Genomic DNA, 72,089 nt, shown 5'->3' on the forward strand with positions numbered 1-72,089 from the left:
TGTTGGTAGCTGCCAGATAAAGGAGCATTGGCTCTGACTCTGCTGGAGCTGCCAGGATAGGTGGGGAGGTGAGAATTTCCTTCAACCCTCGAAGAGCTGCGTCAGCTGCGTCGTCCCAGACAAATTTGTCTGTTTTCTTCAGCAACTTGTCAGGCTGCAGAGGTAGCGCCTTCTCGCCAAGACGGCTAACAAACCTACTGATTGCTGCAACACAACCAGTTAGTCGTTGCACATCTTTGAGACAAGTTGGCCTTTTGATGCACAGGATTGCCTTGATCTTTTCCGGGTTAACCTCAATGCCTCTGTGAGAGACTGTGAAGCCAAGGAGTTTTCCGGCTGGCACGCCAAAGACGCACTTCAGCGGATTCAACATCATCTTGTACCTACGGAGGTTGTCAAAGGTTTCTGTGAGGTCGCTGATCAAGTCGAATCCTTTCCGGGTCATGACCGCGATGTCGTCGACGTAAGCGTGCACGTTCCGGCCAATTTGGTCCTTCAAGCACCGCTGCATCGTACGTTGGTAGGTAGCACCTGCATTTTTCAAACCAAAGGGCATAGTAACATAGCAGTAAGTACCGAACGGGGTAATGAATGAAGTCGCCTTTTGGTCGGATTCCTTCATCCGGATCTGATGATACCCGGAATACGCATCAAGAAAACACAGAAGTTCCGCCCCCGCCGTCGAATCAATGACTTGGTCAATGCGTGGCAAGGGGAACGGATCCTTCGGGCAATGTTTGTTCAAGCCAGAGTAATCGATGCACATTCTTAGTATTTCAGTGTTCTTTTTGGGTACAAGGACGGGATTCGCGACCCAATCGGTATGGATAACTTCGATTACAAAACCTGCTTCTAGTAACTTTGCTAGTTCCATTCCTATGGCGCGGCGCTTCTTATCTCCAAAGCGTCGCATAGCTTGCTTCACTGGTTTGGCCCCCGGATTTATGTTGAGGTAGTGCTCGGCGAGTTCCCTAGGTACTCCGGACATGTCAGAAGGTTGCCATGCGAAGATATCCATGTTAGCGCGGAGGAACTCGACGAGCGCGCTTTCCTATTTGGGGTCCATGTTGGCTCCGACTGAAACCTGCTTGGAAGAGTCACCTGGAATGAGGTCATGCTTCTTGGTTTCTATCGCGGGCTTGAAGGAGGTTTTCTGCTCGGAGATCTGCTTCTTGGTGGTCTGCATCTCGCCGGATCCACCGCGGCTCAGAGCCTTTCGGCTCTTCTCCGGATATCACGAGACTCTGCGAAGGCGGCTTCGCCTAACTCGCACTCATGAGCCTTTTTGTAGTCTCCGGATACGGTAATCATACCTTTAGGACCCGGAATCTTGAGCTTGTTGTAGATGTAGCACGCTCTTGCGTGGAACTTGTGGTAGGTGGGCCTGCCGAAGATGACGTGGTAGGAGCTCTTGAAGGGCACAACTTCAAACGTGATCTTCTCTTCGCGGAAATTATGAACATCGCCAAAAGCCACGGGAAGTGTGATGCTGCCGAGGGAGTTTGCCTTCTTACCCGGAACCACACCATGAAACTCAGTGGTGCTGTGTTTGAGCTGTTCCTTGGTGAGGTTCATCCTCTCTAGAGTCTCCAGGTACATGATGTTCAAGCTGGCTCCGCCATCCATGAGGCACTTGGAGAAGTCATACCCGTCTATGCGGGGACTTACAACCAAGGCGTAGCATTCCTTTGGCACAATTGCGGGATGATCCTTCCGATCAAATGTGCACGGAATTTCCGACCACCTGACGTACTGCGGCACAGCCGGGACTATGGCGTTCAGGATCCGGGTAGCTGACTTGGAGGCACGTACTGTTGGGGTTCCGAGGAAAGTGTGGTAAGCCCCCACGCTCTTTTTGTCGAATGGATTGGATTTACCTGCGGCTCCTGCCTTGGGATCCGGCGAGTTATCATCCTCATCCATCGCCTCGGAACTATCGTCCTCCTTGTCTTTGTTCTTGCCCTTGCCACCTTTTCCGCGAGGGCGGTGCTTCCGGGCGCGCTTGTATCCGGCCTCCGGGTCGTTCTTTAGATCATTGACCCACTTGCAGTTGCGGTTGGTATGAGTGGACTTCCCTGTAACCGGATCCAGATGGGCCAGGCAGGGCATGTCTCTGTACTCCTCATAGGTTTGCGGGGCGCGGGATCCGGCAGCAGTGACCTCGGAGGTATGCTGCGACCCTGCCGGCTCCGCCTCCGCGTCCGCGTCCTCTTCCGCCTCCTGGACCTCCGCGTTGAAACGCCATGGCGACCATCTCGGATCCGCCACTCTTCTGGTCATCAGGGTTCTTGCGTTTATGGCTGCTGCTGCCGCCGTTGTCACGGTTCTTCTTTTGTTGATGCAGGGGGATTGCTGTGGCTGCGAGGTCACCGCCTGCGTCGTCATCGGCGGCAGTGTGGTCGCTGGCGATGGTGATCATGTCGTCCAACGTCAGTTGATTTGCATTGACCATGCAAGTTAGCTTGTGTCGCAGCAATCCTCCTCGCTGCAAGCCCCCAATGAAAGCGTGCATTGCCGTGCGGTTGTCGACGTTCTCGCACTCGCTTCGCATGCCAACCATCGGGTGAGGAAGTTCCTCGATGTTTCGCCCTTCTTCTGGATGCATGCCTGCAGGTCGCTTGTTGTGGCAGGTCTCTTGTAGGTGCCCCTGAAGTGTTTCTCAAAAGCGTTCTTCAGGTCGAACCAGCAAAAGATGGAGTTCTTCTCAAGGTCGCTGAGCCAGATCCGGGCTGGACCTACAAGGTACAACTGAAGCATGCGGCAGGCGATGTTAGGGGTTCCTCCGGCGAAGGTTACAGCATTATAGTAATCCTCAATCCAGGTATCCGGCCTTTCGGTGCCATCATAATGCTTCAGATTTCCGGGTAGCTTGAGGTTCATCCTTGGCTTTGGTTCCTCTCGAATCATTCTGCCAAAGCACTTCGGACCAATGTAGTCGGTTCTGTACTCGTTAAGGCGGTCCCGTGCGTCGCGCGAGCCGTGGCGAGGAGATTTTGAGCGAGAGCGAGATCTCCGGCCATTGCCTCCGCCTCCACCTCCGCCGCCACCGCTAGGTGGTGGTGAGGGAGACCTGCGAGGTGGGCGGTCTGACCTCTTGCTTCCGCCATCTGAATCTCCTCGGCCTTCCTGGTGCTGGCTCCGGCTCCTGTGGCTGCCTTCGCCTTGGCGCTGGCTACCCTGGTCGTTCCGGCGAGGCTCCGGATCACGGCTCCGGCGAGGCTCTGGGTACCTCGGTGGGCGCCAACTGTCGTTGCCTAATCGACGGTACCTCGGAGGAGGGATCCTCACGAGGGGGAGAAGAAGTAGGGGCCATAGGGCGGAGTGCTCTCGGGACGGTGGTACGCGAGTTACCCAGCTTCGGAACACCTGCACGATGACAGGGCCTACTGCTGCTTGTCTGGAATTATCTGGGCGCTTTCGCGTTGTTACAATGAGTTGTGGTTGTTCTTCCTCTAGGGGTCCCGGGATCCGGCTTATAAAGGCGCACGGATCTAGGGTTTACATGGAGAGTTCTAGCCGGATTACAGATAGCCTAGCTACGGTACAATATCTTGCCGTGCACGTCACGGATCCGCCTTCCATACACGTCGTACTGGATCCGGGTTCCTCATGGGCCTCCATGGATCCGGGTTACTCCTAAGGTCGGTACGGATCCGGCCTGCTGATCCTGGGCTGGACTTCTTCCTTCATGATCAACGGCAACTGGGCCGCCCGATGAGCCACATGCCTCATCACCGTCTGTGGGCCACCCGGGCTTGCCGGATCTAGGCACTGTCGATGGTACACCCATGAAGTATACCCACAACAGACACTCGCTCTGGGGAACCCTGAACATGTTGGACGGGTACGAGCTCGCCCAGGTCTCACCATGAAGGAAGCGTGGCCGGACAGCACTGACACTTATAGAAGCCGTTCGCGAAAGAAGAAGAAGGACGCCGACATTGTAACGGAGTTGTTATCTAGGGTGGAGGCTCTTGAGAGAAATCAGAGGGCACCTGATCAGCCGCTGTTTCTACAGGATCCACAAGCCGATGCTGCCCCATCTCAGCGAAGAAGCAGTGTCGGTTCCTCGCATCTTGACGGATGTGGAGGAAGCTACCCCGTGGATTATGTCACGGAGAAGACAGATTGCGAGCTACATATGTTAATCAGGACCGCGTCTGTTAAGGTGGCGGTCGGCTATGTGTACCCAAGTGAAGATGGAGCAATGCACCATCATATGCCCATTCCACCTGGTTGTGTTCGTGTCGGGGTGGATGAAGTTGTTTCGGGTTTTGAAAAAGTGGAGCTTGATATTCCTAGAGGTGAAGATGAGAGGACACTGGCGGATGTCAAGCACGGTTTCGCCCTATGGCCGAAGAAGTACGTCGTCCTTTTGCAAAGGCCACCGACTCCTACACATGAGCAGCAAATGCCATCGACTCCTCCCCGGTGGCAGTCCCGGTGAGCAGCCAAGTCCACACCTACCCGAGAGGGACCCAGGCGTGAGTCCACCATCTCGAGATCCTCCGCGTAAGACAGCGTCCGTTAAGCGGAACGGTACGCCGCCTAGGAAGAAAGCTAGAAAGGAGAAACAACCGCCGCCATCGAGAAATTACCTTGGGAAAAAACTCCAGAGGAAAACGCGGAGGCCGTTCAGGCCGAGGTGAAGAAATTTTTTGCACCGAAAGTGCCAGAGATACCTTTCGAGAAGACACTAGATCGGGAGAAAGTTGTGCGTACCGTTGACAATCTATATGATCCTGTACCATCGCCGCCATCTGACTATGCGCGTTCTATTGAAAGGTCGTATGACAAGATGATCGAGGCGACAAAACCCGTTCAATCGGGTATCAGGGAGATAAAAGGGATACACAGTGTCTACCAGCTCGGACAACAACCCGTTCAATCGGTCGCCCCTCTCAAGGTGTTTGACGGGAAGACCGTTCAAAGTTCTCGACAAGACGGAACTGATTACGCCTTAGCTGAACGAGCATATCAGTTTGTTCAAGGGAAAGATTTGGTCGAGAATCTCAGGAAGGTACCAACATGTATGCGTAACTTGCATTCGTGGTACCTTAAGGCCTCAAAGGAAGGGATCCAGACTATCATGGTGCGAGTTAGGGAAGAGCACTACTTCCAGGAGTACTGTGTGAACGTTGACTTCGCCGAACTCTTTCAGTTATACAATCTCCGGGCCCTCGACAAATCAATCATCAGTTGCTATTGTCTGTAAGTGATTTATTTATTTAATTTGAGAAGTCGTTCATTGTCTGCAGATTATAATCTTTTGTGCGCTATATTATGCAGATCGAAGATTCTCGAATGCAAAAGGGACGATATCACAGACATTGGGTTCATTGACCCGAACACAATGCATGTTAAAACCATAGAGAATCCCCTCTATAACAAGGATACACCGCAGACTTTGCTAAGGTTTTTGAAGCGACAACGTGACAAAAAGCTAATACTTTGGCCTTACAACTTCGAGTGAGTCTTACTGTCATATAACACATTATATTTTGCTCACCGTATGTCAAAATTTTAACTAATGACTTATATATATGACACTACATATTGAAACGTGCGTAAGTTTCACTTTATTCTTCTCGTCATCAATTTGGAAATCGGAGAAGTTGAAGTCTTGGACTCACTAAGCAAAAAAAAGGATCTATACGTGTCTTGTTTTTTAATGCTCAGAAGGTAATTTTAATTCTTATCGGTTTGTTTCGTTAATTTTGTCGAGCAGCGTATGACTCTTTTATGCATTTTCTTTTGTCGAGCAGCGTATGGCAAACTTTCATCAAGGAAGATACGTCCCGTGAATGGACACTGGCTGCGATGGCGTGCGAAAGTAAGTAGTACTACCTAGGTCCACACACCTTTTAATTATCATACTTGACTATTGTTTGATTGAATTATATTCTTGTAAAGAAATGCCCGCAACAACCTCCGGGGACCGATCTCTGCGGATTCTTCGTTTGCGAGTACATCCGCAGAATTGTCAACGAGAGAACGAATAATGAAAGAAATAAAGAGGTACAAAAACAATCTTCACAAATTTGTTTTGTTATCATAAGTTGTGCTGAGTTTCAGTAATAGTTGTTTCATGTATTCATTTGTATCTTATTCTTTTATAGTTGGCAAGAAAGCGGAACAAGCTCTCAATCGATGACCGCTTCATAGCAATAGGCGAGGAATTGGCGGGATTTTTCCTTCGGGACGTCATACCACAACTCGCAGAGCACCACTATGAATGAAGATGTACATGTTACATATATAGTTGACTCGAAGAGTACCACTATGCTACATGTAATAGACATATATAGAGTACGCCTCGGAGAGCACCACTATGCATGAAGATCGATCTTCATGCATAGTGCTACTTAATTTGCGATCTCATGCAATAACATGTGTGTTATATTATATGCACCAACTTGCTATGCATCATCTTGATCTTCATGTACTACCTAAACCCAAACGCGTTTCTGGTGCATCGACGCGATATGAATCAAACCGATATCCCTAAACCTCTCCAAAACCCTAAAAAGCCAATTCTCTGCCGCGGCAGAGATTTGGGCAAATTCCCTGCCGTGGGGGGAACCTTTGGTACCGGTTCGTACCAACCGGTACCAAAGATCCTTAGCCCTGAGCTCTCCTGGTGGCCCACGTGGAGGCCCGTTTTATACCGGTTCGTAAGCAACCGGTACGAAAGGGGGGGCTTTAGTGCCGAATAATTTGTACCGGTTGCAAAACCGGTACGAATGCCCCTCTGGAACCGGTACGAATGGACGTTTTTCTACTAGTGACAGCACCGCTATGGGTATCAACGTACCGTAGTAAAACCAAATGTGTGTCCAGCTGATGAGTAATTTATTGCCATTGGATTCCATGACTGGTTCTTCGGTCGCTCGAACCAACCGTTGTGTTGTGCAACCTGCTGGGGCGACGCAGAGACCAAGTTCCCTCCCTCGGTTGGAACTTCGAAGCAAGTAGTGACTGCAGAAAGCGAGACTGGTCGAGTCGCAGCAGACCCGGTGGGATGAGGCGACCGGACAGGCCAGCTCGCGAGTAGCTTGATGTGAGTAGAGCTAGGGCGTGGCAGCGCCGCGCGGACGGGACAGGTCATGCATGCCCAACTTGCAACGCCACAGAGCACGGTCCGGGCGGGAGGACGCGTGCGAATCTTTATTTACAACTGGTGGATACAATATGTAGTATGCTGTTCACGGCCGTTTGACCTGTGTGACGGCTATGGCACGGAAATGCAAAAACCCCGCAAAACACATCGAATCTCATTTCTTTGATTATATCGGAAATTTCAGGTTATTTTCAACCATTTGATGCAAACTCGTAATGAGAAATAAAACTTAGCTTAGGGGTCCGACGCAAAAAAGCGAGGGGAAACGGGACCGACTAGAGTGTCAAGTGCCATCTCATGTAAGGCTGGTGCCAATGCACCGCCCGCCTCCCGCCCCGCCACGTCAGCTTTTGGCCCACTCTCACCCCACTCTCACCCCACTCTCACCACACGGTGCCAATACACAGGCTATAGTGCCAGCTTTAGTTCTCTCTCCTCCACATCAGCTTTTCTCTCTCTTCAACATCAGCATTTCTTTTTCACATTACAACAATATAAATAATGCAAGGAAATTATTTTATTGAACTAAAATTGTTACCGATTACATCATAAAAAAATTACATAAAAATCTGAAAAGATTACATAAAAATCTGAAAAAATTACATAATCTAGGAATTAGCCCACACATGCTCCATCAAATCATGCTGGAGCTGTGTATACATCGGTGACTCCCTCATTTCGGTGTCCATCTGAATCCTCGCTGCTAGGCTTGGTGGTGCATGGTGGTGTATTGCAGGGCCGACATTTGAAGCAACTGTCTCATAGATCTTTGCGATCTTTGCGATGCGCTGATTGAGCAGAAGTGAACACTCGCTGCTTTTCATTTTGTGGAAGAGTAACACCTTTCATGAACACCGGCCAGGAGGGGTAGATGCCGTCGGCAAGGTAGTAACCATAGTTGTACTCGTGTCCATTCACCATGAAGTTCACTACGGGTGCTTCTCCCCTAAGCACATCAGTGAACAACGGCGACTGGTTAAGTACATTGAGATCGTTGTTGGACCCGGCCACTCCAAAAAAGGCATGCCAGATCCAACGATCATACGACGCAACGGCTTCTAAGATTATGGTAGGGTGTTTGATGTCTCCCCTTGTGAATTGGCCAGCATGAGCCACTGGGCAGTTCCTCCACTGCCAATGCATGCAATCGATGCTCCCTAACATGCCCGGAAAGCCACGCTCCTCGGCTTTCGCTAACAGCCGCTGAGTATCCTCCACAGTTGGGCGACGGCAAAACGTCTCCCCGTAACAATCAATGATGCCTTCACAGAATCTATCTAGACAATCTGATGAAGTTTGTCTAGCTAACTTAAGCCACTCATCTATTGTATCTGCAGCGGCTCCATAAGCTAACAGACGCAAAGCCGCAGTACACTTTTGCAGGGGAGAGAAACCAGCACGGTTGAGAGCATCATTTCTTTTGCCGACGTCTTGGCACCACCTCCTCGGCTTGCATCTCCTCCTCATACTCCTCCTGGAATGCAGCGATGAAATCACCCTCCACTCCGTCGCTCGAACTGCTGCTGGACGAAGACATGGTGTAGAGTGGAGTGGAAATGGAGAGTGGAGGTGTGGAATGACTGAAAACATATGGGGGTATTTATAGGGTTTTTTGAACCAGCAACGGCTAGCTGACGTGGACGAATCGCGTCGCGGCACGTCAGCTAGCCGTTAGCCACTCCCGCCCCACTCTCGCCCGCTCTCGCCCGCTTCTCGCCCGCATAACGCCCGCCTCCCGCCCCACTCTCGCCCGCTCTCGCCCGCCCTAGCGCCCGCCTGCCTCTCGCCCCACCCCGCCATCGCGCCGCCCCGCCTCCCGCCCCTCTCCCGCCTCCCTCTCGCCGCCTACGCGGGCGCCAGCCGGGCGGGAGCGGGCGCTAGCGCCGGGCGCCCGCCGGCGCCCCTCCCTCTCGTCCCGCCCGCCTCCCGCCCCTCTCCCGCCCCGCCCCGGGCGGTACCGCCCCGCCACCCGCCCGCGTTGGCACCAGCCTAAGTCTCCCTTGCAGTGCATTTTATTCCTTTTCAGTGTAAATTTGAACACTAAAATATGAACTAGAAAGCAAACTACATTATGAATGAAATCCCAGTGGGATCCCACATATCACGGAGAACGACCCCTCCCCCCCTTCGTTATTTACTGAAAAGAGGTTGTATTACTCGCCAGCGCCCACCCTAACATTGCCGCGGCTTCTTTCAGCCGTCCGCCCTACTGGTGCCAGTCTGGCCTCTGCATGGCTGGATGGACCGACACTGTCAGGAGTCCAGCACAAGCCCCACACCTCACACTCCAGCTATGCCGGTGGCGCTCCAAGTCATTCACAGGACCCTAGCTGGGAAGATGAATTCCACCCTATCGAGCTCACGATGTTGCCGCTCCCTCTTCTCCTTAATCTTCCACAACTGCGTCGCCACCTTCATGGCGGCATCTCATCGGGCTCTCTCCGCCAGCAACGCCACCTCCATGTTGGTCTCAAACGACGCGAGTAGTGCCTGCTACGTTGGCATCACCCATGTTGTTGCGGTCAGGTGGTCCGCCTTTTGTGCTTTGCTAGTATTTGCCCATCCACCGAGACGCCGCCATCCCTCTTATATAGCCACAACCAAGGTAGGAAATTGCAGGGCACGCGTGGGAATCGAGTACACCTGGGCAAAGTTCGGGCCGGGCCGGGCTTCGGGTCGGGCTTCGCGGGTAAAAATTCAGGCCCGAGCCCGGCCCAACCCGACTGTTGGGCCTGTAATTTAAGCCCAAACCTGGCCCGAACGAGCAAAAATCCCGGCCCGACCCGAGAAGCCCAGCCTGACTAGGCTGAAATGCACGAAAATGAAGGCCCGAGCCTGGCCCGGCCCGACGTACAGGCTCAGATTTCAAGCCCGAGCCCGGCCCAAAGTGCAAGCCCGACCCGGCCCAGGATTTTCGGGACAGGTCGGGCCGGGCCGGGCTGCCCATACCCAGATGTAGAATCGAGCCCCCTCACGACATCCGCGACGGGAAGAGGAAAAATGCGTCAGCCCGTTAGGTTTGCCTCTCGACCAAGGAGGAGGAGGAGGACGCAACCGCATATCAGGCTCCGGTCAGTTAAACGTACTAAAATAGAATGGGTGCTAGAGATGCTCTGATGACCCATGATCTTTTTTATTAATAACTAGATATTTTCTTTTCGTAAACGATGCAATAAAAATCTGTGTGTATCCTTTAAACGCAAAGGCTAGGGTTTTATCTAATTTCGAAAAAAAGAGATGCTCTGACAAAACAAAAATAATTTAAATCTAGTTTTAAATCCATACATTAGTAGCTAGGTACCCAGCTTGCAAGTTGAAACTCAGCAGCTAGCTATGCAGCAGGGCAGGGCCTGTGTCTTTCCTCCCGTGCGGAGAGGTGAGCCTGAGGGCGGGAACAGAGCCACAGAGGGCTTTGGGGAGTTGGGGTGGGCGGGAAAAAAACGTTTACACGCTTGTTATGGGACCCAATATGCAAACGAAAAGTTTCCAGTGACACATTGTGAATACTTAATGGTGTTAATAGAATTGGCTGGGTTAAACCGAGAGAAGACTATGTCAAGTTGAATGTGGACGCGGGGTTTTGTGAGAATTCAGGTTCAGGAAGTACATGTGTTATTATCAGGCATGATCATGGAAGGTTTATCGCTGCGAGTTGTTGTGGGATTCCTCATGTCTCTGATCCGTCTACAGCAGAAGCCCGGGCTCTACGGGATGGCCTTATCTTGGAAAGTCAAGTGGGATGCAACCGTATTGAGGTCAATTCTGATTGTATGGATGTTATTGAGGTGATGAATCTTGGTGGGAATTCTCTCGGTCCAGCGGCAACTATCTATGAAGAGTGTACCCTTCTCTATCGTAGTTTTGCTCAGGTTAGCTTTAGTCATACTTCCAGAGAGGCAAATTTGGCAGCACATTTGTTAGCTGGAAATAGTGTGGGCGACGTGCCAACTGTATGGCACGAAGACCCTCCTGATTTTATTGTAAGTGTGCTGGCAAACGATGTAACGATTCTATAAGCGGTAAGTTTCTTTCACACTCTTTTCCTTACCAGAGTACCGAAGGGGACTGAAGGTTTTAATGAGGCGGCTTGCTTGCTTTTATAATGAAGTGGTTTTGATTCCAAAAAAATAACACTTAATGGTGCAACTGATAAGGTACATACCTTTTTCGTTTTAAATTATTTGACTCAGCTTTATTAACATATACATGCAAAGTTAAGGCAGTTAATTTAAAACGGAGGAATTTACGAATTAATTCGTACTCCTCTGCAAATGGAAGGAGAGGAAAGAAACATGTTTTCCTGGCACTACGATGGTCGTCTCTCCACTGAAAGAACGGAAGCCAACGGCTAAACATACGTGGTACAGTCAGCAACGTCACGCGTCACCGTACTTGCGGAGGTCCTTTCTCCCCAGCCAAGTGGTCATAGGACGTGGGTCCCGCGTCTGGTTGCCGCGGCGCAACCATGCCCTACTCCATGGTAGTAGCTTCTTTTTTTGAGCTGCCATGGTAGTAGCTGGTACTGCTCCTCCTTGTGACGCCGGCCATCCCGCCGGACGCCGAGCAGTCACCTCCCGCTGCCTTGGACAGTGAGCTCGCCGGCCGCTGGAACAACGGGACATGGCAATATGGAGTAGAATCCAATGTGACCGAGCAACCTGTGAACAGCAAAGTCTCCACGGCTTGATACTACATGAACCTTTATGAAATTTGCGAATATTTCCACGTAGTGCGATACTCCGAGTGCATCATGTGAATCCTTGCTCGTTGAATTTTTTAACTGGATGGGAAATGCAGTAACGGCTGCTCAAAAGAATGATGCTATCTCCTTCAAACAGTCATTCGTTCCTCCATATTAATAAAGCAACCATACCGATGTAAAAATTCAGAACAAAAAAAATATAGGTAACATCATAAGCTTGCTCAAATGAAAAAAAAAATAAGAAGACAGTAGCGAAGCGACAAAACAATGATAACCCGTAACCGTTGCGTCCTTCATCTTTGGTCTACCTCTACCATGCTCCAAGCACCCCAAAAACTCCCCGTACCCTATTTAAACAGGTCGGGGAGGGGAGTTCGGTTCCGAAACCCTACTTCCCTCCGTTGCATCCGTTCCTCCACCGTGAAAAACCCTCGCACTCCGGCGAGAAATTCCGGACGCTCTCTCGCGATCTCCGCTCCGCCACGACCTCCACGCCCTTCCCCACAGCTCGCGCAGCAAGATGCGGTAGGGGAGGCGACCGTACCGATGGTGGAGGCTCGCCGCCTCGTCCGCCATTTTTGCGCTCGGAGGCGGAGCGCACGAAGTGGATGCGCTCCGATGAAGTGCGCAAGCGATCGACGCACAGGTCGGCACGCAGGTCGACGCGTAGGTCCGTGCGCAATACGGACGACGAGCTCCCGTCCGGCGGCTCGTGCAGCCCGCCGCTTCTGCCACTCCCCAACAGCAGCGACGACGAGGACGACGCGCCGGCGCTTCCCCTCACCAACGGGGACTACACGGAGGAGGTGACGATGATCGAGCTCGCCGCCCTTGTTGTCGCCTAGGTGTCCTGCGCCGCGCGTAGCCATCCTCCGTCGCTCGTACATGCCGCGGTGACTATCCCGGGGTCAAATTTTGGTCAAATTAGGCACGCGACGGAGGATTAGTAGTTATTTTGGCTGTTATATGTAACTCGATCGAAGCATCGAACTTGTTGCATTTTGCATGTTCATTGCCAAAAAAAATCCATGACGTTTGATTTTTTTTAGTTCGTCTTTTCAGTTTCTATTCTACGCCTCGACTAAAATCAACAAAACCGTAAAATTCGGGAGACTGAACTCCCCGTTTTCAGTTTTGGCGAGTTTAGTCACTGCTAGAGATGCTCTTAGAGGCCACGACTGGGAGCCCATTTATATCTGGCGCCCCTCTAGCTAGTTATTTGGAGAGGTCTTTAGAGGTCGCGACATGGGCATGAGTTAATTTGAAGTGCTACATAAAGTTTCACGAAATGTGAGGGCCTTCGTTCGCTTGATTTTATAAAATGCCATAAAAAGTCATATGATTATCATGCGTAAGATTTTTTCTTTTATGCATCGTTTGATTGATAGGATTAGAATTCTAAGAAATACATAGGAACCTATAAGATTGCATTGTACTGTTTTTGAAGGAAAGTTTTCATCCACTCAAACCTCATGTTATAAATTTTTTATTTTTTTATGAGTCAAATGCTATTTTAGAAAATATCATGTAGGTTTAAAAATTAAAATCCTGTATGATTCAACTAGACATGATATTCGAATATATTTCTGTGTTTTAAGATTTCTGCGAAAGAATGTCGTTTGATATACTCCATAGGAAATGTACTCCATTTCATTTTGGTATTCCTCATTCGTTGGATTATGTCACTGCATAGGAAATGTGCTCCATTTCATTTTCACGCAGACACACGAGATAGAGAGTGGCGTTATACTTTTTGGTATTTACATTACGAGTATTTCCATCCTGTAAAGTATCTTTAGGCTGGTGCCAATGCACCGCCCGACTCCCGCCCCGCCACGTCAGCTTTTCTCTCACTCTCACCCCACTCTCACCCCACTCTCACCCCACCTTGTCAATGCATGTGCTATAGTCCCCACTCTCACTTCTCTCTCCTCCACATCACCATTTCTTTTCCACATTAAGTTATTTCACTCGATTTTGTTTAGACATTCAAAATAATGCAAGAAATTATTTTATTCAACTTAAAATGTTACCGATTACATAATAATTAATAAAATTGCATAATAAATATTAAAAATTACATAATAAATAAAAATACAAATTATATTTCTTGTTTTTCTAAATAGCCTATATGACAAGTGTGTACTTGTGTTTGTATTTTGAACTGAAAGAGTAAAAAAAGGAAAGAAAATAAAAGAAGGAAAGAAAATAAAATAAAAACTGACATTTAAAGAATAAAAGAAGGAAAGAAAAAAAGAAAAAAAAGGAAAAAACCGACCACCGCGTCTTCTTCTACCTCTCGCCTGCGTCGCCCCTCCTCTCGCCCGCGTCGCCATCGCGCCGCCCCGCCTCTCGCCCCTCTCCCGCCTCCTCTCGCCGCCAACGCGGCGCCAGCCGGGCGGGAGCGGGCGCTAGCGCCGGGCGCCCCGCCGGCGCCCCTCCCTCTCGTACCGCCCGCCTCCCGCCCCTCTCCCGTCCCGCCCCGGGCGGTACCGCCCCGCCACCCGCCCGCGTTGGCACCAGCCTTATGCATTTGCGGTGCAGGATCCTGGAAGAATCTCATCAAAAGGGAACAGTGCCCCGCGTGTGCCGGTGTGCGTAGAGGCGCTTGGCAGTGCATCTTCTGACTCCTCGCGTGGAGACCGGAACCAGGATAGTGATGGGGTGAGCCAAGGGCGGGAATACAGGACGGGATGGTTTTCCACGTCTCTCCACGCCCTGTACTGTACGCCCAGCAGCATGGACGGGGTGCTCGAGGATGAGTCGAGGTGAGGTGACCGCTCGACGAGCTAGCATGCAAAGCCTACAGGCTACTTTCTTTATTTCACTCCTTCCATGTGCAGCTGTGCTAGAACTACATTTTCCGTTTCTCATGTTATGCAATCAAAACAAATTCTGTTGTGTTTTAAACACGTGTATATTTCTGCCTATCTATCGTGACAACAGGCAAACCAAACAAAATATTCGAGTAAGCAACTAAATCTGACGATCAAGATCTATTGCACGTTTTTTTTCTTCCCGAAATGGAGGTGTACTCTAGCCTCTGAATCAAAATAATGCACACAACTTTTTTAAAATTTTAGAGCATCTTCAGTCACTCTCAAATCATTCCCCAAACAGCGCCGGATCGAACGTTTGGGGGACGTCGCTCCCCATCCACATCCTCCAAACGCGCTCCCAAAACTTTAAAACACTGTATTTTTAATTTAATAGATAGAAGAAAACTTTGTACTAATATTGAACTGGTGCAACATAAACAAATTACATATTAAAACTTCGAAAAAACACAATCAAATTACATATAATTTTTTTTAAACTACTACTTCTTCTTTGATTGCCCCGCCTCGTCATCGTCAGGGTGGTGCTTCCTGCTCGTCAACTCTTCCGAAGAGGCGGTGTCGATCGACGCGTCGGAGGAACTAGTGTCCTCCTCGTCATCGACGGTGCTCGCCGGCTGCGCCTTGGCCTTGGCCTTTGCTTTCGCGTCCGCCTCCGCCTTCGCGTCCGCCTCCACCTTCGCCCGGGCCGCCGCCACCGTCCCTCCTCAGACCGTTCCTCCTCCGTCTCCTCCTCCACTGCCTCCCATTCCTCCGCGTTTTCCAGTGGCGGCGGGGAATCATCGTCGCTGCTGGGCGTCGCGACTCTGTCCCACCAATGGCGCCATCCTGGAGACTTGCTCTCGCTGTCGGTGTCTGATGGAAGCCTAGAGAGGTCGCACTGTCGCTACGTAGGCGGAGGTTGAGCGTCCGAGTCGCTGACACGTCGGCCCCGCGCCTCCTCGCCTTTCATTTCGTTGTGTCCGGCGTGCCCGGAGCGTCACCTGTGTAGCGGGGACGGGTTCGGGGCGCTGTACACCGTATTAGGCCGCGCTGGACAAAAAGAGCCTTTCAGACGCGCGGCTGGGAACGATTTTTGGTCCGACGCGCCCCAGATCCCTTTGGGGGACGCTTTGGGGAACGCGACTGAAGATACTCTGACAAGATGATACACCAATCAAACAAAAACCACTTTGTTGGCGATAGGAACCTCTACACCTACAAACTTAATGAAGAGGGGTGGACATGATCAGGCAAGGGCATAACGACTCATGACATTGGCAAACAAGGCATTAATTACCATACTTGTGGATTTCAATAATATTAACCAATGCAATAGATAGTCATAATATGACAATCTATAAAAGTTTCAACATAACAGTAAATCCATAACATGTATCATCTCACACCACAATATTCACTGTAGGAATTATATGTATAGAACTGTTATCATGTTGGGCAGCTCATACAGATTATTACAATGATAATACATAAAAATATTAGATCATGATACAATACAAACCAAAGTTCAAGGGGTGGAATACTCACATCTCATGGTTTAGAGCGATTTAGAGTCGTTGGAGAAGGGGGAGATGCCACCAGAGAAGATCCTGGTAACAGTTACCACTTCAATCTTCCTCTCACGGCGGACTACAATGTCTTTGTTTTAGTTTTTTTTTATCTCCGTCTTCACCCGCCATGAAATAAATATTAGGTGTTATTTGTATGTGGTTTTAGTTCAAAAGAAACAAGTACACAAAATATTGGAGCGAAAATACCATCATACGGCCAAGATCGCCACCACGACGCGATCAGGTCCCTGGCTGCGCCATGTGCTCGCATTTTTTGCCCCACTGGCCTGGTCTACTTTGGCTTCTTGGATCCGTATCAAAAATTCTGAAGGTGTTATTTGACCTTGTCTTTTTTCGAGTCTCGTAGCTCCTGCTAAGTGAAAGGACGAGATGTCGCCTAAAGGGGGTTGAATAAGTGTTTTAAAAACTCTTACGGATTCGGCTTGTAAGATTGCGGAATTAAACTAACGTTTATTCTACAAGCACAAAATATGGTAGGCTCACCTAAGTGCAACAACAATAACTAGAACTAAGCAAGATAGACACAAGATATATGTAGCACAAGTGATAGCAAGATATATGTACTTCAAGCACGATGGCTATCACAAGGAAAGTAAGTGAAATGACACGGATGTCGCCTAAAAGGGGGGGGGGGGGGGTTAATAGGCGATTTAAAAACTTTTACGAGATGAGCTTAACAAATGCGGAATAAAACTAGCGTTTACTTTGTCAAGCCCAAAGCCTATATACTATGGTTCACCTATGAGCACCAACAACTTATGCTAAACAATACAAACAACTATGTGATAGCAAAATATATAACTTCAAGCACGATGGCTATCACAAGGTAAAGTGCATAAGTAAAGAGCTCGGGTATAGAAATAACCGAGGCACGCGGAAGACGAAGATTTATCCCGAAGTTCACACTCTTGCGAGTGCTAATCTCCGTTGGAGAGGTGCGGTGGTTTAGTGCTCCCGAACGCCACAAGAGGCTCACCTTGAGGTGTGGTTGCTCGATGCACACCAACGCCACAAAGGCCTCACCTCAAGATGCGGTACTCACACCACACACCGAACGCCACAAAGGCGCCTCACCTTAATCTCCGGTGACCCTCGCCACAAAGGCCTAGGTCACGATTGATTTCCTTCGAGGGGGAAACCGGACCTTACACAAAGATTGGGGCACACATCCACAACTTAATTGGAGGCTCCCAACAAATCGCCACAAAGGCCTAGAATCCGTCGAGGGTTCCAAGAACCCAAGAGTAACAACTTTCTTGCTTTCACCTCCACGAATCACCGTGGAGAACTCAAACCGATGCACCAAATGCAATGGAAAGAACACCACAAAGATGCTCAAGTCCTTCTCTCTCAAATTCCAACAAAGCTACAAAAGCTATTGGGGAATAAGAGAGGAAGAACAAAGGAATTCACAAAGAACACCAAGATCAAGATCTAGAGAGTTCCACTCACAAAGAGATGGATTTGATTGGTAGAATTGTAGTTCTAGATCTCCTCTTCCTTTTCCCTCAAAAGGATTCAAGAATCATTGGAGGGATTTGAGGTAGAGGGAGCTCTCAAATACTAGCAATGGAGGAGAGCAAAAAATGTGTGAAGCAACTGAAAAACGAGAGGAGGAAGAAGACTATTTAAAGAGGTTGCAGGATTTCTGCCTGTTGGGCTCGTCCAGGGAAAGGCCGGCAGTACCGGCCTGCTAAGGCCGGCAGTGCCGCTAGCAGGGAAAGAAGAGCGAGCGGCTCGGCGAGCGATCGAAGCAGCGCGGGGCGAGCGAGCGAAGCAGCGCGTGGTGAGCGAGCGAACGGCGCAGTGGCTGGGCCGCACGCTGTAGGCGGCCAGGAGCGAGCAGCGGAGCCTAGGCTCGAAGCTGGGCCGGCCCGGCAGTGCCGCTGGGGGCGGGCCGGAGGTGCCGTCCTGCGCGGCCCGGTAGTGCTACGCGCGGGAGCTGGTAGTGCCGGAGTGGGCCGAGCGGTACTGCCGGCCCAGCAAGGGCGGTAGTGCCGGCTGCCTCCCCTTTTCCCTTTTCCTTTAAATCAAATAGAAGACAAACTTCAAAAGACAATATCTAGAGTTTGGAAACTCCGATCAAGACGAAACCAATTTTGTTGGAAAGAGGACGAAAAGAGCTACCCAACTAGTGGGGGGTGATTTTTTTATTATTTTTAGAGGTGCAATACCTCGACATGAGAAACTGAGAAAATCACAAAACTCGAAAACGCAACAAGTGATCTATGCGAAATCCGTTTTCGATGAACTAGAGCTTGTCATAAGAATAAGCACAAACTCTAAAACATCACATGGATAAGATCTAAATAACAACCAAGAAAGATGATGCAAGGATGCAAAGGTTTGAGCTCTCTTCGAACGATACGATCGAGTTACTCACTCGAGAGCCCTCTTGATAGTACGGCAACTAAACTATAAACCGGTCTCCAAATACACTATGAGACCGGTGAGAAAGAAACCCTATCAAGAGCAAACCTTATACTTGTGCATTCCACTTGAGCTCGATGATGATGATCTTGACCTTAACAAGATGGAACGCCTTTCTTGATTGTGCTTGCTTGACGAAGTCTTGTGGATTGCTTCCTCATAATCCACCATGGGAGAGCTTCTTCTTCGGCGCATCTTCACATATCCATGATCACCATATGGATGGCAAGAGTCAAGCAAAGGATCTCTTTGAGATGGCTCATCTTGAACTTGCACTTCATTTCGTTGATGTCTTGAAGTTAACCTTGAGAGCTCACTTCATCTTCATCTTCAAGACATACTTGACACTTGATCTTCTTCATTTGCTTCTTATTGCAATCTTGAAGCCAACATATGGTTCAAGCATTGCCTATGAACAACTCGTACAAATATAACTTCGTGCAAACATTAGTCCATAGAGATTGTCATTAATTACCAAAACCACACATGGGGGCTCCATGCACTTTCAGTAAGCCCGGGTATAGAAATAACCGAGGCACGCAGAGACGAAGATGTATTCCCGTGTTCCCACGAAGGATTCCCCAACGCCACGAAGGCTCACCCTATTCTCCGAACCTATCCCACGAAGGAATAGCCCTTTCCTTATGGCTAGCTTTTCCTCCACTCCAGAGATGGCAAGCTCCACAACCACTTCACAAGATCCATGAAGGAGAAGCCCGGGCCCCTTCACAATCTTCCACGAAGAGGTCACCAGGACACCAACCAAGCCAACTAGGAGGTCACCCGCCAAGATTAACAAGCTCACGGTATCTCACTCGAACTAATCGTGGTGGAGAGCTCAACACTATGCAATGATGCAAAGTAAGAACACTAGAGGTGTTGAAATCTTTCACACTCAAATCCCACCAAAGCAACAAATGCTAGGATGAGATTACATAGGAAGAACAAGGAGGAAATCAACAAATAACTCCAAGCTCTAGATCTCAAGAATTTCCCTCACTTAGAGGAGAAATGGATTGGTGGAGGTTGTAGATCAAGATCTCCTCTCTTAGATCCCTCAAGAATGAGCAAGAATCATGGGAGGGAAGGGAGAGGAAGCAAGCTCAAGAGGTTCAACAATGGTGGTAAAAAGTGCTCAAGAACCCTAGAAAATTTTGGGGGGAAAATCCTCTTTTATAGCCAAACGAAATATGACCGTTTGGGGCAGATCTGAGAGTTTTTCGTGCAGCCTGGTCAACCGGGCCAAAACTGAGCCAGGGACCCGGCGACCCTGAGAGCCCCCTGGAAACCATCCGGTTGGCACCGGTGTGGGAGTCGGTCTGCGCCGGACAGGCCGGTGAGACAGCCGGCGTCACCGGGCCAAACATGAAAACATGTTTTACAAAAACCATGATAACTTTTGCATCCGGACTCCGATTTCGATGATCTTGGTCTTGTTTGAATCAGAACAACAAGCCCTACAACTTTATGCATAGAAACATCATCATCCACCCATGGAGTAAAAACCACAAGATGAATATTTTGATCTATCTATAAAAGAGACACCGGTAAAACCTCCAAGCTTGAAAACGCAATAGAAGATGCATACGAATTCCGTTTTCGATGAACTTGGGCTTGTTGTAAAGCTAGCAAAAAGATCAAGAACCTCACACAACAACAATATTTATGGAATGCAAAGCATGCAAAGGGTTGAGCTCCCTAAGACGATGTGATCAAGTTACCCAACCGAAAGCCCGTCTTGATAGTGCGGCTATGTATCCTATAACCCGGTCTCCCAACAACCACCTCGAGACCGGTAAAAGGGAAACCTAGCAAGGCCATACCTTTGCCTTGCGCATCCCGCTTGATCTTCATGATAACTCTTCAAGCTCCACTCAAGCCAGAATGCCTCACTTGATCATTGTTGCTTCGTGAAGACTCACAAATGCTCCCCCATACACCATGATGGGATAGCTTCATTGATGCACATCTTCACATGTCCATCATCACCAAATGGACGGCAAGCTTCAAGCATATGATCCTCTTGAGATGCTCAACTTGAAATTGCCCAACTCAACCTTGATGACGATCACCACTTGATGTCATCCTCTCATGGATTATATGAGATCTCACTTTTGATGCATGCCCATGGAAATATACCTAACCCACATAGACAACACAAGGGCCCATATATGATGGGTTAGTTCATAAAGCATAATTGACAAGGCTTACCATACCACATGACTTCACATGACACATTCTTCATGTTTCATGTGTTGACCAAACTTGAATCTATTCTTCACTCTTTGTATTGGTCAACCTTGTATCTTCTCATGCTCTATCATACTATCTTGAGGTGTATATAGAATTCTTCATTTGTTTGCATGCTCTAAATCTTAGTCAACCATAGCTCAATTTATGAGACTATCATGACACCGACTTAGAGCCATAACTTGAATTCTTCACTTGGAATCAAGCACTCAAGATCTTGATCATTCAGTGCTTATCACATAAGTTAGAGCATGACTAATATTGAGTTCAAAATAAGAACTATATCTTCATTTCTTATTTTTGATCATATCACATATATGTGTTCAAATCGATGATCTTGACGCCAATACTCAAGGTATATCTTTATGTTCATGGCATCCATACTTGAATCCAACACATGGACTACAAGTATTACCTATGGAATATTCCTTCATATAAACTCAATGAAAACATTAGTCCATAGGAGTTGTCACTAATTACCAAAACCACACATAGGGACAATATACCCTTACACTAAGTCAAGAACACCGATAGGTTTTGTTTTTGCCCCCGAGAGTTATATAACAAATAAATGGAGACTTTGTGAAAATTTTCCCAGATCAATGTAAACCATGTCGAGAACATCATATCACATGCAATTATCAATGCCTATCATATAATAAACTCCAAAATTCATGGACACATTTACATGTATCAACATTCCAATCGTAACCTATGCTTGTCGTCGAGCGTAAATTTGATAAAAGAAACATGGTCTTTCGGGTTGATTAACATTAATTAGTGTCATATTCTTAATGATATTGTCACCCAAAGTGTATAACAAGTATTAATAGTAGACAACAATTTCAAGCAAATCGTGAAGTAATAGTTCACATAAAGCTACAAGACCACAAGCAACATAAAATATGTATCCCATTGAGCAATGATACAAAATTTCATGCAAGTATGTGCACAATGTATACATATTTAGTTTCCCTATTAGTTGGTCATATGATAGAATTTTAAAGACCCATTATTTTTACTTAGGTAAGGATAGGCTAAGGCCTTCGCAGAGGGGAGCGGTGACTAATACAGAATACATAAGACATGAGACTGGAAGTGCATGTAGACGTGGGAACGTTCATGTACAAGATAAGAATATGGTAATCTTAAAATATATCTTTCATTATAGTCGAAGCTTAATGCGAATGATTCCAATACTTAGGCATCCTCTCCCATCTCATCGCTCTTTCCTTTCATAAATGCATTCGAGGACATCATTGTGATTGGAGTATCTAATACCAACTAATCTAGCTAACTCGTTTAAAAAAACTAATCTAGCTACCTAGAACAAGAATATCATGATATAATGACCATCTCTTTCAATTTAAGATCTAATGATACCACTCCACCGTGACAACATAGGTTTGGATTAATGGTCCAATCCAATGACACCCTCAATCACACTCATTAAAATTTTCTTTCAACATTTGAGGAGGAATTTACCTTTTTATGTCATTAATTTGGAACTGGGCATACCAAATCTCTTGCAAATTAAAACAAGCACATTTTCATACACATCAAGGGTGTGTAAGAATGCTTAGTATGAAAGATCAAAATTATTAGCACTCTTTACAAGAATAATCATCAACACAACAGTGAACCTAGAATCAAAGTCTATTGTAGTATGCAAAATTCACTTTGAATGGTAATGTTTACCAATGGGTAAGGTATAGTGGACATAGGTGAAAATATAACTTTGTTCAAATGTTATTGGATACACAAGCGGAATTCATGCATAGTGTGTGGAAGTCTAGCAAAGGGAGAAATCTTACCACTAAATAAATAATGCAACCTTTCTCATTATGATAGTCAAATTCTTAAAGTGAAAAGTAAATTATGCGACTCATAATATTGAGCTAAATGATACCTATCACTAAATGAGAAGGTTTGCAAGCACCCTTTACTCATCAACAAAAGCAATGCCCAACGAACAAAATAATCAACTTGTAACCTTATTTTTTTTTATTCTAGTAGTTATAAGTACAAGTGTGAAAAACATACTGGTGGTGGCTTTATTCAAAGGTAGAGATGGCAATCGAAACCCAAAAAAAAAATGACGATCCAAGCTTATGGGCTTCCTCATAGTGCTAAAAAAATAAAGTTTAAAGATATGTAAACCGAGATTTGTGTTGGTGTAGAGGGATGCCTCTGGTATACCCAAGCATATGGTTTGAGCTATTATTTTACGAACCTTGATTTTTTTGGGTTTGGCTTCAGTCTCGGTGAAAAAACTTCACCACGAAACCTTATCCTACTAGTTTATGCGGGGTTAGTGGCCTAAAGATAGATAGCATGATATGCACAAGACCTCCGTTTTTTTATTTCATAATAGCTTGAGATTTATTTAAATGTCCAGTAACTTAAGTGATCGAAAAGATTCAAAATAAAACCTTCTATATACTCAAACAGACATTTTTTTTGCGACGCACGGTTCATACTCAACTTCAATATGATCTAGTGGAGCATTTGTTGACACTCAAAGGAAAAGCGTTTTGATTCTTGAACAAATTGAATTGCAATTAATTTTAATTATTGCATCAGTAATTATATTTATGTGCTTGGATTATTGTGTGAAATTATTTATGTGTTTAAACTTATGTAATATGGTTTAGATTATTGTTTAAAACTATGCGCAATCTTGCTATTTGTAAAAAATCCCTCATTTTTCAGACAACCCTCCCATATGGTGGCAAAGTGCGCGAGCAACCTCATAGCACACTAGCGGCGTTATTACTGGCTATGATTTTTCGATTTGAGAGGTTCCACTGGATATGCTCTAAGAGCATCTCCAGCCGCGTCCCCCAAAGCGTCCCCCAAACCGCGCCGGATTGAGCGTTTGGGGGACGTGTTTTGTTCGTGCCGCCTTTGGGGGACGTCGCTCCCCAGCCGCGTCCCCCAAACGCCGCCCCCAAACATTTAAAATACTTTTTTTTGGCTTTTTTATTTCAATTTCCACAAACTAATACATAATTTGGAACGTGGTTTACACGACAACATAATTGGGAACGTGGTTTTCCACAAACTAATACATAGTTTGAACCGTCGTTGACACAAATATAAAATTTTGCAAAGAAACTAAACCTAACTAGGCCGTGCATCGAAGGTTTCGTGTGTTCGCTGCTAAGAAAGAACACTCGAGGGCACACCCAGTCACCTAAACTGGAAAATCCAGCGGGAGGATGGTGCCCTTGTTGGTTCTACCAATGAGGCGAACAGGCAGAAACCTCCGTGCACGTATTCGCTGCGAAGAAACAACACTAGTCGTCCTCCTCGTCGGTGCTGTCGCCTTGGTAGTCCCGGCGGCACCGCGTCTCGTCGAAGACCTTGACGCTCATGTCCCTGTCGCCGAAGTAGGAGAACAGGAGGATGAAGCCGGCTTGGAGGCCGTGGTGCCGCGCGAACTTCTCCCAGCCGATGTTGAGGTACATCTTGCCGCGCGCGTCGTAGATCACGTCGACGATCCACCGGTAGTAGCCGCACGCAGCCTCCCGCAGATGCATCGTGCGCGGGCGATCGTCGCCGGCGACGTAGTCGGCGAAGGAGTCTGGCAGCCTCTGGATGCCGTGCGGGTCGCCCTTGAGGACGAGGACGAACTCGAACTGGCTGGCCGGCTCCACGTCCATCTCCGACGATGATGAAGCCGGCGGCGTGGAAGGCGACGGCGAGTGTTCAGCTCTGCCGCGGCCGCGACCACGACCACGACCACGACCACGGCCGCGAGGTCGGCCTCCGCCTCTACCGGACATAGCGTCGAGTCTTGTTGAGATGGTGGCGGCTAGGGTTTGAGAGAGAGGCGCTAGGGTTTGTGTGTGAGAGGGACGATGAGATGCGGCCCTTTTATAGGCCGGAGGGAGGCGGGGAGCGGTGGCGCGCATTAACGCCGGCACGCAGAGCTAGGGCGCGACGGACGCGTCGCCGCGTCGCCGCGGAATCGCACCGTCGCCGCGTCGCCGCGGAACCGCACCGTCGCCGCGTCGCCGCGGGAACCGCACCGCCAATAACTTTCGTCGCGAGGTAGGCGACGGTTAGGTTAAAAATTTATTGTGCCGCCGACGAGTCGGCCCCGCCACTCCCCGCCTCGCTGCGTTGTGTCCGGCGTCCCGGTGCGTCCCCTGTGGGACGGGGACGGGCTCGGGGCGCCGGACACCGAATGGGGGCGCGCCGGACAAAAAAGGGCTTTGGGGGACGCGGCTGGAACGCATTTCCTGTCCGGCGCGCCCCAAATCCCTTTGGGGGACGCTTTGGGGGACGCGACTGGAGATGCTCTAAGCATCTTGTGATATGCTGCGGGCTATACGCCTAGACCTCACCAACAAACTCAATTTTGTATTCATAAAAGAAAGCTTGACTATCTTTACCCATTTTGTCAGAGCTTCTCTAAGTATGCATGAGGAATTTGTAAAGCAGCCACGAACTGATTTGAAAACAAAAAGAACCTGGCGTCTGAATTCTGAACTGAAATGTTCTCAAACATAAAAAATCTGAATTGTCCGATTTTGTACAGGCGAACCAGATCTTTCGAGAAACCCCCCTAGAGTTCTTGTTTCTCCAAACCAAGCCCTCCTCGGCGAGGATTGCCACGGCATGCCTCCACGGCGGCGCTCCGCCGGGCGCCGGCTTCCATGTTTCCTCCAAAGGCCGAACTCAACTAACCTTACGACTTCTCCTGGCTACCGTCCCACACCCCACTCCCCGCCGCCATTTGGTTTCCGCCATGGAACTGGATTTCCACACTGACCTGCGCCCCTCACCACCAAGAACTTCCTAATCTCTGCAAGTAAGCAGTTAACCTAGAGAGCGGGCAAGTTCGATACTAGTTTGGCTGTAATCTAGAGTTGCGGTTGGACTGGATTGGTTCGAGATCGCTTGCAGTTGGAGCTGTTGATTGTGTGTTACCGCAACTTTGCGAATGTTCCTCTAGTTCTCTTGGTTAGTGATACAGTGAACATGTTATAAGGTCAATTTGACTGGGGCAAGGGGATTGGCGTCTGACTGTGCTTCACTTAGATCAAGCTTGATCTCTACTCGCCATTATTAGGGTGCATTGGAGGATTGCTCTGTGATGCTTACAGCTTTTAGGGTTGTTCCATATTTTTCTATGGCATTATCAGAACTAATTGAGATTGTGGCAGGTCTTGTTTGCTAGTAGCAACTTATTGTGATATAGCTCTTGTGTGTTTTAGTGGCTTGTTTCCACCGTGTTGTAGAGTGTAGACTTAGTACTATAAATGACAGTGATTATAAACGTGTCTTTTCTTCTGACAAGACTAATGTATGGCAAGAGGTCATGGGTGATTTGATTGTTAGTAATAAGGGTACTCATTCGTTAGCATGAAGTGTCTGTTCCACATGCTGGAGAGGGATTTCTTGGCACAATCTGCAGACCCGACTGGAACTGGCAGCTGACGGTGATTCTGTGTACAAATGAGCATTGCTTTACTGAAGTCTCAGTATATGTGTTCCCCAACTTAGTTTTTGTGTGTGTGTTTCTAAACTCTGAACCATAGAATTTGTTCTAATATGCCCAACATTTACCTGAACTGGGGCGGCTACTACTGCCAAATATATGTCTGACAACTGAATCTCGTTTCTCCAGGTTTATGGTGATCAAGCTCTATTTCTTAATGATGAGATCCGTCCAGAACTGAAACAATAAAAAACTGGCACTGTTGCTATGGCAAGTTGTGTTGAGAATTACAATGCCTTACAGGTACAATACTGCATCATCACCGATCAATCATTTTTTAGGGACTCGGTGCTCTTTTCAGCCTTTTGATATCTGTTTGTGATTTTTTTCTGCATCATCCTTGTAAGACAATGTGGACTACCTTGATGATAAGTACTCTGTCAGCATTGTATTATAAACTCTTTTTTCTCAACTGTGTGGGAGGTTGACAATTGCTTTATCTTTAACGAGTTCACCTCTTCTGTTTGTATCAATCATATGTCTTTGGGACAGTTGATGATGGTCTTGACCTGAAAAAGATAAATGAAGTATATATTGATGATAAGGAAGACCGTTTAAAGACATAAGGTGGATTGTTATTTCACACCTTTGGTAAACTCCATAGTTAGGACCTATCTGCCAAAGCATAGGGGTTTGTGGTTTGATGCCCTTTGGAGCCCAAAGTTTGCCGGCCTTTTCATGTCTGCTTGAAAGTTTTGGTATGCCATTTGGTTTGATGCCAAAATGTAGTTAAATTTATGTTCTATTTTTTTGCGAAAGAAAGTTATGTTCTATTTATGCCCCAGTTCATTTTTGGAGTAAAATGTGGCCAAAACCCTGAGCTACCTGTTTGGTCTGCAAAATTTGGCTTGGTTTCATGCGGTATATTCAGGCACAGACCAGGTAGGCTTCTTTTCCAACATTTCTTTGCTTTCTTTATTTTGGCCTACTGATTGTTTTCGAAATTCTCAATGTGCATGATTAAACACACATATATCTTGGATCATCCTTGTCAGCTTGCTGAACTTATTTCTGAGAATTCTCAGTTAGGAAAGCTACATGGTGAGGTAGTTCGAGTTATGACAGGTCCCCCACCCACCACATGGTGAGGTAGTTTGAGTTTGAGTTATCGATTTATCGTACATACAAAATGAACATTCTCCGTATAATAGAGAGCCCTGTAAAAGTCGTTATGTTCTCACCGCCATGTGATGCCCTCTCGATGTGAATATGTCATGTTCTTTTTCCTTCCGCAAATACACAGGTTGCAGAAGAGCGGCTAGAGGATAGGTGGGTTCCTTTAGATGAAATAGTGGATCGTGATCAGCTTGAGGAGATGAATCGCTCTATATAGAAGCACATGCTCACCCATGATCCTTGACAGTGTAAGTCCTGGTGCCATATCCAAGTCTCCAGCTTACTCTAACTGTTAGTTGTGTGGTGTTTACGACTGATTAAACACCTTCTGTTAATTCAGGTTGAAGACATTCCTGATGCTGAGGTCAAACCACCAGACAATGTCTTATTTGTTTGTAAACTCAACTCAGCGACATAGGTTAGTATCAGTTTGTAATTGTTTGCCTACTTGTATGTTACTTTAGACCCTTATATCATGTTAACGTCCTGCTTTGCTGGCAGCTTGGCACTAAGTACATATGTGATATGTGCTGCCTCTTGTGTGTACATTTTCTTTTGATATTGTGGTTAAGTTGCAAATTATTTTGGACGTCCTAACTGAAATTATTATTCTTTATAGGCCATTTTTAACAATATTTCTGGATAAGTAAATTGGCTACTTCAATCATTTTACAGTATGAAGATCTATATGCAATCTTCTCAGTTCTCACGTTTTGGAACTTTGACATCGGGAGTCCCTTTTTAAACTTCATTTAATGTGTGCATCTCCTCATTTATGCTCTCAACTTCACATCATTGGTTGCAGAGCTGAAATAATTCGTGACTTCAAGACCGGAGATAGATTATGTTATGCTTTTATTGGTATGCTTATTCCCTCTAAAACTTCTGTACTGCAATGATATGCCCTGAGTAGGCAATTGAATAGTACGTAATAGCAATTGCATCATGTAGTTTGCTAACAAACTGGTAAATGGACAAAATGTGTTGTGGTCATGGACTAGCAGCAGCAGTGAGTCCAAACAGAGGCACATTGCAAGTTTTTCTTCCAAGGCTATATTATGATGGAATTATAGGAGTCAACTTTTTAGGACTTCAAATCATGGTAGGAACAGCCTAAGGGCTATGCATGAACTATATAAGGGTGCTATTTAGCAATAAACCAAGTATGAAGTAATCCATTTTCTTCCAATATGATCTTCTCCAACCTTTGTTACCTATCTCCCTACAGCCATCCCATCTGGCTATTTTCAGCAAGGTTGTTATCTCGTTGTCCATCAAGGTTCAGAACGAAATTAATTAACATGCAACTATGATGTTGCTTGATACCCAACAACCAAATGCTAATAGAACTAACGCATCTCAAAGTATTTGCTTCTGTTTTAAATAATAAAATCGGATTCTTAGATGCTGAGAAGGTTCTAGATTGTCTCAAGGTTCCATTTTTGGTGTAGTAGAAAGGCTACAAGCCTGGTGCATTAATATATTTGACAACACCCTCTTTTTCCACCTGTATTAATCATTGGAGCTGCATGCTGTAAGAGAAACTGCTAACAGATTTGCTTGATGATATTCTGTCAGAATTTGAGGCAAAGGAGGCATGCAAACGCACATATTTCAAGGTTAGCATCTTACCTGGATTCCTGTTATTACACTTCAGAATGTGGAACACATTTTCTATCATAATTGTCCACTACGCGTTTTCTTAACGTTTGTGCGCTAGTGTAGTACAACATTTACTCTTCACTGATCATTAGTGCTTTGACTATTCAGTGTTGTCTAACAATGTTTACTTATATATGCCCTACAATGATATTGATCATCGTATTTCTTTCTTAAGCATTATTTAGAGAACACTGCTTAGTTGATGCTATGCTTACAGATGGACAATTGCCTGATTGATGATAGTAGGATCCATGTTGAGTTTAGTCAAAGTGTTTCAAAACTGTGGGGTCAGTTCAGCCGAAGCAAACAAAATGCAAATGAAGGTACATGCCTTTCTTTTTATGGGGATGCACTTCTATTTAAACTTCAAGCACAGAAGAATCATTGTCTATAATGTTTGAAATACAAATGGGGCCATGATCCTCCCAGAACGAGCCAGAAGACTTACTGCTTATGAGCCGCGATGTTACAGGCACGTCTAGTGAAAGAAAACAGAAAAAATCAAAGTTCAGTAAGCATAAGCTTCTACTCCCTTAACTAAAACACCTCTGGTTGATTTATCAAAGCCATAACTGTTCAAAGCATGTACTAAGTTCGAAGCATCAAATGAAAAAATAATCTTGTTCGCACCAATTATGATTGCTCCATCAATAGCGGCAAGACAAGCTACTGCGTCAGATTGCAAAGGATCCCTTAAAAGTACAGTTTTACCTGCCCCAGGAGCAACAAAACTGCCCGCCTAGTTGCGACAATGTAATCCCAACCTCCAGATCCTGTGTTACGGTCGAAGGCCCCATCAAAATTTACCTTCACCTGATTGTCAGGTGGTTTTGGAGGTATGGCTGGCAAGCTTCATTCATAAAATCCACTATATTCCCTGGTGACAGATGTCCAGGTAGATAACCATTGCTTCTACCTAATTGGCCTTGTTCCTGGCACTCCACCATTCCCACATGAGGATCAAAGCTTTTAGTTGCACATCATCATCACAATTCCACAGCTCTTCCAACATACTGTGGGCTGAACTGCAAGGTAGGAGCCTTTCTCGCGTAGCCCCAGCCCTAGTGAACTCCAGCATGCCTTGACCATTTTACATTTCAGAAAGTCTGGCCTCCATCCTCGCTGTGCCAAACTGGACAGGCAATATCCAGATCCACTCCAAGCCTCATGATTTTCATTCTACTTGCCAAGATATTATGTGCGGCAAACAAACATTTTAATTTGTTGGGTACCTGCAGATCCTAGATTTTCTTCCAGTTCAGTTTGGCAACACTGTCCCCTGTGTTTTTGCTCCAGCATTCCACCTGGCGCCCTTGCTTTCTGTCCCTCAGCAGGACCCCCAGATTGTAGGCTGATTTCTCCAAAAATGCTTCTTTTGGGTCAAAGTGCCAAGCAAGATTATCCTCCATCCTATCACAGACCTGATTGATAAAATGGCATTTGCATCCTCTGGGAGAAACTGGTTCTGGACCAACTTCTCGTCCCAACCACCAATGTTAGAAATCATCCACCTTTGTAATGTTTGACCGGCCGCGAACGGCGTTCTTGGTCTGTGAATGTCACCTGCAGGGATCTAAGGGTCATCCAAGGCCATGATGTTCGCCCCATCACCTACTCTCCAAACAATGTCTTTCCTCTTGATTATTCCACCCGTAATGACACACATGGAGATAATGTCATCACAAAATGTTTTTGTTATGTCAAAGCATGACATGGCAAAAACAGGGATAGCTTGCGCTACGGCCTTGACCAAGATCTCCTTCCCTATCCTTGACATGATGTTCTCCTTCCACCCTTGGATCTTTCTCCACATCTTTTCCTTTAAATAACAAAACTCCTTGGTCTTTGATAGGATGTAGGATAATCTTGCTTGGCACTTTGACCCAAGTATGAATTGCTAGACCAAGTACCTTCCATTGAAAGCCTCATCACTTAATTGGAGAAGCCTTTTAAAACTCTATGCTGCTTGTTCTTGTTGTCACATAGTACTACAAGCCTACAACCCAATTTCACACATCATTCTTTAGAATGGTTCATCTTCATGTCTGTTCTTAAAGGAGGGAAACAGACTCTTACGCGCTAGTGTATCTAGTCTTAAAAGTGCATCCCTAAAAGGTCAAATTCAGAGTGACACTGCGGAAGAAAGCGATTATTGTTTTGCTCAGAGGAACATGGACCAAATTGTTACTTCTTGAAAATTCCATGTACTTGAACTAGGGACAACAAAATGTTCGCATTTCCAGGTCCTAGGTACCTTACAGGACTACCAAACAATTACAGCTGCAATTTACAAGGGTTTGCAATGCACAAGGGATTCAGCTTAACTTAAATCTCGATTATCGACCGAGCAGAGGCACACGGCAGTTGAAAGGAGACAGCCTGACGGTGACGAGGTTCACTCAACAGCAGGGAGAAGAAGGGTCTTTCGGCAGGAACAGGCCAGCGGCAGGTGTAGACGAGGCGGTGGCACGGTGGGTGTAGACAGTGCGGCGGACTGGCAAAATAACCAAAAAAATAGGGCTCGACTCTAGTCTTCCCAGCGCCGAACTGGCAAATTTCGGCTCCTCGTGGTATGGCTCCGAAGTACACAAGTTTTGGCGCCTCAAACTATGGCGTCGAAAAACAACATGTCGGCTCCCTTGTAGTGTCTCGGGAAACGGTGTGCCAGAACGGCCAAAGGTTTGGCACCATGCCCAGCGTAGTCGAACTGAACAAGTTTGGCGCCAGATTTCTTGGCGCCGACCAGAGGGGCCAGATTCCGTAATTGTCTCAGATTGGGGCCAGAGGTAAAAATACAAGAAATGGAACTTTACTGCTGGCCTCATTCTAATTTCTATGAAAAATCACATAAGTACCTTTTTCTTCCAATTTATGTTGGTGGGAGTGGAAACTTAGTCCAGGATGTAAACAGTTCCTTTGCAACCAAATATGACACCGTCTATACTATGATAAATTTGTTAGAAAGAACTTCTGGGGTATGCAAAAGATATCCAGAGAAGTGCCTGGAAAATGTTTAGCGACGACCAACAGTTCCAGTTGGATTAGCAGGTATAACAAAGCTTTGCTAGCCACTGGGAATTGCGAAACAATAGGTTGCCACTCATTTATGCACACTCGAAGTTATGTAATTTGTCATGCTTGTTGCTCTGCGGTTTGGTTTATAGCTGCACCTGTGGCAAGAGTCTTTCTCTGTGACCTGGGTCTATGTCGGATTCAGAAGTATCTCCAACTTAAATAACATGCCATGTATGACACGATTGTTTCTTATTGCAGATGGGTGCTTCAAGTGTGGTGCTCCAAATCACATAGCCTGAGATTGAAAGCTCCAAATTATGTTCTGAAAGATGAAAACACTCAGTGAGGCGGGAATAACTGCCGAAGGTCACTCTCTATCTCTTCTTACGCGGAATATTTTACAGCATCGTTACATGCTCTGGTAGGCACAACAATCGTGACTATAGCAAGTATCACAGTAGGAGCAGAACCAGGGACGACGGCGAAGATCAGGAGTTGGTCGATATGATAGGGATACGCCTGCGATTGTTGACGAACTTGACCGCATGGCATAAGCCCTGATGCCATTTTTTTTTCGAAATGGGGAGTATAACCCCGGCTTCTGCATCATGATGATGCACACGGGCTTTTATTAATAGTTTAGGAGTACAAAGTTATAACATCTCAGGCATCGCCAAGAATTGATACAAGAATCAACCAGCGAAAAAAAACAAAGAAAACCGGAATACACATCATTGTATCCGTCTATCGTGCCGCCAGCCAGCCTGGCACAAGATATCCTGAGCGACCATCTGGAGCCGTGGGCATCCAGTAGCCATAGCATCCCGCTGTCCCTCCGGTGACAGAAGAGCCCACAACTGAACCCAATGTGACACCATATGGATAACCTGCAAAAAGTGAAAAGAAGGTTTTTTGTTAAAAATAATATCATTCCTTACCCTCCATATAGACCAACATAAGGCAGACACCCCAATACGAATGAAGGCCTTAGACTATCTATCAACTACATTTAGCCAATTACCAAACATATTCGTAATATTGGTTGGAGATGGGAGAGTAAAAGTAAAATTAATCGTGCGCCAAAGTAATTTAGCTAAAGGGCAAGTTATGAACAAATGCTCAATAGTCTCTGTTCGCCACAAAAAACACATTTTGTACATCCATTCCATCTTCTTTTAGCTAAATTGTCTTTCGTAAGCAACACCTTATTGCTCAAGAACCACATAAAAATTTTAATCTTTAGTGGAACTTTAACTTTCCAAAGATACTTTCGCAGAAAGGGAGTATGGTCATTCATAAGATCCTCATACATAGATTTGACTGTAAACAAACCATTTGTTGACAACTTCCAAACAAATTGATCATTCTCATTAGATAAATTAATCCTTATAAGCTTTCGGCATAACTGTAACCATAAAGTCCATTTGTTTCCCACCAACAGCCTTCTAAAACCTATATTCAGAGGCGTTTGAGATAACACGTGAGCTACCGTTACATTCTTGTGATGCACAATATTGTATAAGGATGGATATTGTTGAGCTAATGGTGTTTTACCTAACCAGGTATCTTCCCAAAAACGGGTATTTACACCATTACCTATCTTGAAAAAACCTCTACTAAAAAAATCGTCCTTAACCCTCATCAATCCCTTCCAAAAGGGAGAGTCTGTTGGTTTAGCTTGTACCTCGGATAAGGTCTTTAATCTTAGGTATTTATTCTGCAACAACTCTTGCCACACCCTATCTTCATTAAGAAGTTTATAAAGCCACTTAGCCAATAAACATCTATTTTTTAGTTCAAGAACTTGAATACCTAGACCTCCTTGATCCTTGGGTCTGCAGACGATATTCCACTTGGTAAGTCTATACTTCCTTTTATTTTCCTCAGATTGCCAAAAAAATCTAGACCTATAAAAATCCAATATTTTCCTTACCCCAACGGGTATCTCCAGAAAAGAAAGCATAAACATAGGTAAGCTTGTTAAAACTGAATTGATAAGGACAAGTCTGTCCCCATAGGACAGTAATTTGCCTTTCCAGCATCCTAATTTGCTTTCAAATCGGGTTTCCACTGGGTACCAATCAGAATTTCTAAGCTTTCTAAAGTGAATAGAAATACCTAAGTATTTAAAAGGTAAGGAACCAGCATCACATCCAAAAATCTGTTTGTACTGATCCACCTCATCATCTGCCTTACCAAAACAAAATATCTCGCTTTTGTGGAAGTTAATTTTGAGCCTGGAAAGTTCTTCAAAAAGACATAGGATTAATTTCATATTCACAACTTTCTGAAGGTCATGTTCCAAGAAAAGGATAGTATCATCAGCATATTGTAAAATAGAGATTCCCCCCTCAACAAGATGAGGAATGAGCCCCCTACTTGAGCATCATTCTTTGCTCGCTCAATTATGATGGCAAGCATGTCTACCACAATGTTAAAAAGAATAGGAGACAAAGGATCACCTTATCTCAAACCTTTTTTTGTCTGGAAATAATGACCAATGTCATCATTTACCTTTACTCCTACACTTCCCCCTTGGACATATTGTTGGATCATCCCGCACCATTCAGGGGCAAACCCCTTCATTCTCAAAGTCTGTTGTAAAAATGGTCATTTCACTTTATCATATGCCTTTTCAAAGTCAATCTTAAATAAAACCCCATCCAACTTCTTATTATGTAACTCATGAATAGTTTCATGAAGAATGACCACCCCTTCTAAAATATTCCTTCCCGGCATAAAAGCTGATTGTGTTGGTTTTATAACCCGTGGAGCAATCCCTGTTATACGATTTGTGCCAGCTTTGGTAAATATTTTAAAACACACATTTAGCAAACAAATTGGTCTATACTGTTGTATTTGCACTGCATCCTCTTTCTTTGGAAGTAATGTAATGACGCCAAAATTCAATTTATAAAGAGGCAAGTCCCCAATACTGAACTGATTAAAAAGCGCCATCAAGTCATCCTTTATTACTACCCAAAATTTTTGATAAAACTCAGCCGGAAACCGTCAGGCCCCGGTGCTTTATTATGTTCCATCTGAAAAAGTGCCTCATGGACTTCCTCCTCAGAAAAAGGACATCTGAAGCCCTGATGCCATGATACTGAAGATGGTTGACACCACAAAGCGAGGCAGACAAAAGGAAAGGCGGCACCGAGATGATAGATGTACTGCTATATCGCTTGCCAGCCTTGCCTGTTCTCCAGTTACACTGACTGGCCAGCCTCTTGCAGTGACCAAGGGAACCCGACTAGGCTGGAAACCTGAACTAAACCCTCTGTAAAATAGTTCTTAGATGAGCTGTTCTGTTGTTTTTGTTACTTCAGTTTATTTCTCTTTTTGTACTCTGTACCACTACTTCTACATAGCAATGAAAAGCAACTCCGAACTGCCTTTTCCTCAAAAGGAACGTGTCGCTCAAACTCTTTATGTGTATACTGTATATGAGTTTTCATTGCATAATCATTGGTGAATGTTTTGTCGTGTGAAATCGGACCATCCGGTAGTTGTGTTCAACTGTTTGGTGGTCTCCCCTATACTCTACTAATGTTCCCTTCTGTCACTATCAGTAAATCCATCATCTGCGGCAAATAATTCTGCTCATTTCTGTCAACGTGAGTTACGTGAGTGTCTAGGCTCATTTCCCACTGGTTTATACCATGGGTTGTTCTTTATCAAAAAAATACCATGGGTTGTTAGCAACCTGTTCGACGAATTGCCCAGGCCGCGCCACCACCTCAGCGGTGTCTACGCTCATCAGCATCGCAACATCGAATCCACCAACAACCATCTCCATCGTCACCGAGCTTGTTGCTTGCATCGCCAGAGACACAGGCCACAACACGGTTGACGTCAAAGCTCGACTTTGGTCCCTGACCACATCGCTGAGGGAGACGACCCCGTGGAGGTATGCCCGAGTCGGGCGAGTAGGGTTTGCCATTCTTGCCACGTGATGTGAGCCATTACACGTACTGGAGCTCGGAGCACCGGCGCCAGTTTGACAGATTGCATCGACACTGGCATAGCCGCCCTAGTGCATATGTTCGTGTTGGACACGGCCCCAAGCTCTACCTTAATCCTTATGGACAAGAAAGCTCAGCTCTAGATTCGGTGCCAGTGCAGAGGGCATTGCCGATTTAGTTGGAGCATTCAGCAACACTGTTTGAATTTTGTTGGAGCATTCAGCAACACCGTTTGTACAAGATAGTACCATTTCATACTAGCGCAAGTGCAATGACAGCCAATTCATGTTTTGGGTATTGGGTGCTACCTGGTCGTTCACAGCCATAAGATACAAACAGATCATACTGATGGGCGCTCCTCGGATAGCCCGTCGTGCCTCGTGCGAACCTTTGGTGGCAGTGATAGCGTGCACGCGAGCCCCAGACCGTGAGGCGGTACATGTTGATGTGCAGGGTGATCACCGGCTGGGCGGCTGAGGGAGATGGCTGCTCTGAGGCCGGCATGCAAGTGTACGGCTCCATCCGTGGCGGCAAGGCTGTGGACTTGGTGATCGAGGTCCAGGCCATCTGCTGCATTTGTGTTGCGCACCATTGCTGCCCTTCCACGAGCCCGACCATGGCCACGTCCCTAGCTACAATTGTCACCACTGGACCGTGGCTCATCTTCTCTTTCCGTTCTGCCAGCTTCGACAAAGGGCGACAACGCGTGCCATGTCCACAGACCACGAGTTTCTGGCTCGTCGGCATTCCCACCGAAATTCCATACAGAGCGCCGGATATGGCGTCCCTTTTAGGTTGAGCCCGGAGGCTGTTGAGCCTGGCCAGCAGCCGGACCGTGTCCGTGCCTGGTGGCCGATCGAGCCCCTCGAGCACCAGCCACGTCATGCGCGACGCCGGCGTGCCGCCGGCCCGCCGCACGGGAATGGGTTGCCAGACTAGTTCGATCTATTATGCGTGCCGGACGGGCCAGCGGATGGCCGAAAGTCGGGCAACATCGCGTCGGCGCCGTCCTGGCTAGGTGCTGATGTCGGCGCTCGGCGGTGACTCCCTGCAGCGGCACGATGGTGCAGGCGCCACGCGCCAGCCACCTGATGACATGGCGTCCGTGATTTTGCCGCCGTGGCCACCGGTGCGTCACTCGTCGGCAGGGACGTGGTACGACACCAAGCACTGAGCGGCCTTGGACGAGATCGACGCTGCTGCCGCCGTCAACGCTACCGACCGAGGGACATCCTCCGACGTACACGGTGGCGAGCCGCTGTCTTCGAGGAGCAGCGTTGCTGCGGCAAAGGTGCCTAGGTGCGCTCGCACCACCCACGGCGTCTGCAAGTTGCCGCTAGATGCATTCGGCGAGTAGGCACGCCGCTAGATCTCCACGAACAATCCTGCTCGAGAAAGGAAAAGCACTCGGTTCTGCCTAGACCATCTCATGGTTCGTAACCTTACAAGGAAAACACACATGTTGTGTTTCACACATGTTTGTGTCCAGCCTGTAATCCTAAAACCTAGGCATCACGCCAGAAAATTCGTAATAGTTTGGTAACACGATGCTAGCCCTACTCATCTCGTAGTTCAACTTCATCGGTCGTGTTCCATACCATCAAAAAGACAAAAACAAGTATGAGCACAATTAAAATAAGACATGTATGCGTACTAGAGTTTTCTGTAAAAACATGTATGTGGAGCTAGCATTAGAAGGCCACAAAGAATTATTTGGGATAAAGTACTCTTTCTAGGTTGAATAGCTAAGATCAGCTATTGATATGCACAAAGTAATAACTCTAGGTTTTGCGGAGCTTACATGCTTCTTCCCACATTTCCATTACGCTATCCGGACAAGTTCTCTTGAGCTGAATGTACCCTCTGCTTGCCAGCACACCATCTATTTTAGTGCAGGAAGCAATAAATCGAATGCAAGCATCTTTTAGCCTAGAACAACTATGCCGATCGGCTAAAGCCAATACAGTTGCAACAGACTCGTCATCGAGCTCTTTGCAGAGGATGCTTTCGCACATAAGCTTCAGCCTTTCCACGGCATAACGATCCGCAGCCACAAGCAGGTGTCTGGTCACCTCTTTCTTATCATCTCCCTCCAAGTCGTCGTCCATATTGGGAGGCAACGAGTCGGTATAGATGAAGCGGAGCAAAACCTTGAAGATGGCAGGTTGCATGTCATCAATGACGAAGCGGTTTGAGTCCTTCTCCCTCATCGGCCCGTAGAGCAAAGCCTTGAAAACTGGCGACCGCATTGCTAGCACGAGCTTGTGTGCACGGAATACCTCTCCTTGGACCTCGAACGTCACATCCGCGCCCTCCTTTGCATCTAGCAGCTTCCGGAGTTGCTCCCTGATGTCTGATGGTGGCACCTCGATATGGTTCTCGATAACATACGGCTCCTTGATGACGGTGAGGGCACATTTGAGAGTGAAACAGTCGTCAACAACATAGCCCCCTGATTTCATGTCGTCCCTGTTTATGGTGTGCGAGACAAGGTAGTCATCTGGACTGGAAAGATTCTCCGTGAAGGCCAACAACGAACAAAACCTCTTGGTTGTCAACCTGAAGAAGCTGATTGTGCAAGATATCCGTAGCTGGTCTATCTTCATGCCCATGTCCATCAGCAGCTCCAGAACGACCGCTATGTCGTCCTTGCTATCTTCGGTAGATCCGTCCGGGTAATACCGGAGGCGCCAGTTATGGCCGCCAACAGCGAAGGTTGACGAGTGGATGTAGCGGCCGACCCCCATGCCCGTGTGAAGGCTGTGATCGCAGACCTTGAACAAGTGCTCGCCCTGCTCCGATCCCACCGCGCACGTCGATGCGCTCAGCAAGATCGACATTGCAATTCCTTGGTAAGAGTTTTGAAAAGAAGTGCAGATCGATCGCTGAGGTTATTTTGCTGTCGAGACCATGTAGAAGAAGCGCCTCGCGTTGCCGGTGCCCTCCTAGACTCCTGTCTCCTGGTCCTCACCGTTGCAGCCTCGACACGAACGGCGAAGGGATGTGAGACGGACAGCCAAGGAAAGTAATGAAATCGTCGGAGGATAGCAACGACACGACATGTACGGCAAGAAGGTACCGCCACGGGCGGCGAAACCAGGTTGCAGCATATACTCCGTATATGTGTCCACGAGCCTTATTTTTCCGATCGAGCGACGCGAACTAGCGCCGGCGGGTGCGGCGGCTGGTCCCGGACTAGCCATATGCGTTCTGTGAGCGCTCGGATAAAACAAGATACGGACTACCCACGCGTTCTGGGCACGATTGCCGTACGCGCACATTTACGCAATGACCACTCCAACGAGTACGTATACTGCTGCACGCACCAGTTGACTACTGCTGCACGCACGCCACCACGGAAATGGGCTGATATGTCAAGGGTCGGAAACCCTCGGCGTAGCCTATTTTTACCGTCAGCGTAAGCTACGTCGATGGCAGCTATTGGTATAGCTTCTCGGCGACTACCTCCCTCGGCGGAACCACTATTGCCATCGGCGTACTAATTTAAAATTTTCAAATTTCCTTTTGAAAAAAGAAATTAAAAAATTTCGAAACAAAAATTCGAAAAAAATCTTTTTTTTTGCTATGCCGACGGCAAAATCCTCGGCATAGAGTTTTAAGTTTTTTCAAATTTTAATTTGTTTTACACCATTTTTTCTTTTTTTACTTGTTTATCTTTCACCCATGACTCTTTTCTTAGGTCAAATTACAATCATGGTTAAACTTTCCAATCGGTCACTCATCATCACTACTCCAGCATTAGCACGCTTAACTTCTTTGTTCTATTCGGATGAGCTTCCATTGAAGAATTGACATCTTGCTGATAATAATAGCATATCAACCTTATTAACCCTAGGACCGTGATGTCACACCTCTTTATTTTTGAATTCCAAACAATTACTTAAGTAAACAATAATGAATATATAAGTAATAATAATATTGAATTCAAATAACAATAAAATGATATTATTTTTTGGTATTTTTTCTATTTAATATGGAATAATTAATATATTTAAATCGAAAAATCGAAATTCCACAAATAATATGTCTAAATCGATCAGAAAAATGAGAGGAATCTAAATATAACATCCATATAATCTTTTGAACCTAAAAAATTAGAGGAATCCAAATATGACGTCCAGTTTGCCATGTGGCCAAAACGGCCCCCCTCGGGAGATGCGAAATGGCCGTACCAGGCGCGCTGGTGCACCGTTCGCCAACACGCTAACCGGACAAAAAATAGCACATAAAGTGATGTGTTATAGACCTAACAACATTTTCCCGGAATTTATTAAACGATGGAAAGTGTACCCCTAGTTCAAATCCGGTCAGTTTCCAGAGGATTCGGCGGGACACCGCAGGAAGCCACACGGATTCCCAGATAGCTAGCGCGCACATATGGCATGTGATATCTAGTGCAGAGGCGGTGTCTTACCACTACGCGGAGGTCTCGCACAATACTGAAATGCGCCCCATGTAGCTGCTTCACAAAAAAACGCTTTGGTACCCCGAAAATGAAAAAACCATCGCCCATGGGTCAGATTAGAAATCCGCTACCGGGGCCTTGCTTACCATCCCAGGGACCACGTATTTGCCAAATATGGTCTCGTTCTGACAAACTATGCGTTGTCACGGGCCGTTTCCTACTCATTTCCCCTAAAAGCCATACAACTCCGGATGTGATAGCCCTATTTGTGAAGGGTTTTCCAACATAATTGTTGTATCCCAATTCTGAATTTTGGAGTGGTTACTAGGACACATAAAATGATGCCATGCGAAGGCGCGGGATTTTCTGACTTCATTTAAATTGCCATCTGGCCAAAACGGGCCCCCCGGGAGATGTGGTATGGTCGTACCGGGTGCGCTGGTGCACCCGTTCACCATCGTGCTAAACGGAAAAAATATCATATAAAGTGATGTGTCGTAGACCTAAAAACATTTTTCTCAGAATTTATTGAGCGACGGAAAGTGTACCCCTAGTTCAAATCCGGTCAGTTTCCAGCGGATTCGGTGGGACACCGCAAGAAGCCGCAGGGATTCCCAGATAGCTAGCGCACACATATGGCATGTGATATGTGGTGCGAAGTTGGTGTCCTATCACTACGCGGAGGTCTCGCACAATATTAAATGCGCCCCATGTAGCTGTTTCACAAAAAAAATGTTTTGGCACCCCGAAAATGGAAAAAACCATTTCCCATGGGTCGGATCGGAAATCCGCTCCCCGGGCCTTGCTTCCCATCCCCGGGACCACGTATGTGCCAAATATGGCCTCGTTCCGACAAACTATGCGTTGTCACGGGCCGTTTCCTACTCATTCCACCTAAAAGCCATATAACTCCGGATGTGATAGCCCTATTTGTGAAGGGTTTTTCAAAATAATTGCCGTATCCCAATTCCGAATTTTGGATTGGTTAGTAGGACACATAAAATGACGCCATGCAAAGGCGCGAGATTTGCTGACTTCGTTTAAATTGCCATCTGGCCAAAACGGGGCCCCCGGGAGATGCGGTATGGCTGTACCGGGCGCGCTGGTGCACCCGTTCACCATCACGCTAAACGGAAAAAATTAGCATATAAAGTGATGTGTCCTAGACCTGAAAACATTTTTTCCGGAATTTATTGAGCGACGAAAAGTGTACCCCTAGTTAAAATCCGGCCAGTTTCCAGCGGATTCGGCGGGGCACCGCATGAAGCCGCAGTGATTCTCAGATAGCTAGCACGCACATATGGCATGTGATATGTGGTGCGGAGACGGTTTCCTACCACGACGCGGAGGTCTCGCGCAATACTAAAATGCGCCCCATGTAGCTACTTCACAAAAAAACCCGTTTTGGCACCCAGAAAATGAAAATACGTACCATCGCACATGGGTCGGATTGGAAATCCGCTCCCGGGGCCTTGCTTCCCATCCCAGGGACTATGCACGTGCTAAATATGGCCTCGTTCCGACAAACTGTGCGGTGTCACGGGTCGTTTCCTATTCATTATTTTCCTTGAAATCCCGATGAGGACGTCCCAACCGAACTACTGCCTCCATCATTACAAGATGAAGACGATGTTGCTGTGAAGCTCAAGTCCAATGAAGTTAGGATTGGACCTATTACAAGAGCTCGTTCAAAGCTACTAAAACAACATGTGAACTTGTTCTTAAACGATACTTTGATTGATGAGAATTTTATACTACCTAAATCCTTTGACTTGTGTATGATCAGGTACTAGGATAAAGGAAGCATCGCACGAGGAGGAGGAGAACATTTGGACATGGTGCTGGACATGAAGACACCTCATGGACGCGCGAGGGAGGAGAGGGAGGCATGTGCGAAGGAGGAAGATGAAGTCCAGGCCGTCGCTACGCACGACGTGATCGGCCGCAACGCCGGCCGGCCCTGCCCCACGCCCGGCCAAACCGGCTCCTAGGCCGGATGAGCCCGGCGCCCGCCGGCTCTTGGACCGGTGCCATCCAGGCGCGATCTAGGGACTCTTGCACCCCTCCTGGTTCCAGCCCGGCGCCTGGTCCGGTCCAAACCGGACCGTCCGGCCCCTGGCCCGGTCGACCGGCCCCCTGGCCGGTCGTGTCCAAGTCAGTCTCGACCAGATCCCGATTTGGGTCGGTTATTATTGTTATTTTTTGAATTCTGGTCGTCCTGAACCCTTATATAAGTGCCCAGGACGCCCCCAAATTAGGTTTAGACCACGTTTAAGATAGACCCTAGTTCATAGTTGATTTCTTTGCAACTCTATTGAATCTATACACCAATTCGCATCGATCTGGTGTTTTGCTACTGAAAGTTTTGTGTGATCTGTTATTCCATTGGGAATTAGAAGGTTGTAATTTACCGCTTCGTGATCGGCAGCTACGTGCGCAAGTGTCTGGAGTTGCGAATATTTTGCAGGGTTGAGAGCTATTGCATTGGCGACAGGAATCAATCGAGAGACTTCGTCGGCGTCATCCAAGTTATCTCCACCTCCTCATCGTGTTATCTCCGTTGTGTTCATCGTGTGTTCATCACCACCACCTTGCTTACTGAGAAGATCAGGCAGCCCCTTATCATCTTGGTATTAGATTTCAACGTTTCCTCGGTAAGCTATCCACAATCCACCCCATAGTTGAGTTGTGAGTGTTTTCCTATCTAGAAAAGGCCAAAAAAAAGTTAAGTTAGGGTCAGGGTTTGCCATAGCCTTAGATTGCATCAATTTCAAGTTTTAGTTTCTTTTCGTAGTTGTTTTTGCGTATCTTTTTCTTTCATATAGTAGATTGCTAGGGTTTGTGTTTCCGATATCATCTAGTTTTCCGTTTTTGTTGCTCATGTTGGAGATATGCCCAAGAGGCAATAATAAAAGTGGTTATTATATATCTTTATGTTTATGATAAATGTTTATATACCATGCTATAATTGTATTAACCGAAACATTGATACATGTGTGATATGTAAACAACAAAGAGTCTCTAGTATGCCTCTTAACTAGCTTGTTGATTAATTGATGATTAGTTTCATAATCATGAACATTGGATGTTATTAATAACAAGGTTATATAATTGTATGAATGATGTAATGGACACACCCAATTAAGCGTAGCATAAGATCACGTCATTAAGTTATTTGCTATAAGCTTTCGATACATAGTTACCTAGTCCTTATGACCATGAGATCATGTAAATCACTTATACCGGAAAGGTACTTTGATTACATCAAACGCCACTGCGTAAATGGGTGGTTATAAAGGTGGGATTAAGTATCCGGAAAGTATGAGTTGAGACATATGGATCAACAGTGGGATTTGTCCATCCCGATGACGGATAGATATACTCTGGGCCCTCTCGGTGGAATGTCGTCTAATGTCTTGCAAGCATATGAATAAGTTCATAAGAGACCACATACCACGGTATGAGTAAAGAGTACTTGTCAAGAGACGAGGTTGAACAAGGTATAGAGTGATACCGATGATCAAATCTCGGACAAGTAAAATATCGCGTGACAAAGGGAATTGGTATCGTATGTGAATGGTTCATTCGATCACTAAAGTCATCGTTGAATATGTGGGAGCCATTATGGATCTCCAGATCCCGCTATTGGTTATTGGTCGGAGAGAGTACTCAACCATGTCCGCATAGTTCGCGAACTGTAGGGTGACACACTTAAGGTTTGATGTTGAAATGGTAGAACTTGAATATGGAATGGAGTTCGAAGTTTTGTTCGAAGTCCCGGATGGGATCCCGGACATCACGAGGAGTTCCGGAATGGTCCGGAGAATAAGATTCATATATAGGAAGTCATTTTATAAGATTTAAAATGATCCGGAAGGTTCTACGGAAGGTTCTAGAAGGTTCTAGAAAAGTCCGGAAGAAATCACTAAGGAAGGCGGAGTCCCGGAGGGACTCCACCTCCCATGGCCGGCCAACCCTAGGAAGGGGGAGTCCACCTTGGGCTCCACCAAGGTGGCCGGCCACCCCCTCCCAAGGGAAGGTGGGAATCCCACCTCTAGTGGGAGTCCTAGCTTGGGTAGGTTTCATGTGATATGGAAGGTTTTGGTTTGGGGTCTTATTCGAAGACTTGTAGACCAACTCTTGGGTGTTCCACCTATATAATGAGGGCCAAGGGGAGGGGGCCGGCCACCCCAACACCACAAGGTGGCCGCACCCCTCAAGTGGCCGGCGCCCCCCTCTCCCCAAACCCTAGCCGCCCCACTCCTCCTTCTCTCCCGCACGCTTAGCGAAGCTCCGTCGGAGAATTCCACCACCACCGTCACCACGCCGTCGTGCTGCCGGATTCAAGAGGAGACTACTACTTCCGCTGCCCTCTGGAACGGGGAGGTGGACGTCGACTTCATCAACACCGAACGTGTGACCGAGTACGGAGGTGCTGCCCGTTCGTGGCGCCGTGATCAAGATCTTCTACGCGCTTTTGCAAGCGGCAAGTGAACGTCTACCGCAGCAACAAGAGCCTCATCTTGTAGGCTTTGGAACTCTTCAAGGGTGAGTCTCGATCATCCCCTCGTTGCTACCGTCTTCTAGATTGCATCTTGGCTTGGATTGCGTGTTCGCGGTAGGAATTTTTTTGTTTTCTATGCAACGAATCCCTACAGTTGTATCAGAGTCGTGTCTATGCATAGATGGTTGCACGAGTAGAACACAATGGTTTTGTGGGCGTTGATTCTCTTGTTATCTTTAGTTTGAGTACTTTGCATCTTTGTGGCATAGTGGGATGAAGCGGCTCGGACTAACTTTACATGACCGCGTTCATGAGACTTATTCCTCGTTCGACATGCAACTTGTATTGCATAAGAGGCTTTGCGGGTGTCTGTCTCTCCTACTATAGTGAAGATTCAATTTACTCTTCTATTGACAACATTAGTATCAACATTGTGGTTCATGTTCGTAGGTAGATTAGATCTCTCTCGAAAACCCGAAACCACGTAAAATATGCAAACCAAATTAGAGACGTCTAACTTGTTTTTGCAGGGTTTGGTGATGTGATATGGCCATAATGTGATGATGAATATGTATGAGATGATCATTATTGTATTGTGGAAACCGGCAGGAGCCTTATGGTTGTCTTTAAATTTCATGTTGAGTAGTATTTCAAAGTAGTTGTAATAGTTGCTACATGGAGGACAATCATGAAGACGGCGCCATTGACCTTGACGCTACACCGACGATGATGGAGATCATGCCCGAAGATGATGGAGATCATGTCCGTGCTTTAGAGATGAAGATCAAAGCCACAAAGACAAAAGGGCCATATCATATCACATATGAAATGCATGTGATGTTAATATTTTTATGCATCTTATTTTGCTTAGATCGCGACGGTAGCATTATAAGATGATCCCTCACTAAAATCTCAAGATAATAAAGTGTTCATCCTTAGTAGCACCGTTGCCAAGACTTGTCGTTTCGAAGCATCTCGTGATGATCGGGTGTGATAGAATCAACAAGTGCATACAACGGGTGCAAGCCAGTTTTGCACATGCGGATACTAAGGTGGCCTTGATGAGCCTAGCATGTACAGACATGGTCTCGGAACACGTGATACCGAAAGGTAGAGCATGAATCATATTGTTGATATGATGAACACTTTGAGTGTTCGCCATTGAAATTACACCTTGTCTCATGATGATCGGACTTAGGTGTGGTGGATTTGGTTCGTGTGATCACTAAGACAATGCGAGGGATATTGTTTTGAGTGGGAGTTCACCTAGATTTTTTAATTATGTTGAATTAAAATTTGAACTCAATTTGTCATAAACTTAGTCTAAACTTTTGCAAATATATGTTGTAGAGATGGCGTCCCCAATCAATTTTAACCAGTTCCTAGAGAAAGAAAAGCTTAAGAGCAACGGTAGCAACTTCACCGACTGGTTCCGTCATGTGAGGATCTTCCTCTCTGGCGGAAATCTGCAATTTGTGCTTGATGCACCGCTAGGTGACCCTCCTGCAGAAACTGAAACCGATGAAGTAAAGAATGTTTACGCGACTCGGAAAACTCGGTACTCTCAAGTTCAAGCAGCCCTCCGTGCGCCCGGAAGCCGATCTTCAAAAACATTTTGAGCACCACGATCCTCATGAGTTGGTCAATGAGCTGAAAGCTATATTTGAGACTCATGCGGCCGTGGAATGCTATGAAGCATCGAAACACTTCTTCAGCTGCATGATGGAAGAAGGCAGCTCCGTTAGTGAGCACATGCTCGCCATAACCGGGCATGCGAAGAAACTCAGTGACTTGGGAATAGTGATTCCTAATAGACTGGGGATTAATCGTGTCCTTCAATCACTGCCACCAAGTTAGAAGAACTTTGTGATGAACTACAATATGCAGAACATGAACAAGGAGTTACCTGAACTCTTTGGCATGCTAAAAGCTGCTGAGATTGAGATCAAGAAAGAGCACCAAGTGTTGATGGTCAACAAGACCACCAAGCTTTCAAGAAACAGTGGCAAGTCTAAGGGAAAATTCAAGAAGGGTGGCAAGAAAGCTGCCACGCCTCCTATGAAACCTAAGAACGGCCCTAAGCCCGATGCTAAGTGCTATTATCGCAAGGAGAAGGGACACCGGAAGCGTAATTGCTCCAAGTATCTGGCTGATCTAAAGAGCGGCCTTGTCAAGAAGAAGAAAGAAGGTATATCTGATATACATGTTATAGATGTTTATCTCACTGGTTCTCGTTCTAGTACCTGGGTATTTGATACTGGTTCGGTTGCTCATATTTGTAACTCGAAATTGGAACTAAAGAATAAACGAAGACTACTGAAAGATGAAGTGACGATGCGCGTTGGAAACGGATCCAAAGTCGATGTGATCGCTGTCGGCACACTTCCTCTACATCTACCTTCGGGATTAGTTTTAAGCCTAAATAATTGTTATTTTGTACCCGCGTTGAGCATGAACATTATATCTGGATCTTGTTTAATGCAAGACGGTTATTCATTCAAGTCTGAGAATAATGGTTGTTCTATTTTTATGAATAATATCTTTTATGGTCGAGCACCTGAAAAGAATGGCTTATTTCTGTTAGATCTCGATAGTAGTGATACGCATATACATAACATTGATGCTAAGCGAATTAAATTGAATGATAATTCTACTTATATGTGGCGCTGTCGTCTTGGTCATATTGGAGTGAAACGCATGAAGAAACTCCATACCGATGGATTACTTGAATCACTTGACTTTGAGTCACTTGATAGATGCGAAGCATGTCTAATGGGAAAAATGACTAAGACTCCATTTTCTGGTATGATGGAGCGAGCTACTGACTTATTGGAAATCATACATACCGATGTGTGCGGACCAATGAGTGTAGCATCGCGCGGTGGTTATCGTTATGTTCTAACCTTCACAGATGATCTGAGTAGATATGGGTATATCTATTTCATGAAACATAAATCCGAAACTTTCGAGAAGTTTAAGGAATTCCAAAGTGAAGTAGAAAATCAACGTAACAAGAAGATTAAATTTCTACGATCTGATCGTGGAGGTGAATATCTGAGTTATGAGTTTGGCATGCATTTAAAAAAATGCGGAATACTTTCACAATTGACACCGCCGGGAACACCACAACGAAACGGTGTATCCGAACGTCGTAATCGAACTCTCTTAGATATGGTTCGTTCTATGATGTCTCTTATTGATTTGCCGTTATCATTTTGGAGTTATGCATTAGAGACAGCCGCATTCACTTTAAATAGAACACCATCAAAATCCGTAGAAACGACACCGTATGAATTATGGTTTAATAAGAAACCTAAGCTGTCGTTCCTTAAAGTTTGGGGTTGAGAAGCCTATGTAAAAAAGTTACAACCAGACAAGCTAGAACCCAAAGCGGAGAAATGCGTCTTCATAGGATACCCTAAGGAAACTATAGGGTATACTTTCTATCACAGATCCGAAGGCAAAATCTTTGTTGCTAAGAACGGAACCTTTCTTGAGAAAGAATTTCTCACTAAAGAAGTGACTGGAAGAAAAGTAGAACTCGATGAGATTGATGAATCTTTACTCGTTGATCAGAGTAGCGCAGTACCGGAAGCTGTTCCTATACTGCCTACACCGGCAACAGAGGAAGCTAATGATAATGATCATGAAACTTCGAACGAGGAAACTACTGAACCTCGCAGATCGACAAGGGAACGGGCCACTCCTGATTGGTATGATCCTTGTCTAAATGTCATGATTGTGGACAACAATGATGAGGACCCTGCGACGTATGAAGAAGCGATGATGAGCCTAGATTCTAACAAATGGCAAGAAGCCATGAAATCCGAAATGGGATCCATGTATGATAACAAAGTATGGACTTTGGTAGACTTACCTGATAGCCGCAAGGCTGTCGAGAATAAATGGATCTTCAAGAGAAAAACAGATGCTGATGGTAATATTACTGTCTATAAAGCTCGACTTGTCGCAAAGGGTTTCCGACAAATTCAAGGAGTTGACTACGATGAGACTTTCTCACATGTAGCGAAGCTAAAATCTGTGAGGATTTTGTTAGCAATAGCTGCATTTTTTGATTATGAGATTTGGCAGATGGATGTCAAAACGGTGTTCCTTAATGGAGACATTGAGGAAGAGTTGTATATGGTACAACCCAAAGGTTTTGTCGATGCTAAAAATGCTAACAAAGTATGCAAACTTCAGCGTTCAATCTATGGACTGAAGCAAGCATCAAGAAGTTGGAACCGACGCTTTGATAAGGTGATCAAAGACTTCGGGTTTATACAGTGTCATGGAGAGGCCTGTATTTACAAGAAAGTGAGTGTGAGCTCTGTAGCATTCTTGATATTATATGTAGATGACATATTATTGATTGGGAATGATATAGAACTATTAAGCAGTGTAAAAGGTTATTTGAATAATAGTTTTTCAATGAAAGACCTTGGTGAAGCATCGTATATATTAGGCATCAAGATTTATAGAGATAGATCAAGACGCCTAATAGGGCTATCACAGAGTACATACCTGGACAAGATTCTAAAGAAGTTTAGAATGGACGAAAGTAAGAAAGGGTTCTTACCTATGTTACCAGGCAAGGTCTTGAGTAAGACTCAAGGACCGGCTACGGCAGAAGAAAGAGAAAGGATGAGTAATATCCCCCATGCCTCGGCAGTAGGATCTATCATGTATGCCATGCTATGTACTAGACAGGATATAGCACATGCTGTTAGTTTGACTAGCATATATCAAAGTGATCCAGGAATGGAACACTGGACAGCGGTCAAGAATATCCTGAAGTACTTGAAAAGAACTAAGGATATGTTTCTTTGTTATGGAGGTGACCAAGAGCTCGTTGTAAGTGGTTACACCGATGCAAGTTGGAACACTGATCCTGATGACTCTAAGTCACGATCCGGGTACGTGTTTATATTGAATGGTGCTGCAGTAAGCTGGGCAAGCTCGAAGCAATTGCACGGTGGCGAAGTCTTCAACGTAATCGAGTACATAGCGGCTTCAGAGGCTTCATCAGAAGCGGTATGGATGAAGAGGTTCATTGTAGAGCTCGGTGTGGTTCCTAGTGCATTGGACCCACTAGTCATATACTGTGACAACATGGGTGCCATTGCCAATGCACAAGAACCAAGGTCACACAAGAGGCTGAAGCATATCAAGCTGCGTTACCACTCGATTCGCGAGTACATCGAAGATGGCGAAGTAAAGATTTGCAAAGTACACACTGATCTGAATGTAGCAGATCCGTTGACTAAAGCTCTCCCTAGGGCAAAGCATGACCAACACCAGAATGCCATGGGTGTTAGGTACCTTACAATGTAATCTAGATTATTGACTCTAGTGCAAGTGGGAGATCATGGAGATATGCCCAAGAGGCAATAATAAAAGTGGTTATTATATATCTTTATGTTTATGATAAATGTTTATATACCATGCTATAATTGTATTAACCGAAACATTGATACATGTGTGATATGTAAACAACAAAGAGTCCCTAGTATGCCTCTTAACTAGCTTGTTGATTAATGGATGATTAGTTTCATAATCATGAACATTGGATGTTATTAATAACAAGGTTATATCATTGTATGAATGATGTAATGGACACACCCAATTAAGCGTAGCATAAGATCACGTCATTAAGTTATTTGCTATAAGCTTTCGATACATAGTTACCTAGTCCTTATGACCATGAGATCATGTAAATCACTTATACCGGAAAGGTACTTTGATTACATCAAACGCCACTGCGTAAATGGGTGGTTATAAAGGTGGGATTAAGTATCCGGAAAGTATGAGTTGAGGCATATGGATCAACAGTGGGATTTGTCCATCCCGATGATGGATAGATATACTCTGGGCCCTCTCGGTGGAATGTCGTCTAATGTATTGCAAGCATATGAATAAGTTCATAAGAGACCACATACCACGGTACGAGTAAAGAGTACTTGTCAAGAGACGAGGTTGAACAAGGTATAGAGTGATACCTATGATCAAACCTCGGACAAGTAAAATATCGCGTGACAAAGGGAATTGGTATCGTATGTGAATGGTTCATTCGATCACTAAAGTCATCGTTGAATATGTGGGAGCCATTATGGATCTCCAGATCCCGCTATTGGTTATTGGTCGGAGAGAGTACTCAACCATGTCCGCATAGTTCGCGAACCGTAGGGTGACACACTTAAGGTTTGATGTTGAAATGGTAGAACTTGAATATGGAATGGAGTTCGAAGTTTTGTTCGAAGTCCCGGATGGGATCCCGGACATCACGAGGAGTTCCGGAATGGTCCGGAGAATAAGATTCATATATAGGAAGTCATTTTATAAGATTTAAAATGATCCGGAAGGTTCTACGGAAGGTTCTAGAAGGTTCTAGAAAAGTCCAGAAGAAATCACTAAGGAAGGTGGAGTCCCGGAGGGACTCCACCTCCCATGGCCGGCCAACCCTAGGAAGGGGGAGTCCACCTTGGGCTCCACCAAGGTGGCCGGCCACCCCCTCCCAAGGGAAGGTGGGAATCCCACCTCTAGTGGGAGTCCTAGCTTGGGTAGGTTTCATGTGATATGGAAAGTTTTGGTTTGGGGTCTTATTCGAAGACTTGTAGACCAACTCTTGGGTGTTCCACCTATATAATGAGGGCCAAGGGGAGGGGCCCGGCCACCCCAACACCACAAGGTGGCCGCACCCCTCAAGTGGCCGGCGCCCCCCTCTCCCCAAACCCTAGCCGCCCCACTCCTCCTTCTCTCCCGCACGCTTAGCGAAGCTCCACCGGAGAATTCCACCACCACCGTCACCACGCCGTCGTGCTGCCGGATTCAAGAGGAGACTACTACTTCCGCTGCCCGCTGGAACGGGGAGGTGGACGTCGACTTCATCAACACCGAACGTGTGACCGAGTACGGAGGTGCTGCCCGTTCGTGGCGCCGTGATCAAGATCTTCTACGCGCTTTTGCAAGCGGCAAGTGAACGTCTACCGCAGCAACAAGAGCCTCATCTTGTAGGCTTTGGAACTCTTCAAGGGTGAGTCTCGATCATCCCCTCGTTGCTACCGTCTTCTAGATTGCATCTTGGCTTGGATTGCGTGTTCGCGGTAGGAAATTTTTTGTTTTCTATGCAACGAATCCCTACAGCTCCGAGTCCACATAGCGTAAAGTTTGCTTGTTCCCAACCATAGACACAGCCTTTCGACATATGTGGCTAGGAACTTTCCCAAAAGAGACTAGTTTTACCGCTCAACAGGCTACTCGTTAGGCTTTTGGTGTTGTGCAATTTCTGTTGGCCGTGTTACAGGAGTAGTTTCCCAAAAAAATTTACTGTAGCTACAGTAACCGTGACAAATAGAGAAAAAGAAAAAGTGAATCAAAAAAAAGAGAAAAGAGTGAAGAGAAAAAAATTGCAGTGCTAGTAAGATCAAGTGAAGGCCTAGTTTAATTTTCTGCACCAGTAGTTGAGCAATCTTGTGCTTGTTCCGTTGAGCTTTGCTAGTGTCTCTCGAGTGCATTGCAGCATTTTTCATCCATATAGTTGCATTGCCACATTTATCGCCTTGTGTGAGTATAATTGGTTATTCTAAGGTCAGCGCTAGAGCTTGTTATTGGTGCAAATAGGTAGCCTACCTACAGCCCCATGTATATCCTGCTTTGTCGTGTAATTGTTCTTATACCCTTGATATTCGCTTCGCTACATCCATGCACTAGTTCGTCAATCCAAGTTGGTAAGCATACTAATTCACTTTGGAGCGGTAAGATTTATCTTTTCTTATCAATTTTGAGTGAGTTGTGAGAGTACCACCACAGATTTTTGTTTTAGTGCACTAATCTACTAACCATGTCTTCTAGTGATGCTAAACTTGTTAACCAGAAACAGAAGGATGGAGCTGATATTGTTTCTTGGAGGGAGTATGAAGATCTTCGCAATGAGATGCGACGTGAATTCAGCAAACAGGGCCAAGAACTTATTGATGACATTGAGAAGGTCACCAAGAAGCTTGACACTACTGATGACCCACAAGTATAGGGGATCGCAACAGTCTTCGCGGGAAGTAAAACCCAATTTATTGATTCGACACAAGGGGAGACAAAGAATACTTGAAAGCCTTAACAGCGGAGTTGTCAATTCAGCTGCACCTGGAAACAGACTTGCTCGCAAGAGTTTATCAGCAGTAACAGTTTTATAGCAGTAGCAGTAGTGAAATAACAGCAGCAGAGTAACAAAGACAGCAGTAGTGATTATAGTAAACAACAGGATTAAAATATTGTAGGCACGGGGATGGATGACGGGCGTTGCATGGATGAGAGAAACTCATGTAACAATCAAAGCAGGGCATTTGCAGATAATAATAAAACGGTGTCCAAGTACTAAACAATCCATAGGCATGTGTTCCGTATATAGTCGTACGTGCTCGCAATGAGAAACTTGCACAACACCTTTTGTCCTACCAGCCGGTGGCAGCCGGGCCTCTAGGGAATCTACTGGAAATTAAGGTACTCCTTTTAATAGAGTACCGGAGCAAAGCATTAACACTCCGTGAACACATGTGATCCTCACATCACTGCCTTCCCCTCCGGTTGTCCCAATTTCTTTCACTTTGGGGCCTCGGGTTCCGGACAGCGACATATGTATACAACTTGCAGGTAAGATCATAAAACAATGCATATCAACATGAAATAATAACATGTTCAGATCTGAGATCATGGCACTCGGGCCCTAGTGACAAGCATTAAGAATAACAAGTTGCAACAATATCATCAAAGTACCAATTACGGACACTAGGCACTATGCCCTAACAATCTTATGCTATTACATGACCAATCTCATCCAATCCCTACCATCCCCTTCAGCCTACAGCGGGGGAATTACTCACACATGGATGGGGGAAACATTGCTGGTCGATGGAGAAGCGCCGGTGGTGATGATGGCGATGATCTCCTCCAATTCCTCGTCCCGGCGGAGTGCCAGAACGGAGTTTCTGGTCCCGAGACGGAGTTTCGCGACGGTGGCGGCATACTGGATGGCATCTGGCGACTTTGACTTCCCTTCTCGCGTTTTTAGATCGAAACCCTTAAGTAGTCCAGAGGGGAGCGTCAGAGGCTGGCCGAGGCGGCCTCACACTAGGGCGGCGCGCCCCCCTCCAGGCCGCGCCGGCCTACTGTGTGGGGGCCCTGGGCCTCCCCCAGGCCTGCCCTTCTGGCTCCGTGAATCTTCTGGAAAAATAAGCCCTTCGACATAAATTCCGAGGATTTTCCTGAAAGTTGAATTTCTGCACAAAAACGAGACACCAGAGCAATTCTGCTGAAAACATCGTTAGTCCGTGTTAGTTGTATCCAAAATACACAAATTAGAGGCAAAACAATAGCAAAAGTGTTCGGGAAAGTAGATACGTTTTGGACGTATCAACTACTAATGAGACTGTCAATACAATTCAAGAACAAGTGACGGATATTCATCGCTCTCTTAGCTGTTGAGAACCTGACCCAACAACAACAACAACAACAACATGAAGAAGGGGACAGTGTTCATGGAGATTTTTAAGAAGAACCAGCTGTTGAAGAGCGTGGTGTTGGTCGTGGTGTTGGACGTGGTGCCCGTGGTTGTGTTTTTGTCCCCGTCGGAGCAGCCTGCCATTTTCCTCCATAACCGCAAGACGATGGTTTGGTAAGCCAAAATTCTCAATCCCCAAATTTGAAGGAGGTCCTGATGTTGAAGAATACCTCACATGGGAGCTGCAAATTGAGAAGTTATGGCGCCTTCATGACTATACTGAAGATAGGAAGATTAAGCTTGCTTCCTCAGAATTTGATGGCTATGCATTGCGTTGGTGGGATGGATTTACACGTGCTCGTCAAGAAGATGGAGAGGTGCCAGTTCTTACATGACGCGAGATGAAGGAATTTTTTTCTTCCCAGTAATTATTTGCGATCTATATATGATAAGTTGACCCTCTTGAGACAAGGTGTTCTGATGGTTGATGTTTATTTCATGGAGATGGAGATGCTTATGCAGCGCGGCCGTGTTCATGAGTCACTTGAGATGACAATGCAGCGCTTTCTACATGGTTTGAAGTATAACATCAAAGGCATTGTTCGTCATCACCGTTACACCAATATGAATGAGCTACTACATCATGCAAGAGAAGCTGAAGCATAGTTAGCTGAAGAGGCGCAAATGAAAGGCCGTGCTACCGGAGTTGGGCGCTTTACATCTAGGGCGCCACCCTCTACGGCGCCAGCACCATCATCGCGTCCCGGAACGTTCCTACTTCGTCTAGCAAGCCGGTCTCCAATGTGTCCAACACAAAAAAGTCTGAACCTACTGCAAGTGGAAGTGGTTCTAGCATGTGTACGGCGCGCAACCGTGATATGAATTGTCATACATGTGGTGGCAAGGGTCACTTCAAGAGAGATTGTCCTAACCGTAAAGTGATGATCATTAATGACAACGATGAGTATGAGACTGGAGATGATGCTGATCCGGATGCTCCAGAAGATGATGATTATGACAGTGATGGTGTAGATGCTTTTCTATCTGAAGCTCGCACTATTGTTGTGTCACAGCGTGCTCTTAATGTGCAATCGAGTGCATCTAGTCAACGCAGCAATTTGTTCCAAACAAAGCCACTAGTTGGTCCTGATAAAGCTTGCAAGGTCATTATTGATGGCGGGAGTTGTCGCAATCTAGCAAGCAAGGAGTTGTGTGCCAAGCTGAAATTGAAGTATCCACCGCACCCGCATCCATATTATATTCAGTGGTTGAGCGACAATGGAGAGATGAAGGTAAACCACATGGTGCGTGTTGATTTTGAGATTGGACCGTATAAGGATTCCATTGATTTTGATGTGGTTCCTATGACGGTGTGTCACCTACTATTAGGTCGGCCATGGCTCTATGACCGTTCTGTGCAACACAATGGTCGTGCCAATACATATCACTTGGAGTTCAAGGGCAAGAAAATCAACTTGCATACTATGTCAACACAACAAATTGTCAATGAATCTCGTCAGAAAGTTGAAGTGAACTTGGAGGATATGTCCATAGATAGACGAGAGAATTGTAATGTCGTGAGTGATATAATGAAAAGTGAGATAGTGAATTCCTTAGTGCTATTAGCCACCAGAGAGGATATGAGAGAATTTAGTGAGGATCCTACAGCCATGCCTCTTGTGCTCATGTACAAGGGTGAGGATTTGGTTTCTAATGACACGACCCCTATTTATCTAGGTGTTTCTCATGTTTTGCAGGAATTCAGTGACGTGTTTCCGGAGGAGGTGCCCGAAGGATTGTCACCATTGCGTGGTATTGAGAATCAAATTGACTTGATCCCCGGTGCCTCGCTGCCCAATAGGGCGCCATACAGGACGAACCCCGAAGAGACGACGGAAATACAGAAGCAAGTACAAGTGCTACTCGACAAAGGTTATATTCGCATAAGCCTTAGTCCTTGTGCTGTTCCTATTATTCTTGTTGCTAAGAAAGATGGTACACGATGCATGTGTGTAGATTGTAGAGCGATAAACAACATTACTATTCGATATCATCATCCTATTCCCCGTTTAGAGGATATGCTAGATGAATTGAGTGGTGCTGCTGTTTTCTCTAAAATTGATTTGCGTAGTGGTTATCATCAAAATAGGATGAAAGAGGGGGAAAAATGGAAAATAGCCTTTAAAACAAAATTTGGTTTATACGAGTAGTTAGTAATGCCTTTTAGTTTAACAAATGCACCTAGTACAGGTCATGAGACTGATGAACCATGTTTTGCGTGATTTTATTGGCAAATTTGTGGTTGTGTACTTTGATGATATATTAATTTACAGCCGCAATGAATCTGATCATACTATGCATATTGGACATGTTTTGCAAGTGCTGCGTGATAATAAACTCTATGGTAATCTTGAGAAGTGCACATTTTGCAAAGATAAGGTCATATTTCTGGGTTATGTTGTCTCTAAGCATGGAGTAGAGGTAGATTCATCTAAAATTGAAGCAATTCAAAATTGGGCTACTCCCATGAATGTGAGTCAAGTAAGAAGTTTGCATGGTCTTGCTGGGCTTTATAGAAGATTTGTGCCCAATTTTAGTACTATTGTTGCACCTTTGAATGAATTGACTAAAAAGGGGGTTGCATTTGAGTGGGGCGCATCCCAAGATCATGCATTTGATGAGCTGAAACGTATGTTAACTTCTACACCTTTGCTTGCACTGCCTGATTTCAATAAGCAATTTGAGATTGAATGTGATGCTAGTGGTATTGGAATTGGTGGTGTGTTGATGCAAGAGGGTCGCCCAATTGCATATTTTCTGAGAAACTTTCTGGTGTTATGTTTAACTATCCTATATATGATAAAGAGATTTTATGCTTTAATTAGAGTTCTTGAGGTTTGGCAACATTATTTGTGGCCAAAAGAATTTATCATACATTCTGATCATGGAGCTTTGAAATATCTGAAAGCTCAATCTAACTTGCATAGGCGTCTTGCTAAGTGGGTTGAGTTCATTGAGCTTTTCTATACATAATTAATCATAAGAAGAGAAAAGATAATATTGTTGCTGATGCTTTGTCTAGGAAAAATATGTTGTTAACTCATCTTGATGTCAAAATTCCTAGACTAGAGATTCTATGTGATTTGTATGCTACCGATCACAATTTTGCCGAACCATATCGCTTGTGTGCTATTGGTAAAACATGGGAAAAATATCACATACATGATGTGTTCTTGTTTAGAGCTAACAAACTATGTGTTCCAGAATCGTCTGTGCGTTTGCTCTTATTGCAGGAATCACATGCTAGAGGTTTGATGGGTCACTTTGGGTGTGAGAAGACGCTACTCATGCTCGTTGATCACTTTTATAGGCCAAAGATGAGGCGGGATGTGGACAGGTATGTGAAGAGATGCATTACTTGCAACAAGCCCAAGTCCAAGTTGAAGCCTCACAGTTTGTATACTCCTTTACCGACACCTACTACACCATGAGAAGATATAAGTATGGATTTTGTGTTGGGTTTGCCGCGTACTAAGAGAAGCCAAGATTCTATATTTGTGGTAGTGGATAGATTTTTTAAGATGTCACACTTTATTGCCTGCCACAAGAGCGACGATGTGTCGCATATTGCTAACCTGTTTTTCAGGGAGATTATACGTCTACATGGAGTCCCGAAGACTATTATTTCTGATCGTGATGTGAAGTTCATGAGCTACTTCTGGAAGACACTTTGGGGAAAGCTGGGGACGAAGCTACTTTTCAGCACTACTTGTCATCCCCAAACTGATGGTCAAACTGAGGTGGTGAATAGAACATTGTCACAACTGTTGAGATCCATGATGAAGAAGAACTTGAAGGAGTGGGAAGATTGTTTGCTGCATGTGGAGTTTGCTTACAACATGGAAGTACATTTTACCACAGAGCTGTGTCCGTTTGAGGTGGTATATGGTTTCAAACCCATTACTCCACTTGACTTGTTGCCTCTACCCATACATGAGAGAGTCAATATGGAGGCATCAAAGAGGACAGATTTTGTACGGAAGATACATGAGAAGACTAAAGAGCTGATTGAGAAGAAAGGCAAGAACAATGCTGCAAATGTGAACAAGAAGCGCAAGAAGATGTTGTTCAAGCCTGGTGATATGGTATGGGTTCATTTTCGCAAGTACAGGTTCCCGAAGCTACGGAAGTCCAAGTTGCTTCCTCGTGGTGTTGGTCCTTACAAAGTGCTTGCCAAGATCAATGACAATGCATATGCTATGGATCTTCCAACTGATGAGTTCGGTGTGAGTAATCTTTCAATGTGGCTGATTTGACACCATATGATGGAGAAGACCTTGGAGCGTCGAAGTCGATGCCTTTTGAAGGGGGGAGATAATGAGGACATCCCAACCGAACTACTTCCTCTGTCATTGCAAGATGAAGACGATGTTGTTGTGAAGCTCAAGTCCAACGAAGTTAGGATTGGACCTATGACAAGAGCTCGTGCGAAGCTGCTAAAACAACAGGTGAACTTGTTCTTAAACAGTACTTTGATTGATGAGAATTTTATACTACCTAAATCCTTTGAATTGTGTATGATCAGGTACGAGGATAAAGGAAGCATCGCACGAGGAGGAGGAGAATAGCTGGACATGGTGCTGGACATGAAGACAGCTCATGGACGCGCGAGGGGGGAGAGGAAGGCATGCGCGAAGGAGGAAGATGAAGTCCAGGCCGGTGATGACCCACAAGTATAGGGGATCGCAGCAGTCTTCGAGGGAAGTAAAACCCAAATTTATTGATTCGACACAAGGGGAGGTAAAGAATACTTATAAGCCTTAACAACTGAGTTGTCAATTCAGCTGCACCTGGAAAAGCACTAGTAACAGGGGTGATGTGAAAGCAGCAGTAATATGAGAGCAATAGTAACAGTAACACAGCAACAGTAATAGTAACACAGAGGCGATGGCACCAGGAAATAGTTGATACTACTTCCAATGACGTATAGAATGAGTATATAATGATGAAAGATGGACCGGGGTTCCCAGCGATCTACACTAGTGGTAACTCTCCAATAAGTGACAAGTGTTGGGTGAACAAATTACAGTTGGGCAATTGATAGGATTGATAAAGCATTAAGACAGAACATCAATTCATTAATCATGTAGGCATGTTTTCCGTATATAGTCGTACGTGCTCGCAATGAGAAACTTGCACAACATCTTTTGTCCTACCAGCCGGTGGCAGCCGGGCCTCAAGGGAATCTACTGGATATTAAGGTACTCCTTTTAATAGAGTACCGGAGCAAAGCATTAACACTCCGTGAAAACATGTGATCCTCACATCACTACCATCCCCTCCGGTTGTCCCGATTCTTGTCACTTCGGGGCCATTGATTCCGGACAGTGACATGTGCATACAACTTGTAGATACAATCTAAGCAATAATTATAGAGCTTAAATCTAAGATCATGCCACTCGGGCCCTAGTGACAAGCATTAAGTATAACAAGATTGCAGCAACAATAACTTCACAAACTTTATAGATAGACTAATCATAATGTATCATCCATCGGATCCCAACAAACACAACACCGATTACATATGATGGATCTCAATCATGTAAGGCAGCTCATGAGATCATTGTATTGAAGTACATGGGATAGAGAGTACCAACTAGCTACTGCTAGAACCCGTAGTCCATGGGGGAACTACTCACGGAGCATAATGGAGGCGGTGGCGTCGATGGAGATGGCTTCCGGGGGCACTTCCCCGTCCCGGCAGGGTGCCGGAACAGAGACTTCTGTCCCCCGAATTGGAGTTTCGTGATGGCGGCGGCGCCCCTGAAGTCTTTCTGGAGTTTTGTCAATTGGTATCGATGTTTTAGGTCGGGACGACTTAAATAGGCGAAGAGTCGGGGTCGGAGGGGCCACGGGGCCTCCTCACACTAGGGCGGCGCGCCCCCCTCCTGGGCCGCGCCGGCCACACGTGTGGGGCCCCCAGGGAACCCCTTTGGTCCCCCTCTGACTCTCTGGAAGGTTCCGGGAAAAATAAGATGTTGGGTCTTCGTTTCGTCGAATTCCGAGAATATTGCCCGAACAGCCTTTCTGGAACCAAAAACAACAGAAAACAGCAACTGGCCCTTCGGCATCTCGTTAATAGGTTAGTTCCATAAAACGCATGAAATCATCATAAAGTGCAAGCAAAACATGTAAGTATTGTCATAAAACAAGCATGGAACAACAGAAATTATGGATACGTTGGAGACGTATCAGCATCCCCAAGCTTAGTTCCTACTCGTCCTCGAGTAGGTAAACGATAAAAAGAATAATTTCTGTAGTGACATGCTACTTACATAACCTTGATCATACTATTACAAAGCATATGAAATGAATGAAGTGACTCAAGGCAATAATCTATAGTTGCTAACAAATAGATAACATATAGCAAAACTTTTCATGAAGAGTACTTTCAAGACAAGCATCAAAAGTCTTGCACAAGAGTTAACTCATAAAGCAATAGATTCAAAGTAAAGGCATCGAAGCAACACAAAGGAAGATATAAGTTTCAGCAGTTGCTTTCAACTTTCAACATGCATATCTCATGGATAATTGTCAACATAAAGTAATATGATGAATGCAAATAAGCAAGTATGTAAGAATCAATGCACAGTTAACACAAGTGTTTGCTTCTAAGATGGAAGGAAGTAGGTAAACTGACTCAACATAAAGTAAAAGAAAGGCCCTTCACAGAGGGAAGCATTGATTGCTATATTTGTGCTAGAGCTTTGGTTTTGAAAACATAAAGAGAGCATAAAAGTAAAGTTTTGAGAGGTGTTTGTTGTTGTCAACGAATGGTAGTGGGCACTCTAACCCCCTTGCCAGACAAACCTTCAAAGAGCGGCTCCCATTTTATTTTATTTTTGGGTGGCACTCCTTCCAACCTTTCTTTCACAAACCATGGCTAACCGAATCCTCGGGTGCCTGCCAACAATCTCATACCATGAAGGAGTGCCCTTTTATTTTAGTTTTATTATGATGACACTCCTCCCCACCTTTGCTTTCTCAAGCCATGGCTAACCGAATCCTTCGGGTGCCGTCCAACAATCACATACCATGGAGGAGTGTCTATTTTGGTTAATTAATTTGGGACTGGGAATCCCATTGCCAGCTCTTTTTGCAAAATTATTGGATAAGCGGATGAAGCCACTAGTCCATTGGTGAAAGTTGCCCAACAAGATTGAAATATAAACACCACATACTTCCTCATGAGCTATAAAACATTGACACAAATCGGAGGTGATAAATTTTGAATTGTTTAAAGGTAGCACTCAAGCAATTTACTTTGGAATGGCGGAGAAATACCATGTAGTAGGTAGGTATGGTGGACACAAATGGCATAGTTTTTGGCTCAAGGTTTTGGATGCACGAGAAGCATTCCCTCTCAGTACAAGGCTTAGGCTAGAAAGGTTGTTTGAAGCAAACACAAGTATGAACCGGTACAGCAAAACTCACATAAGAACATATTGCAAGCATTATAATACTCTACATTGTCTTCCTTGTTGCTCAAACACTTTTACCAGAAAATATCTAGACCTTAAGAGAGACCAATCATGCAAACCAATTTCAACAAGCTCTACGGTAGTTCTCCACTAATAGGTTTAAACTACATGAAAAAACTTAATCATGATCTACTTGAGAGCTCAAAACAATCGCCAAGTGTCAAATTATCCAAGACATTATGAGGCATTTTCTGTTTCCAACCAAATAACCATAAGTATTGTAGCTTCCAACTTTTATCATTGAACATTAAAAGTAAAATGAAGAACAAGTGTTCATATGAAAAAGCGGAGCGTGTATCTCTCCCACACAAGGATTGCTAGGATCCGAATTTATTCAAACAAAAACAAAAATAAAAGCACACAGACGCTCCAAGTAAAGCACATAAGATGTGACCGAATAAAAATATAGTTTCAATAGAAGAAACCTGATAAGTTGATGAAGAAGGGGATGCCTTGGGCATCCCCAAGCTTAGACGCTTGAGTCTTCTTGAAATATGCAGGGATGAACCACGGGGGCATCCCCAAGCTTAGACTTTTCTCTCTTCTTGATCATATATCATCCTCCTCTCTTGACCCTTGAAAACTTCCTTCACACCAAACTTCTCATAAACTTCATTAGAGGGGTTAGTACTCAAAAAACTTGAATTCACCTTGGTCCTGTAGTGACACATTGCAAGAACTCAATAAAACATTAGCTACAGCTCTCCACGTCTAGAAAGCCTTGCTTAAAGTCCACAAGAGACAATGCAAAAAACAGAGACAGAATCTGCCAAAACAGAACTGTCAGTAAAGACGAATTTTAAAGAGGTACTTCCGTTGCTCAAATCCGGAAAACGCATGAAATCATCATAAAGTGCAAGAAAAACATGTAAGTATTGTCATAAAATAAGCATGGAACAACAGAAATTATGGATACGTTGGAGACGTATCAGCCGGCACTACGCTCGGCGCGACCGGCCACCACACCGGCCGGCCCGGCCCCACACCCGGCCAAACCGGCTCCTAGGCCGGATGAGCCCGGCGCCTGGACCGGTGCCATCCGGGCACGATCCAGGGACTCTGGCACCCCCGCCCGGTTCCAGCCCGGCGCCTAGTCTAGTCCAGACCGGACCATCCGGCCCCTGGCCCAATCGATCGGCCCCCAGGCCGGCTATGTCCGAGTCAGTCTTGACCAGATCTCGATCTGGGTCGGTTATTATTGTTATTTTTTACTTCTGGCCGTCCTGAACCCCTATACAAGTGCCCAGGACGCCCCCAAATTAGGTTTAGACCACGTTTAAGATAGACACTAGTTCATAGTTGATTGCTTTGCAACTCTATTGAATCAATACACCAATTCGCATTGATCTGGTGTTTTGCTACTGAAAGTTTTATGTGATCAGCTGTTCCATTGGGAATTAGAAGGTTGCAATTTACCGCTTCGTGATCGGCAACTACGTGCGCAAGTGTGTGGAGTTGCAAATATCTTGCAGGGTTGAGAGATGTTGCATTGGTGACAAGAATCAATCGAGAGACATCGTCGGCGTCATAAAAGTTATCTCCACCTCCTCATCATGTTATCTCTGCTGTGTTCATCATGTGTTCATCACCACCACCGTGCTTACTGAGAAGATCAGGCAACCCCGTATCAAATCCATAGAACTTATAATGTGATACCCCTATTTGTGAAGGGTTTTTCAAAATAATTGTCGTATCCCAATTCTGACTTTTGGAGTGGTTACTAGGACACATGACACCATGCGGCTCCGCGGGATTTTCTGACTTCGTTTAAATTGCCATTTGGCCAAAACGGGCCCCCATGGAGATGCGGTATGGCCGTATCGGGCGCGCTGGTGCACCCGTTCACCATCGCGCTAAACGTAAAAAATTTAGCACATAAAGTGATGTGTCGTAGACCTCAAAACATTTTTCCCGGAATTTATGGAGTGACGGAAAATGTACCCCTAGTTCAAATCCGGCTAGTTTCCAGCAGATTCGGCGTGACACCGCATTAAGCCGCAGGGATTCCCATATAGCTAGCGTGCACATATGGCATGTGATATGTCGTGCGGAGGCGGTCTCCTAACACTACATGGAGGTCTCGCGCAATACTAAAATATGTCCCATGTAGCTGCTTCACAAAAAAACCGTTTTGGCACCCCAAAAATGAAAAAATCATCGCCCATGGGTCGGATTGGAAATACGCTCCCGGGGCCTGGCTTTCCATCCCATGGACCATGCACGTGCCAAATATGGTCTCGTTCCGACAAACTATACGGTGTCACGGGCTGTTTCCTACTTATTTCCCCTAAAATCCATAGAACTCTCGACGTGATACCCCATTTATTAAGGGTTTTCCAAAATAATTGCCGTATCCTAATTCCTACTTTTGGAGTGGTTACTAGGACACATAAAATGACATCATGCGGCTCCGCGGGATTTTCGGACTTCGTTTAAATTGCCATATGGCCAAAACGGGCCCCGTGGAGATACGGTATGGCTGTATCGGGCGCGCTGGTGCACCCGTTCACCATCGCGCTAAATGTAAAAAATTTAGCACATAAAGTGATGTGTCGTGGACCTCAAAACATTTTTTCCGGAATTTATTAAGCGACAGAAAGTGTACCCCTAATTCAAATCCGATCATTTTCCAGCGGATTCAGCGGGATACCACAGGAAGCCGCAAGGATTCCCAGATAGCTAGCGCACACACATGGCATGTGATAGGTAGTGCGGAGGCGGTCTTCTACCACTACACGGAGGTCTCGCGTAATACTAAAATGCACCTCATGTAGCTGCTTCACAAAAAAATCGTTTTGGTACCCCGAAAATGAAACAACCATCGTACATGGGCCGGATTGGAAATCCGTGTTTGGAGCCTTGCTTCCCATCCCAGGGCCCACACACATGCCAAATATGGCCTAGTTCCGACAAACTATGCGGTGTCACAAGCCGTTTCTTACTCTTTTTCCTTAAAAGCCATAGAAGTCCGGACTTGATAGCCCTGTTCGTGAAGGGCTTTTCAAAATAATTGTCGTATTCCAATTCCATCTTTGGAGTGGTTACTAGGACAACTAAAATGACGCCATGTGACTCCGCAAGATTTTTCTGACTTCGTTTAATATGTCATCTGGCCAAAACGGGAACCCGAGGACATATAAGAAAGTGTTTGAATTGTTACTATGTTAACATGGTACTATACATGATTCAAATATGCATGATTTTCACATAAACGGATAGAGGATATTTTTCTGAACATTTTGATACCTTATACGCATTTTTCTGACGTCATATGAATTAGTTATGATTTTTACAAAATTAGACAAATTCGAAGGATGGGCTACGCCGAGGGTGGCCGTCGGCGTAGCCCTGTCTACGCCTAGGGTCAAAGGTATGCGGAGGGCTACCCTCGGCGTAGACCTCGCTACGCCGCAACTCTACACCGAGGGTCGAATTGGCAGGCTGGCCTGGCCATGCCATACGCCGACGGTCCCAAGTTTTGGTCGTCGGCGTATAAAAGGCTCTCGGCGTATCGCGCCATTCCTGTAGTGCGCATCGACCCTTCTCGGGAAAATATCTAGTGATACCACCCCTTACATGATACCACTTCACAAAATTTGAATTTCAAGTATCAAAAAATTTCGAAACAAATTTGTGACCGTTGACAAGATGTGTGTTTACATTCTCTAGATTTTTCACAACCAAATCTAAAATACACCAAGAGAAACAAAAAAAACAAATGATATGTGAATAGTGGCTTTTTCTGCTTTTGTCTTTATATGACACTATTCTAGGTTGATTTATCATTTTTATTTCTCTTAGGGTATTTTGAATTTGGTATGAAAGTTACAAGGCACGTAGACACGCATATTGTGAACACCTAAAATTTGATTTTGAATTGTTTAACATTTAAAATTTAAAATTTGAAGAGTCGTATGATGGTATCAAATAAGGTATGGTATCACTTGATATGTTTAACTTCATTTTGCTTCCTCATAATTAAAATTAATGCCAAGCATTTCTTCTTTACTTTCTTTTTTCCTCTCACACAAAAACCAGCAATCATCGGCTTTGCCTCCACAAAGCAAAGAAGCAGTGCGACGAACAAGGAGCTACTACGTAATTATATTATTACAACTTCTCATTGTTACAATTCCACTTGATAATATCTATTATTACAACAACTCAATTAAGGTTAGGTTGATGTACACCTTGTCGGTGTACAATTACTGCTTGTAACACGATTTCGCCCCACTATATTAACATAGCAACGACGCCGATACAAAGAGTACGAAAACAAGAAAATGCTATGGCAAAGACACAAACATGCACAAAAAGAAAAGAAAAGAATGCAATGGCCAAGCGGCGGAACGATGACGACTCGTAACCTCAGTGGCGGAGCTACGCAAGAAGTGCTGGGGGGGCGAAATGTAAAATCTCTAAGTTTGGGGGGGCAAAAGGTTAAAAAAATCCCATTTAAGCCTATCCCAGAAAAAAATCTTCAGAGAATGGTCAAAAGTTGGGGGGGCCACCGCCCCCCCTGACATGCACATAGCTCCGCCACTGTCTGTGCCCTCCATCTTCGTCCCAGCACACTTCAAGCACTCCAAAATGCACCCTACCAAGCAACACCTTCAAGAAGGAAAACGCCGTCGGTACGGCCATGCTGCCCAGACAACACCGGTCCTAGGGTTTCCCCCGGTACGTAGAGTACAGTGGACACGGGATTCCCATGATGCCCTCTAGGAAGAAATGGTGCCACACGAAGGCGGAACCGCGTCAGGATCACGCAAGCTGACATGGATTTCTCTCGCCCACGTCAACAATAAAAAACCTTGCCCAAGGGAGCGCCACTGATACGTCTCCAACGTATCTATAATTTCTTATGTTCCATGCTACTTTTATGATGATATACACATGTTTTATACACACTTTATTTCATTATTATGCATTTTCCGGAACTAACCTATTGACAAGATGCCGAAGTGCCAGTTCCTGTTTTCTGCCGTTTTTGGTTTCAGAAATCCTAGTAAGGAAATATTCTCGGAATTGGCCGAAATCAACGCCCAGAACCTTATTTTTCCCGGAAGCTTCCAAAGAGCCAGAGAGGGACCAGAGGAGAGCCACAGGGCCTCCACACAAGGTGGCGGTGCGGCCCAAGGGGGGGCGCGCCCCCTATTGTCTGGCCCCACCAGGGCCCCTCCGAAGCTGCCCTTCCGCCTACTTAAGGACTCCGTCGCGAAAACCCTAGACGAATAAGCCACGATACGAGAAAAGTTCCAGAGCCGTCGCCATCGCGAAGCCAAGATCTGGGGGACAGGAGTCTCTGTTTCGGCACGCCGCCGGGACGGGGAAGTGCCCCCGGAAGGCATCTCCATCGACACCACCGCCATCTTCATCACCGCTGCTATCTCCCATGAGGAGGGAGTAGTTCTCCCTCGAGGCTAAGGGCTGTACCGGTAGCTATGTGGTTAATCTCTCTCCCATGTACTTCAATACAATGATCTCATGAGCTGTCTTACATGATTGAGATTCATATGATGAGCTTTGTATCACTATTAATCTATGTGCTACTCTAGTGATGTTATTAAAGTACTCTATTCCTCCTCCATGATGTAATGGTGACAGTGTGTGCATCATGTAGTACTTGGCGTAGTTTATGATTGTAATCTCTTGTAGATTATAGAGTTAACTATTACTATGATAGTATTGATGTGATCTATTCCTCCTTTCATAGTCTGTCGGTGACGGTGTGCATGCTATGTTAGTACTTGGTATAATTGCGTTTGTCTATCATGCACTCTAAGGTTATTTAAATATGAACATCGAATGTTTTGGAGCTTGTTAACTCCGGCATTGAGGTGCTCTTGTAGCCCTACATAATTAATGATGTTCATCATCCAACAAGAGAGAGTAGAGTGGTTTTATTATGTGATCAATGTTGAGAGTGTCCACTAGTGAAATTATGATCCCTAGGCCTTGTTTCCAAATACTGCAATCATCGCTTATTTACTGTTTTACTGCATCTTTACTTCCTGCAATATTACCATCATCAACTGCACGCCAACAAGCTATTTTCTGGCGTCGTTACTACCACTCATATACATTCATATTACTTGTATTTCACTATCTCTTCGCCGAACTAGTGCACCTATACATCTGACAAGTGTATTGGGTGTGTTGGGGACACAAGAGACTTCTTGTATCGTGATTGCAGGGTTGCTTGAGAGGGATATCTTTGACCTCTTCCTCCCTGAGTTCGATAAACCTTGGGTGATCCACTTAAGGGAAAACTTGCTGCTGTTCTACAAACCTCTGCTCTTGGAGGCCCAACACTGTCTACAGGAAAAAAGTGTGAGTAGACATCAAGCTATTTTCTGGCGCCGTTGCCGGGGATCGAAGAAAAGCTACACCACAGAGATTTCTACCTCCCACGTCAACCACGCGCCAGTTGTGGACAGCAAGTATTTTCTGGCGCCGTTGCCGGGGAGGAAAGGTAAAAGGCACTCACACTCCGGTCCCAGGTAATTAAGTTATTTTCTGGCGCCGTTGTAAGTGCTCGAAGCTATTTCCTTTAGATCCTGCAATTGCATCTTTTTGTTTCTTGTTTTTATTTCACTAGTTAGGCATAATGGAAAGCAACTATGAGCTTTTTAATCTATTTCCTGAGTTAACACATGGATTGTTTGATGCGAAAATTAAAAATCCTATGGAACCTTATTTGCATGCTAGTAGCAATGATATTAGTATGAACGCTTTGAACACCATTGTTGCTAATGATATAGAAAGTTCTAAGCTTGGGGAAGCTGGTTTTGATGAGCATGATATTTTTAGTCCCCCAAGCATTGAGGAGAAAATTTTCTTTGATGATACTTTGCCTCCTATTTATGATGATTATAATGATAGTGGTCTTTTGGTGCCACCTACTATGGAGAGTAAATTTTATTATGATGATGCTATGCCTCCTACACTTGATGAGAATAATAATGATAGCTACTTTGTTGAATTTGCTCCCACTACAATTAATAAGAATGATTATGCTTATGTTGGGAGTAGTAATTATTTTATGCATGAGACTCATGATAAGAATGCTTTATGTGATACTTATATTGTTGAGTTTGCTCATGGTGCTACTGGATATTATTATGAGAGAGGAAAATATGGTTGTAGAAGTTTTCATGTTACTAAAACACCTCTCTTTTTGCTGAAAATCTTGAAGTTGCGCTTGTCTAGTCTTTCTATGCTTGTTGCATTATGCTTCATGAATTTGTTTATTTACAAGATTCCTATGCATAGAAAGTGGGTTAGGCTTAAGTTTGTTTTGAATTTGCTTTTTGATGCTCTCTTTTGCTTCAACTCTTATTTCTTGCGAGTGCATCATTAAATTTACTGAGCCCATCTTAATGGCTATAAAGAAAGCACTTCTTGGGAGATAACCCATGTTTTTATTTTGCTATTGTTTTGTTGTGTCTTGGAAGTTGTTACTACCGTTGCAACCTCTCCTTATCTTTATTTTATTGCATTGTTGTGCCAAGTGAAGTCTTTGATAGTAAGATTGATACTAGATTTGGATTACTGCGCAGAAACAGATTTCTGTCTGTCACGAATTTGGGCAGGGTTCTCTGTAGGTAACTCAGAAAAATCTTCCAATTTATGTGAGTGATCCTCAGATATGTACGCAACTTTCATTCAATTTGAGCATTTTCATCTGAGCAAGTCTGGTGCACCTAAAAAATTCGTCTTTACGAACTGTTCTGTTTTGACAGATTCTGCCTTTTATTTCGCATTGTCTGTTTTGCTATGTTTGATGGATTTCTTTATTCCATTAACTTTCAGTATCTTTGTGCAATGTCCAGAAGTGTTAAGAATGATTGTGTCACCTCTGAACATGTGAATTTTTTTACTATGCACTAACCCTCTAATGAGTTTGTTTTGAGTTTGGTGTGGAGGAAGTTTTCAAGGGTCAAGAGAGGAGGATGATATATGATTAAGAAGAGTGAAAAGTCTAAGCTTGGGGATGCCCCCGTGGTTCATCCCTGCATATTTCAAGAAGACTCAAGCATCTAAGCTTGGGAATGCCCAAGGCATCCCCTTCTTCATCGACAACTTATCAGGTCACCTCTAGTGAAACTATATTTTTATTCCGTCACATCTTATGTGCTTTACTTGGAGCGTCTGTGTGTTTTATTTTCATTTTGTTATTTTCATTCTCTGAATAAAATCATGCTTGTGTGGGAGAGAGACACGCTCCGCTGTTGCATATGAACACATGTGTTCTTAGCTTTACTTTTAATATCCATGGCGAAGGTTGAAACTACTTCGTTCATTGTTATATGGTTGGAAACAGAAAATGGTACATGTGGTAATTGGTATAATGTCTTGAATAATTTGATACTTGGCAATTGTTGTGCTCATATAGATCATGTTTAAGCTCTTGCAGCATATACATTGCACCTATTAGTAAAGAAATACATAGAGCTTGCTGAAATTTTGTTTGCATGATTGGTCTCTCTAAAGTCTAGATATTTTCTAGTAAGGGTTTGAGCAACAAGGAGGACGGTGTAGAGTCTTATAATGCTTGCAATATGTTCTTATGTGAGTTTTGCTGTACCGGTTCATACTTGTGTTTGCTTCAAACAACCTTGCTAGCCTAAGTCTTGTATTGAGAGGGATTACTTCTCGTGCATCCAAATACTTGAGCCAAAAACTATGCCATTTGTGTCCACCATACCTACCTACTACATGGTATTTTCTGCCATTCCAAGTAAATTGCTTGAGTGCTACCTTTAAAATTCCATTCTTTGTCTTTACAATATATAGCTCATGGGAAAAATAGCTTAAAAACTATTGTGGTACTGAATATGTACTTATGTATCTTATTTCTTATTAAGTTGCTTGTTGAGCGATAACCATGTTCCTGGGGACGCCATCAACTATTTCACCTTTGTTGAATATCATGTGAGTTGCTATGCATGTTCGTCTTGTCTGAAGTAAGGGTGATTTATCATGAGTTGAATGGTTTGAGCATGCATATTGTTAGAGAAGAACATTGGGCCGCTAACTAAAGCCATGATCCATGGTGGAAGTTTCAGTTTGGACAACAATCCTCAATCTCTTATGAGAATATTATCTGTTGTTGAATGCTTATGCATTAAAGAGGAGTCCATTATCTGTTGTCTATGTTGTCCCGGTATGGATGTCTAAGTTGAGAATAATCAAAAGCGAGAAATCCAATGGGAGCTTTCTCCTTAGACCTTTGTACATGCGGCATAGAGGTACCCCTTTGTGACACTTGGTTAAAACATACGTTATGCAATGACAATCCATGTAAATCCAAGCTAATTAGGACAAGGTGCGGGCACTATTGGTATGCTATGCATGAGGCTTGCAACTTATAGGATATCTTATACATAACACATATGCTTTATTACTACCGTTGACAAAATTGTTTCTATGTTTTCAAAATAAAAGCTCTAGCACAAATATAGCAATCCATGCTTCCCTCTTCGAAGGGCCATTCTTCTACTTTTATGTTGAGTCAGTTTACCTACTTCCTTCTATCTTAGAAGCAAACACCAAATACACTGACGAGGCGGTTCCTCGGTAATGCCCACCATGAGGGGCTTAGGGTTGACGGAAGGCGACGATGGAGATTCCGGGAGCGAGAGAAGACGACGTACCCAGGTTCACGTCCCCGCGGTGGAAGATCGCTACGTCGTGCTAGCAATCCACTATATGAATATATGTGTACAGGGGGTCGCCATAGGCGGAGTTGTTGTATCTAGTCTAGTTCTAATCTGCGGGTTGCAATGTCTAAGCGTATCTCGTCTATGTTTTATGTTTCTTAATCTGTCCTAAATAGTGCCCATGTCTGGCTTTATATATCAACCAGGCTAGGGTTTACAAGAGTCCTAGTAGAATTCGTATTGGAGTCTTCTTTCTTATAATCCAAGTAGATATTCCTTGTGG

General features: G+C 45.2%; 2 protein-coding genes across 10 annotated transcripts; one reads left to right on the plus strand and one right to left on the minus strand.

Annotated features, from left to right (window-relative positions):
• Positions 1-25,470: 25,470 nt before the first annotated feature.
• LOC127341738 (peptidyl-prolyl cis-trans isomerase CYP59-like) lies at positions 25,471-35,637 on the plus strand. Of its 9 annotated transcripts, none has more exons than XM_071828013.1 (9): positions 25,471-27,301; positions 27,445-27,508; positions 27,663-27,783; positions 27,876-27,953; positions 28,341-28,396; positions 29,114-29,154; positions 29,415-29,520; positions 32,471-32,578; positions 35,286-35,637. In XM_071828013.1, exons 4-8 carry the CDS (start codon positions 27,892-27,894, stop codon positions 32,509-32,511), a joined length of 306 nt encoding a protein of 101 aa, XP_071684114.1. In that variant the 5' UTR covers positions 25,471-27,301; positions 27,445-27,508; positions 27,663-27,783; positions 27,876-27,891; the 3' UTR covers positions 32,512-32,578; positions 35,286-35,637. The 9 variants fall into 9 exon arrangements, 7 of the variants coding, with proteins under 7 accessions (XP_071684114.1, XP_071684113.1, XP_071684115.1 ...); XM_071828012.1 differs by having other exon boundaries at positions 27,445-27,503; XM_071828014.1 differs by having other exon boundaries at positions 25,471-27,117; positions 27,205-27,301; positions 27,445-27,783.
• A 2,321-nt stretch (positions 35,638-37,958) lies between these two features.
• On the minus strand, positions 37,959-39,017 carry LOC127339426 (BTB/POZ and MATH domain-containing protein 2-like). Its single transcript, XM_051365284.1, has one exon. The coding sequence runs from the start codon at positions 39,015-39,017 to the stop codon at positions 37,959-37,961; it is 1,059 nt and encodes a 352-aa protein (XP_051221244.1).
• Positions 39,018-72,089: the final 33,072 nt, after the last annotated feature.

Source organism: Lolium perenne, chromosome 3, assembly GCF_019359855.2.
Source record: "Lolium perenne isolate Kyuss_39 chromosome 3, Kyuss_2.0, whole genome shotgun sequence".
Classification (NCBI taxonomy): Eukaryota; Viridiplantae; Streptophyta; class Magnoliopsida; order Poales; family Poaceae; genus Lolium; species Lolium perenne.

Coding starts and splice junctions, on each gene's coding strand:
- LOC127341738 (XM_071828011.1), top strand. CDS start 27,892: ATGCTGAGGTCAAACCACCAGACAATGTCTTATTTGTTTGTAAACTCA. Junction 29,155..29,414: donor GCAAACGCACATATTTCAAG/GTTAGCATCTTA, acceptor CTATGCTTACAG/ATGGACAATTGCCTGATTGA. Junction 29,521..32,470: donor CAAACAAAATGCAAATGAAG/GTACATGCCTTT, acceptor TTCTTATTGCAG/ATGGGTGCTTCAAGTGTGGT.
- LOC127339426 (XM_051365284.1), bottom strand. CDS start 39,017: ATGTCGATCTTGCTGAGCGCATCGACGTGCGCGGTGGGATCGGAGCAG.